This window comes from Ascaphus truei, chromosome 5 (genome assembly GCF_040206685.1).
Source record: "Ascaphus truei isolate aAscTru1 chromosome 5, aAscTru1.hap1, whole genome shotgun sequence".
Taxonomy (NCBI): Eukaryota; Metazoa; Chordata; class Amphibia; order Anura; family Ascaphidae; genus Ascaphus; species Ascaphus truei.
This window is the reverse complement of record NC_134487.1, coordinates 14,790,699-14,862,787: the sequence shown is the minus strand read 5'-3', so window position 1 is coordinate 14,862,787 and position 72,089 is coordinate 14,790,699. Positions and strand designations below refer to the sequence as shown.

At 46.7% G+C, this 72,089-nt stretch overlaps 2 protein-coding genes across 2 annotated transcripts; both read left to right on the top strand.

Moving 5' to 3' along the window:
* The first annotated feature begins 22,620 nt into the window (after positions 1-22,620).
* CPA1 (carboxypeptidase A1) lies at positions 22,621-40,400 on the top strand. The gene is made up of 11 exons (XM_075599364.1): positions 22,621-22,726; positions 28,308-28,389; positions 29,462-29,596; positions 32,170-32,274; positions 32,755-32,856; positions 33,279-33,377; positions 35,005-35,115; positions 36,585-36,675; positions 38,207-38,406; positions 38,528-38,612; positions 40,165-40,400. The coding sequence occupies exons 1-11, from the start codon at positions 22,662-22,664 to the stop codon at positions 40,350-40,352; spliced, it is 1,263 nt and encodes a 420-aa protein (XP_075455479.1). The 5' UTR covers positions 22,621-22,661; the 3' UTR covers positions 40,353-40,400.
* A 7,757-nt stretch (positions 40,401-48,157) lies between these two features.
* Positions 48,158-70,066, top strand: CEP41 (centrosomal protein 41). The gene is made up of 11 exons (XM_075599363.1): positions 48,158-48,286; positions 52,710-52,773; positions 56,558-56,605; positions 60,896-60,957; positions 61,429-61,504; positions 63,162-63,321; positions 63,995-64,164; positions 66,023-66,090; positions 67,064-67,178; positions 68,470-68,688; positions 69,885-70,066. The coding sequence occupies exons 1-11, from the start codon at positions 48,254-48,256 to the stop codon at positions 70,013-70,015; spliced, it is 1,146 nt and encodes a 381-aa protein (XP_075455478.1). The 5' UTR covers positions 48,158-48,253; the 3' UTR covers positions 70,016-70,066.
* The last annotated feature ends 2,023 nt before the right edge of the window (positions 70,067-72,089 follow it).

The following is a 72,089-nucleotide window of genomic DNA, read 5'->3' as shown; positions in this document are numbered from 1 at the left end:
GCAGGGTGTGTGTGTGTTGTGTGTGTGTGTGTGTGTGTGAAAAACGGGCTGCAGGGTGTGTGTGTGTGTGTGTGTGTGTGTGTGTGGGTGTGTGAAAAACGGGCTGCAGGGTGTGTGTGTGTGTGTGTGTGTGTGTATATATGTGTGGTGTGTGTGTGTATATATGTGTGGTGTGTGTGTGTGTGTGTGTGTGTGTGTATATATGTGTGGTGTGTATATATGTATGTGTGGTGTGTATATATCTTATACTATATTAGTGAAAGCACTGTATGTTTGCCTGCATGCATGCCTGCCTGCTGGATGTCCGGTGTCCCTAGCGGCAATCTCATTGGTCCCTTGGCCCGCCCGCCCCCCGCACACCTCTCATTGGCCTCACACACTCACACCACCCCCTTGGCCCGCCCCCCACACCTCTCATTGGCCTGAGGCGGAGTGACGGGCCAAAGGTCCAAAAAAATAAATAAAACACACACACACACACACACACACACACACACACCTCTCTCCCCTCTCCAAATCACCTTTTTCCCCCTCCCCAGCGGCATCACCTCTTCCCCCTCCCCAGCGGCATCACCTCTTCCCCCTCCCCAGCGGCATCACCTCTTCCCCCTCCCCAGCGGCATCACCTCTTCCCCCTCCCCAGCGGCATCACCTCTTCCCCCTCCCCAGCAGCATCACCTCTTCCCCCTCCCCAGCGGCATCACCTCTCCCCGCTCCAAATCACCTCTCCCCCGCTCCAAATCACCTCTCCCCCCTCCCCGCTCCAAATCACCTCGCTTCCCGCAGCTGCCACGCGGCGCGTAAGATGGCGGACCCCCTTCCTCCCTCGCGGCGCCGAGTCAGACGGTGGCGGCGCCCGGAAGTACAGGTAGGTGTCGCTCCCCACCTCCGGCGCCAAACGGAACTGAGAAAGGGCGCATCAACTGAGGTGTGTGTGTGTGTGTGTGTGTGTGTGTGTGTGTGTGTGTGTGTGTGTGTGTGTGTGTGTGTGTGTGTCACTGTCCACTGCCCCCCCCCTCCTATCCACTGCCCCCCCCCTCCTGTCCACTGCCCACCCCCTCCTGTCCACTGCCCCCCCCTCCTGTCCACTGCGTCCCCCCTCCTGTCCACTGCGTCCCCCCTCCTGTCCCCCCCTCCTGTCCCCCCTCCTGTCCACTGCCCCCCCCCTCCTGTCCACTGCCCCCCCCCCCTCCTGTCCACTGCCCCCCCTCCTGTCCACTGCCCCCCCCCTCCTGTCCACTGCCCCCCCCTCCTGTCCACTGCCCCCCCCTCCTGTCCACTGCCCCCCCCTCCTGTCCACTGCCCCCGCCCCCCCTCATGTCCACTGCCCCCCCCCTCCTGTCCACTGCCCCCCCCCCTCCTGTCCACTGCCCCCTCCCTCCTGTCCACTGCCCCCCCCCCTCCTGTCCACTGCCCCCCCCCTCCTGTCCACTGCCCCCCCCTCCTGTCCACTGCACCCCCCTCCTGTCCACTGCCCCCCCCCTCCTGTCCACTGCCCCCCCCCCTCCTGTCCACTGCCCCCCCCTCCTGTCCACTGCCCCCCCCCTCCTGTCCACTGCCCCCCCCCTCCTGTCCACTGCCACCCCCCTCCTGTCCACTGCCCCCCCCCTCCTGTCCACTGCCCCCCCCCTCCTGTCCACTGCCCCCCCCCCCCTCCCTGTCCACTGCCCCCCCCCTCCTGTCCACTGCCCCCCCCCCCCCTCCTGGTCCACTGCCCCCCCCCCCTCCTGTCCACTGCCCCCTCCCCTCCCTGTCCACTGCCCCCCCCCCTCCTGTCCACTGCCCCCCCCCTCCTGTCCACTGCCCCCCCCCCTCCTGTCCACTGCCCCCCCCCTCCTGTCCACTGCCACCCCCCCCCCTCCTGTCCACTGCCCCCCCCCCTCCTGTCCACTGCAGGAAATGCAGGGGGAGGAATCCATGCCTTTGAGGCGCCCCCCCCCTCCCTTTGACGCCCCCCCCCCTCCCTTTGACGCCCCCCCCTCCCTTTGACGCCCCCCCCCTCCCTTTGACGCCCCCCCCTCCCTTTGACGCCCCCCCCCCTCCCTTTGACGCCCCCCCCCTCCCTTTGACGCCCCCCCCCTCCCTTTGACGCCCCCCCCTCTCCCTTTGACGCCCCCCCCCTCTCCCTTTGACGCCCCCCCCCCTCCCTTTGACGCCCCCCCCCCCTCCCTTTGACGCCGCCCCCTCCCTTTGACGCCCCCCCCCTCCCCTTTGACGCCCCCCCCCTCCCTTTGACGCCCCCCCCCCTCCCTTTGACGCCCCCCCCCCCTCCCTTTGACGCCCCCCCCTCCCTTTGACGCCCCCCCCCTCCCTTTGACGCCCCCCCCCCCTCCCTTTGACGCCCCCCCCCCTCCCTTTGACGCCCCCCCCCTCCCTTTGACGCCCCCCCCCTCCCTTTGACGCCCCCCCACTCCCTTTGACGCCCCCCCCTCCCTTTGACGCCCCCCCCCCTCCCTTTGACGCCCCCCCCCTCCCTTTGACGCCCCCCCCCCCTCCCTTTGACGCCCCCCCCCTCCCTTTGACGCCCCCCCCCCCCTCCCTTTGACGCCCCCCCTGCCTTTGACGCCCCCCCCCTGCCTTTGACGCCCCGCGCGCACACACTGACTGACTGCCGCACGCACGCACACACTGACTGACGCGCACACAAAGCCTGACTGACGCACGCACACACTGACTGAGGCACACACTGACTGTGTGTGCGTCAGTCAGTCTGTGTGTGTTTGTGTTTCTGCCTCAGACTCACTGACGCGCGAGCAAACACACAGTGACTGACGCACACACGCTACATGAAGCTGTAAAGGAGGGAGGGAGGGGGGGGACTGGATTGATGTGAATGGGGGACAAACAGAGAGAGGGGGGAGGAGAGAGAGGAACGGGAACATTACATCCCGGGCAACGCCGGGTCTCTCAGCTAGTATATATATATATAATGTGTATGTGTGGTGTATATATATGTGTGGTGTGTGTGTGTGTGTATGTATGTATATATAGATATAGATATATATATATATATCTATATGTGTGTGTGTGTGTGTGTGTGTGTGTGTATATTGTGACAGAAACCAGGGGATGGTAATAAATTCCGTATATAGGGCTCCCAGGATACTAGACAGTTTCTATCCTGTTTGGCCTGGGAGTGCAGCCTTATAATACATACACTCCATCCCACAGTTTGGCAAGCGCTGGAACTGAGGGATGAGAGATCCAGACCAGAGTTTGTCTGCTGCCTGATTTCTGTCACCTGTCATGCTAATTAGGAATCAGGTATGAAAGACTGATTTCCTGTTTGCTCTGGTCTCCCCACAAGAGCCAGGAGGCTGGAAGGCTGCTGAACTACAGAGGGGAGAAGCCTCTTCCCCAAACAGGTTCAATCTTTCTGTTCATTTGTGTAAGACTGCAAAAGTACTGTGTTTTGATGTTGGAAGTGGAAAAGCCACTTCCAACCCTGAGTCAGGGATATCTAAGTTAAGTTATCGCTCAGGTGAGCAGCTTTTGTTTTGATCTGTTTTCTGTTGTATGCACTGTGGCAGTCTCAGTGCCTGGGACTGAATAAACCAGGCACAGCCTGTTTAAAGGAACAGTACGTGACGCCTCATCATTTAACCTACCCTAAAAGACCGTGTTCTAAACAGTCCCGGACAAACGACGGAGCCCCGGAGTAAGCCGTTTGTCACATATGGTGGAGAATGCGGGCAGAACACTAGGGGGTCTGCGGGTTGAAGAACTTTGAAAAAAAAAAAAAAAAAAAAAAAAAGTTTTTTTCATCCTCTGCAAACAAGATGGAAGACGTGGTGGGTGCGCTGGTACGCAATGTCGCTGCCCAGAAAGACGTGAATGAAACCCAGCAACAGCTGTTAATAGCCCAGCAAGAAACTAATGCAAAACAGCAGCAGACGAATGCAGCCCAGCAACAGCTGCTAATAGCCCAGCAAGAGATTAATGCCAACCAGCAACAGGCGAATGCCAACCAGCAACAGGCGAATGCAAACCAGCAACAGACGAATGAAGCCCTGCAAAACGCGAATGCAAACCAGCAAGAGACAAACCGCTTGCTGAGAGAGGAGCAACAGCGGTTCGCTCAGGGCTTACAGCAGGAACTCGAGATCCTGAGGGGGACTATCAGTAACCTTCCACTGGCAGCGGCAGCCCCAGTACCGAAAATGACCAGGGCAAGCCACTACCTTCAGAAGATGGGACCCTCGGATGATGTGGAAGCCTATCTTCTCACGTTTGAACGCACGGCACAGAGAGAGGGATGGCCAGAAGCTGAGTGGGCTGGTCTAATCGCACCCTTCCTAAGCGGCGAACCCCAGAAGGCTTACTTTGATCTAGAGCCAGCCGAAGCTAACGTCTATGCAAAATTGAAGTTCGAGATCCTCGCCCGCCTCGGCGTAACCACGGCTGTTGGCGCCCAAAGGTTTCACGCATGGTCCTTCACGATGGATAAAGCCACCCGAAGCCAGATGTATGACCTCATCCACCTCGCCCGGAAGTGGCTACAACCCGAGATCAACTCAGCCAGCCACATCGTGGAACGGTTGGTCATGGACCAGTTCTTGAGGAAACTTCCCTCTGCCTTACGCCGTTGGGTCAGTCGGAGTGACCCCCACAATGCGGATGAGCTTGTGGCCCTCGTAGAAAGGTACAATGCAGCAGAAGAGCACCCGCAACCCACAGTCGTGGAGCAACCCCACTACCCGAGGTTCCAGGACTCTTCCAGAGACGGTAAAAGGGTACCGGGGTTAAGGGGCGCTGAAGAGTGGCGACCACCTTCACGCAGCACCAGCAACAGTGGTTCGCACACTAAGGGCAATAGCCAACATGGGGAGCCGGGAAAAGGCTCTAAGTGGGACACAGACTATGTACCTAAATGTGTAAATTGTCATGAGAGGGGCCACACAGCAAAAATCTGCCCACTAAATGATGAGCCCATGCAATGCAACAGCGTGGAACCTTATTCGCTGTTGTCCCAATGTATGGGCCCTAGCCCAGAGGACCCCTTGAATAACCATCTGTGGGCATTTGTAAAGGTTAATGGTAAGAGGGTTCGGGCACTTCTTGACTCTGGGAGCATGGTCACACTAGTGTCCGAATACCTCTTGCCCATTCAGAAGAAACAGGGAAACAGTTCACAAAGAGTGGCAATTTGTTGTATACATGGGGATAATCATGAATATTCCACTGTTGATGTTTTTTTTGAAACAGAGTTTGGTTCTTTAGATTTCAAGGTGGGTATTGTACCCAAACTGGCACATGATGTGTTAATAGGGACCGACTTTCCCCATTTTCTAAAAATGTGGTCCCCCGCTCTGAATAGCGCCCAGAGTTCAATAGCAGACCATAACGAAGTATTAGAAGAAACAAATCCTTTCCCTTTTTCAGAAATGGAGGTTGACGAGGGCCCAAATAAGAAGGGGGAAAAGGAGGAGTGCTGTAAAATTCCCTTCCCCATCACTACTTTGGTAGGGAATACCCCAAATCAAGATGTTGAGCAGACACTTACCAACCCAGAACCGGATAAGACCCTCGCTGACCTAGAGGTCAGTCCTGGGAGTTTTAAGAAGGCCCAGTGGGAGGACCCCACATTAGCGGTAGCAAGGGGAAATATACGGGACCTGAATAGTACTCTTGGCCAACCAGATAGGTCACTTGCTTACCCCTACTTCGAGGTAGAGAACGACCTAGTATATCGGGTTGATAAAAGGAAATCAGTTACAACTAAACAATTGTTGGTACCACGGACATTCCGTAACGTAGTATTACACCTCGCACATAGTCATCCATTGGGGGGACACCTAGGGGTGGAAAAGACAAAAGAAAAGGTTCTCCGAAGCTTCTATTGGCCTGGGGTTCTGGCAGAAATTACGAATTATTGTTCCTCATGCCCAGAATGTCAGATCACCGCCCCGTTCAAGGCGTACCGCAGCCCATTGGTACCCCTTCCCATAATAGAGGTACCATTTGACCGGATTGCTATGGATCTAGTAGGACCCCTAATAAAGTCTGCTAGGGGACATCAGCATATATTGGTAATATTAGATTATGCCACCCGATATCCGGAGGCAGTTCCCCTACGTAGCACCTCTGCTAAAAACATAGCAAAAGAGTTAGTAGTTCTGTTTTCCCGGGTCGGGATTCCTAAAGAGATTCTATCTGACCAGGGAACACCATTTATGTCCCAAGTAACGAAAGAGCTATGTAAACTCCTAAAAATCAAGCATCTCAGAACCTCAGTCTATCATCCACAAACAGATGGTTTAGTGGAAAGGTTCAATAAAACCTTAAAGAGCATGTTACGGCGGGCGGTTGATAAAGATGGGAAAAACTGGGATTGTTTGTTACCGTACCTGTTATTTGCCATTAGGGAAGTTCCCCAATCATCCACTGGCTTCTCCCCGTTTGAACTATTGTGTGGCCGACACCCAAGGGGCTTACTGGATATAGCCAAAGAGACTTGGGAACACGAGGTTACCCCTTACAGAAGTGTAATAGAGCATGTTGCCCAGATGCAGGACCGCATTGCTGCAGTCCTACCCATAGTGAGGGAACACATGGAGAAAGCTCAAGAAGCACAGAGGAATACATATAATAAGGGTGCTAGGGTCAGAATTTTTTCTCCAGGTGATAGGGTACTAGTTCTGGTTCCCACCGTGGAGAGTAAATTCCTTGCTACAGTAAATGGCATGGGCCATATGAGGTCTTGGAAAGAGTGGGAGAAGTAAATTATAAGGTAAGACAGCCAGGTAGGAGGAAACCTGAGCAAATTTACCATATAAACCTACTCAAGCCCTGGAAAGATAGAGAAGTCTTGTTAACCCTAGTACCCCCAGGTCCGTCAGAGAATCAAGAAACTGACCCAGAGGTTAGCATAGCTGAAACCCTGTCTGTTCATCAGAAACGAGAGGTTCAGAATTTAGTGAAAAGAAACAAAGAAATCTTCTCTATACGGCCAGGTAGAACTAGCGTAATTGAACATGACCTAGTCTCTGAACCGGGGGTCCGAGTTAACCTTAAACCGTACCGAATCCCAGAGGCCAAAAGAAAGGCTATAAGTTTAGAGGTTAAAAAAATGCTAAAACTAGGTGTAATTGAGGAATCCCAAAGTGGGTGGAACAGCCCTATAGTCTTAGTCCCAAAGCCAGATGGTACAACAAGGTTTTGTAATGACTACCGGAAACTAAACGCGGTGTCAAAATTTGATACTTATCCTATGCCCAGGGTAGATGAACTTGTAGAGAGACTGGGCAAAGCCCGATATCTCACAACCCTAGACCTAACAAAAGGGTACTGGCAGGTTCCCCTCACAGAAAGGGCAAAAGAAAAGACAGCCTTCTCAACCCCAGACGGCCTCTTTCAGTATAAGGTGTTGCCTCTTGGCTTACATGGAGCTCCCGCCACATTCCAAAGAATGATGGATAAAATTTTAAAACCACATGCTCGGTATGCTGCCGCCTACCTGGATGATGTGGTAATCCATAGTGAAGATTGGCAATCCCACCTTCCAAAGGTCCAAGCTGTGCTTGACGCAGTCCGGTCTGCTGGACTAACTGCTAACCCCGCTAAATGCACTATTGGTCTGGAGGAGGCCAAGTATCTGGGATATTCTATTGGCAGAGGTTTACTCAAACCCCAAACACTCAAAGTGGAGGCGATACAAAATTGGCCAAGGCCAGTTACAAAAAAACAAGTAAGGACCTTTTTGGGGTTAATTGGGTACTATAGAAGGTTTATTCCCAATTTTGCAACTAAGGCAACCCCACTAACTGACCTCACAAAAGCAAGAGGACCGCTAATGGTAAAGTGGTCCCCCGAAACCGAACAGGCCTTTAGAAGCCTGAAAGAAGCTCTCTGTGCCCAACCAGTGTTGGTCACACCTGACTTCTCCAAAGAGTTCGTAGTCCAAACCGACGCATCTGAGGTAGGGCTGGGGGCGGTACTCTCCCAGGAGTCTCAAGGTGAGGAGCACCCCATCCTTTATTTAAGTAGGAAACTAAATCCCCAGGAGAAAAATTACTCCATAGTAGAGAAAGAGTGTCTCGCAATAAAGTGGGCTGTAGAGACGCTCAAATACTACCTGTTGGGGAGAAAATTCCGGTTGGTCACAGATCATGCACCCCTTACCTGGATGTGTCAAAACAGGGAAAAGAATGCTAGAGTGACCAGGTGGTTCCTAAGCCTACAACCCTTTAAATTTTCTGTGGAACACAGGTCAGGGCACAAACATGGCAATGCTGACGGGTTGTCAAGGATGCACTCCCTAATATCCATGGTCGCTCATCCCTCGAGGTCTGAGCTGGGGGGGAGGATATGTGACAGAAACCAGGGGATGGTAATAAATTCCGTATATAGGGCTCCCAGGATACTAGACAGTTTCTATCCTGTTTGGCCTGGGAGTGCAGCCTTATAATACATACACTCCATCCCACAGTTTGGCAAGCGCTGGAACTGAGGGATGAGAGATCCAGACCAGAGTTTGTCTGCTGCCTGATTTCTGTCACCTGTCATGCTAATTAGGAATCAGGTATGAAAGACTGATTTCCTGTTTGCTCTGGTCTCCCCACAAGAGCCAGGAGGCTGGAAGGCTGCTGAACTACAGAGGGGAGAAGCCTCTTCCCCAAACAGGTTCAATCTTTCTGTTCATTTGTGTAAGACTGCAAAAGTACTGTGTTTTGATGTTGGAAGTGGAAAAGCCACTTCCAACCCTGAGTCAGGGATATCTAAGTTAAGTTATCGCTCAGGTGAGCAGCTTTTGTTTTGATCTGTTTTCTGTTGTATGCACTGTGGCAGTCTCAGTGCCTGGGACTGAATAAACCAGGCATAGCCTGTTTAAAGGAACAGTACGTGACGCCTCATCATTTAACCTACCCTAAAAGACCGTGTTCTAAACAGTCCCGGACAAACGACGGAGCCCCGGAGTAAGCCGTTTGTCACAATATGTATGTGTGGTGTATATGGATGTGTGTGATGTGTGTGTGGTGTGTGCGTGTGAATATATTTATCAAAGTTGCACAATGTTAATAAATAATTTATTCTCACATGTCTTTTTTTTTTTCATTTTTAAATATTATATAATACACACACACACACACACACACACACACACACACCTACCAAGTGACAAACACACACAGTGATACCCGCCTACCAAGCGCGCTTGCTGTCTCCTCTGCCAGGACAGCGAAAAGCTCCTGGTAGAGCGAGCGGCAGCAAGCAAGAGCGAGCAGCAGCACCTAAGCGCTTACTTTGTCCCAGGCCAGAGGAACTATAGCAGCGCTGATTACAGATGCAGGGGCTTTGTGCATCTGTTCAGCCCGGCTCAGCGACGCTGAGAGAGGGAGGCCCGGCGCGCACGCTGGAGGAGCAGCACCGGGAGACTGAGAGAGAGAGTGAGGTCAGAGAGAGAGTGATGTCAGAGAGAGAGAGAGAGAGGTCAGAGAGAGAGAGAGTGAGGTCAGAGAGAGAGAGAGTGAGGTCAGAGAGAGAGAGTGAGGTCAGAGAGAGAGAGTGAGGTCAGAGAGAGAGAGTGAGGTCAGAGAGAGAGAGTGAGGTCAGAGAGAGAGAGTGAGGTCAGAGAGAGAGAGAGAGAGAGAGTGAGGTCAGAGAGAGAGTGAGGTCAGAGAGAGAGAGTGAGGTCAGAGAGAGAGAGTGAGGTCAGAGAGAGAGAGTGAGGTCAGAGAGAGAGAGTGAGGTCAGAGAGAGAGAGTGAGGTCAGAGAGAGAGAGTGAGGTCAGAGAGAGAGAGTGAGGTCAGAGAGAGAGAGGGAGGTCAGAGAGAGTGTGAGGTCAGAGAGAGAGAGAGGTCTGAGAGAGAGAGAGTGTGTGAGAGAGACACCAACTGCGCACTGCAACTGTTAGGTATGTATATACACCTTTGTTTTTACTTTGGGCGCCGCGTAAAAATCCTGATCGCCTTGGGGAGCCTTGAAAAAATTCTGATTGCCTTGGGGAGCCTTGAACCGAAAAAGTTTGGGAACCACTGAGGTACAGAATCTACACATAACGCACAAACACAGCACACACACACATTCACACAACACCAAACACTGCAGACTGCCTCTTCAAACCCCCCCTCCCCTCCACGCCACACATCTCCCTCACGCAACCGGACCGCGAGGCCGCGGCCTCCACTCACACACCATGGCAACGATGTCCCTCCCCCTATCCCGCTACCTCACACAGTGTAGCTCCCGCGAACCGCACAGCACGCCACATCTCCTGCACCTCACACAGCTCCCTACCGCAACCGGACCGCGAGGCCCCCTACCCCGCTACACCATGCCACCAATGTCCCTCCCCCTATCCCGCTACCTCACACAGTGTAGCTCCCGCGGACTGCAAAGCACGCCTCACATCTCCTGCACCTCACACATCTCCCTCCACAACCGGACCGCGAGGCCCCCTACCCCGCTACACCATGCCACCAATGTCCCTCCCCCTATCCCGCTACCTCACACAGTGTAGCTCCCGCGAACCGCACAGCACGCCTCACATCTCCTGCACCTCACACATCTCCCTACCGCAACCGGACCGCGAGGCCCCCTACCCCGCTACACCATGCCACCAATGTCCCTCCCCCTATCCCGCTACCTCACACAGTGTAGCTCCCGCGGACCGCACAGCACGCCTCACATCTCCTGCACCTCACACATCTCCCTCCGCAACCGGACCGCGAGGCCCCCTACCCCGCTACACCATGCCACCAATGTCCCTCCCCCTATCCCGCTACCTCACACAGTGTAGCTCCCGCGGACCGCACAGCACGCCTCACATCTCCTGCACCTCACACATCTCCCTACCGCAACCGGACCGCGAGGCCCCCTACCCCGCTACACCATGCCACCAATGTCCCTCCCCCTATCCCGCTACCTCACACAGTGTAGCTCCCGCGGACCGCACAGCACGCCTCACATCTCCTGCACCTCACACATCTCCCTCCGCAACCGGACCGCGAGGCCCCCTACCCCGCTACACCATGCCACCAATGTCCCTCCCCCTATCCCGCTACCTCACACAGTGTAGCTACCGCGAACCGCACAGCACGCCTCATCTCCTGCACCTCACACAGCTCCCTACCGCAACCAGACCGCGAGGCCCCCTACCCCGCTACACCATGCCACCAATGTCCCTCCCCCTATCCCGCTAGCTCACACAGTGTAGCTCCCGCGAACCGCACAGCACGCCTCACATCTCCTGCACCTCACACATCTCCCTACCGCAACCGGACCGCGAGGCCCCCTACCCCGCTACACCATGCCACCAATGTCCCTCCCCCTATCCCGCTACCTCACACAGTGTAGCTCCCGCGGACCGCACAGCACGCCTCACATCTCCTGCACCTCACACATCTCCCTACCGCAACCGGACCGCGAGGCCGCGGCCTACACTCACACACCATGGCAACGATGTCCCTCCCCCTATCCCGCTACCTCACACAGTGTAGCTCCCGCGGACCGCACAGCACGCCACATCTCCTGCACCTCACACAGCTCCCTACCGCAACCGGACCGCGAGGCCGCGGCCTACACTCACACACCATGGCAACGATGTCCCTCCCCCTATCCCGCTACCTCACACAGTGTAGCTCCCGCGGACCGCACAGCACGCCTCATCTCCTGCACCTCACACAGCTCCCTACCGCAACCGGACCGCGAGGCCGCGGCCTACACTCACACACCATGCCACCAATGTTCCTCCCCCTATCCCGCTACCTCACACAGTGTATGACAACACCTACCACTGGAAATCAGATGTTCGTTGAAATAAAATTTGTTTTCCTAACTATTTTACTGTCTGTATAATGTACACAACACTCACCCACACAAAACCCCCTCATACACACACACACACACACGCAAACATCCTGTCATTCTATGCCACACACTACACTCAAAAACATGCCATTTTTAACATGTGTATGACCAACAACACGCACTCACACACGTCACACACACAACATGCCTCATACACACACACACGCCATCACACACCAGCAACACACACACATGCTCTCACACACACCACACACCACACACCATGCCACCGATGTCACTCCCGCTATCCCGCTACCTCACACACTCTACCTCCCGCGGAACAACCAGCACGCCTGACATCTCCTGCACCTCACACATCTCCCTCCGCAACCGGACCGCGACGCCGCGGACTACAGTCAAACAGCATGCCACCAATGTCACTCCCGCTACCTCACACACTGTATGACAACACCTACCACTGAAACTCAGCTGTTCCTTACAATAAAATATGTTTTCCTAACAATTTCACTGTCTGTATAATCTACTATATATTTCTGAAAGCACTGTATGTCTGCGTCCCTAGCGGCAATCTCATTGGTCCCTTGGCCCGCCCGCCCCCGCACACCTCTCATTGGGCTCACACACTCACACCACCCCCTTGGCCCACCCCCCACACCTCTCATTGGGCTCACACACTCACACCACCCCCTTGGCCCGCCCCCCACACCTCTCATTGGCCTGAGGCGGAGTGACGGGCCAAAGCTCAAAAAAAAAAAAAAAACACACACATATATATCTCTGTCCTCTCCCCCCCCCATCACACTCACCTCCCCCCCTCCCCGGTGCTCACCTCCCTCCCGCTCCACTCCCTCCCCGGCGGGGGGACACGCGCCCACCTAAGACGCACCCGGAAGCCGCTCCACTCCCGCACTCACCTCCCTCCCGCTCTTACCTCCCGCACTCACCTCCCGCTCCACTCCCTCTACACTCCACTCCCTCCCGCTACACACCACTCCCTCCCGCTCCACTCCCGCACTCACCTCCCTTCCACTCACCTCCCTCCCGCTACACACCACTCCCTCCCGCTACACACCACTCCCTCCCGCTCCATTCCCTCCCCGGCGGGGGAACAGGCAGCCTGCCACGCGGCGCCTAAGATGGCGGACCCCCTTCCTCCCTCGCGCTCCATTCCCTCCCGCTCCACTCCCTCCCCCGCTCCACTCACGTCCCTCCCGCTCCATTCCCTCGCGCTCCATTCCCTCCCGCTCCACTCACCTCCCTCCCGCTCCACTCCGTCCCCGGCGGGGGAACAGGCTGCCACGCGGCGCGTAAGATGGCGGACCCCCTTCCTCCCTCGCGGCGCCGAGTAAGAAGATGGCGGCGGCCGGAAGTACAGGTAGGTGTCGCTCCCCCACCTCCCCCCCACCTGTGGCGCCGCACGAAACTGAGAAAGGGCGCATCACGGGTGTGTGTGTGTGTGTATGTGTGTGTCACTGCCCCCCCTCCTGTCCACTGCCCCCCCTCCTGTCCACTGCCCCCCCCTCCTGTCCACTGCCCCCCCTCCTGTCCACAGCCCCCCCCTCCTGTCCACATTCCAAAGAATGATGGATAAAATTTTAAAACCACATGCTCGGTATGCTGCCGCCTACCTGGATGATGTGGTAATCCATAGTGAAGATTGGCAATCCCACCTTCCAAAGGTCCAAGCTGTGCTTGACGCAGTCCGGTCTGCTGGACTAACTGCTAACCCCGCTAAATGCACTATTGGTCTGGAGGAGGCCAAGTATCTGGGATATTCTATTGGCAGAGGTTTACTCAAACCCCAAACACTCAAAGTGGAGGCGATACAAAATTGGCCAAGGCCAGTTACAAAAAAACAAGTAAGGACCTTTTTGGGGTTAATTGGGTACTATAGAAGGTTTATTCCCAATTTTGCAACTAAGGCAACCCCACTAACTGACCTCACAAAAGCAAGAGGACCGCTAATGGTAAAGTGGTCCCCTGAAACCGAACAGGCCTTTAGAAGCCTGAAAGAAGCTCTCTGTGCCCAACCAGTGTTGGTCACACCTGACTTCTCCAAAGAGTTCGTAGTCCAAACCGACGCATCTGAGGTAGGGCTGGGGGCGGTACTCTCCCAGGAGTCTCAAGGTGAGGAGCACCCCATCCTTTATTTAAGTAGGAAACTAAATCCCCAGGAGAAAAATTACTCCATAGTAGAGAAAGAGTGTCTCGCAATAAAGTGGGCTGTAGAGACGCTCAAATACTACCTGTTGGGGAGAAAATTCCGGTTGGTCACAGATCATGCACCCCTTACCTGGATGTGTCAAAACAGGGAAAAGAATGCTAGAGTGACCAGGTGGTTCCTAAGCCTACAACCCTTTAAATTTTCTGTGGAACACAGGTCAGGGCACAAACATGGCAATGCTGACGGGTTGTCAAGGATGCACTCCCTAATATCCATGGTCGCTCATCCCTCGAGGTCTGAGCTGGGGGGGAGGATATGTGACAGAAACCAGGGGATGGTAATAAATTCCGTATATAGGGCTCCCAGGATACTAGACAGTTGCTATCCTGTTTGGCCTGGGAGTGCAGCCTTATAATACATACACTCCATCCCACAGTTTGGCAAGCGCTGGAACTGAGGGATGAGAGATCCAGACCAGAGTTTGTCTGCTGCCTGATTTCTGTCACCTGTCATGCTAATTAGGAATCAGGTATGAAAGACTGATTTCCTGTTTGCTCTGGTCTCCCCACAAGAGCCAGGAAGCTGGAAGGCTGCTGAACTACAGAGGGGAGAAGCCTCTTCCCCAAACAGGTTCAATCTTTCTGTTCATTTGTGTAAGACTGCAAAAGTACTGTGTTTTGATGTTGGAAGTGGAAAAGCCACTTCCAACCCTGAGTCAGGGATATCTAAGTTAAGTTATCGCTCAGGTGAGCAGCTTTTGTTTTGATCTGTTTTCTGTTGTATGCACTGTGGCAGTCTCAGTGCCTGGGACTGAATAAACCAGGCATAGCCTGTTTAAAGGAACAGTACGTGACGCCTCATCATTTAACCTACCCTAAAAGACCGTGTTCTAAACAGTCCCGGACAAACGACGGAGCCCCGGAGTAAGCCGTTTGTCACAATATGTATGTGTGGTGTATATGGATGTGTGTGATGTGTGTGTGGTGTGTGCGTGTGAATATATTTATCAAAGTTGCACAATGTTAATAAATAATTTATTCTCACATGTCTTTTTTTTTTTCATTTTTAAATATTATATAATACACACACACACACACACACACACACACACACACACACACACCTACCAAGTGACAAACACACACAGTGATACCCGCCTACCAAGCGCGCTTGCTGTCTCCTCTGCCAGGACAGCGAAAAGCTCCTGGTAGAGCGAGCGGCAGCAAGCAAGAGCGAGCAGCAGCACCTAAGCGCTTACTTTGTCCCAGGCCAGAGGAACTATAGCAGCGCTGATTACAGATGCAGGGGCTTTGTGCATCTGTTCAGCCCGGCTCAGCGACGCTGAGAGAGGGAGGCCCGGCGCGCACGCTGGAGGAGCAGCACCGGGAGACTGAGAGAGAGAGTGAGGTCAGAGAGAGAGAGTGATGTCAGAGAGAGAGAGAGAGAGGTCAGAGAGAGAGAGAGAGAGGTCAGAGAGAGAGAGAGTGAGGTCAGAGAGAGAGAGTGAGGTCAGAGAGAGAGAGTGAGGTCAGAGAGAGAGAGTGAGGTCAGAGAGAGAGAGTGAGGTCAGAGAGAGAGAGAGAGAGAGAGAGTGAGGTCAGAGAGAGAGTGAGGTCAGAGAGAGAGTGAGGTCAGAGAGAGAGTGAGGTCAGAGAGAGAGAGTGAGGTCAGAGAGAGAGAGTGAGGTCAGAGAGAGAGAGTGAGGTCAGAGAGAGAGAGTGAGGTCAGAGAGAGAGAGTGAGGTCACAGAGAGAGAGTGAGGTCAGAGAGAGAGAGTGAGGTCAGAGAGAAAGAGGTAGGTCAGAGAGAGAGAGGGAGGTCAGAGAGAGAGAGGGAGGTCAGAGAGAGTGTGAGGTCAGACAGAGAGAGGTCTGAGAGAGAGAGAGAGAGAGAGAGAGTGAGAGAGAGAGTGAGGTCAGAGAGAGTGAGGTCAGAGAGAGTGAGAGTGTGTGAGAGAGACACCAACTGCGCACTGCAACTGTTAGGTATGTATATACACCTTTGTTTTTACTTTGGGCGCCGCGTAAAAATCCTGATCGCCTTGGGGAGCCTTGAAAAAATTCTGATTGCCTTGGGGAGCCTTGAACCGAAAAAGTTTGGGAACCACTGAGGTACAGAATCTACACATAACGCACAAACACAGCACACACACACATTCACACAACACCAAACACTGCAGACTGCCTCTTCAAACCCCCCCTCCCCTCCACGCCACACATCTCCCTCACGCAACCGGACCGCGAGGCCGCGGCCTCCACTCACACACCATGGCAACGATGTCCCTCCCCCTATCCCGCTACCTCACACAGTGTAGCTCCCGCGAACCGCACAGCACGCCACATCTCCTGCACCTCACACAGCTCCCTACCGCAACCGGACCGCGAGGCCCCCTACCCCGCTACACCATGCCACCAATGTCCCTCCCCCTATCCCGCTACCTCACACAGTGTAGCTCCCGCGGACTGCAAAGCACGCCTCACATCTCCTGCACCTCACACATCTCCCTCCACAACCGGACCGCGAGGCCCCCTACCCCGCTACACCATGCCACCAATGTCCCTCCCCCTATCCCGCTACCTCACACAGTGTAGCTCCCGCGAACCGCACAGCACGCCTCACATCTCCTGCACCTCACACATCTCCCTACCGCAACCGGACCGCGAGGCCCCCTACCCCGCTACACCATGCCACCAATGTCCCTCCCCCTATCCCGCTACCTCACACAGTGTAGCTCCCGCGGACCGCACAGCACGCCTCACATCTCCTGCACCTCACACATCTCCCTCCGCAACCGGACCGCGAGGCCCCCTACCCCGCTACACCATGCCACCAATGTCCCTCCCCCTATCCCGCTACCTCACACAGTGTAGCTCCCGCGGACCGCACAGCACGCCTCACATCTCCTGCACCTCACACATCTCCCTACCGCAACCGGACCGCGAGGCCCCCTACCCCGCTACACCATGCCACCAATGTCCCTCCCCCTATCCCGCTACCTCACACAGTGTAGCTCCCGCGGACCGCACAGCACGCCTCACATCTCCTGCACCTCACACATCTCCCTCCGCAACCGGACCGCGAGGCCCCCTACCCCGCTACACCATGCCACCAATGTCCCTCCCCCTATCCCGCTACCTCACACAGTGTAGCTCCCGCGAACCGCACAGCACGCCTCACATCTCCTGCACCTCACACATCTCCCTACCGCAACCGGACCGCGAGGCCCCCTACCCCGCTACACCATGCCACCAATGTCCCTCCCCCTATCCCGCTAGCTCACACAGTGTAGCTCCCGCGAACCGCACAGCACGCCTCACATCTCCTGCACCTCACACATCTCCCTACCGCAACCGGACCGCGAGGCCCCCTACCCCGCTACATCATGCCACCAATGTCCCTCCCCCTATCCCGCTACCTCACACAGTGTAGCTCCCGCGGACCGCACAGCACGCCTCACATCTCCTGCACCTCACACAGCTCCCTACCGCAACCGGACCGCGAGGCCGCGGCCTACACTCACACACCATGGCAACGATGTCCCTCCCCCTATCCCGCTACCTCACACAGTGTAGCTCCCGCGGACCGCACAGCACGCCACATCTCCTGCACCTCACACAGCTCCCTACCGCAACCGGACCGCGAGGCCGCGGCCTACACTCACACACCATGGCAACGATGTCCCTCCCCCTATCCCGCTACCTCACACAGTGTAGCTCCCACGGACCGCACAGCACGCCTCATCTCCTGCACCTCACACAGCTCCCTACCGCAACCGGACCGCGAGGCCGCGGCCTACACTCACACACCATGCCACCAATGTTCCTCCCCCTATCCCGCTACCTCACACAGTGTATGACAACACCTACCACTGGAAATCAGATGTTCGTTGAAATAAAATTTGTTTTCCTAACTATTTTACTGTCTGTATAATGTACACAACACTCACCCACACAAAACCCCCTCATACACACACACACACACACGCAAACATCCTGTCATTCTATGCCACACACTACACTCAAAAACATGCCATTTTTAACATGTGTATGACCAACAACACGCACTCACACACGTCACACACACAACATGCCTCATACACACACACACGCCATCACACACCAGCAACACACACACATGCTCTCACACACACCACACACCACACACCATGCCACCGATGTCACTCCCGCTATCCCGCTACCTCACACACTCTACCTCCCGCGGAACAACCAGCACGCCTGACATCTCCTGCACCTCACACATCTCCCTCCGCAACCGGACCGCGACGCCGCGGACTACAGTCAAACAGCATGCCACCAATGTCACTCCCGCTACCTCACACACTGTATGACAACACCTACCACTGAAACTCAGCTGTTCCTTACAATAAAATATGTTTTCCTAACAATTTCACTGTCTGTATAATCTACTATATATTTCTGAAAGCACTGTATGTCTGCGTCCCTAGCGGCAATCTCATTGGTCCCTTGGCCCGCCCGCCCCCGCACACCTCTCATTGGGCTCACACACTCACACCACCCCCTTGGCCCACCCCCCACACCTCTCATTGGTCTCACACACTCACACCACCCCCTTGGCCCGCCCCCCACACCTCTCATTGGCCTGAGGCGGAGTGACGGGCCAAAGCTCAAAAAAAAAAAAAAAACACACACATATATATCTCTGTCCTCTCCCCCCCCCATCACACTCACCTCCCCCCCTCCCCGGTGCTCACCTCCCTCCCGCTCCACTCCCTCCCCGGCGGGGGGACACGCGCCCACCTAAGACGCGCCCGGAAGCCGCTCCACTCCCGCACTCACCTCCCTCCCGCTCTTACCTCCCGCACTCACCTCCCACTCCACTCCCTCCCGCTACACACCACTCCCTCCCGCTCCACTCCCGCACTCACCTCCCTTCCACTCACCTCCCTCCCGCTACACACCACTCCCTCCCGCTACACACCACTCCCTCCCGCTCCATTCCCTCCCCGGCGGGGGAACAGGCAGCCTGCCACGCGGCGCCTAAGATGGCGGACCCCCTTCCTCCCTCGCGCTCCATTCCCTCCCGCTCCACTCCCTCCCCCGCTCCACTCACGTCCCTCCCGCTCCATTCCCTCGCGCTCCATTCCCTCCCGCTCCACTCACCTCCCTCCCGCTCCACTCCGTCCCCGGCGGGGGAACAGGCTGCCACGCGGCGCGTAAGATGGCGGACCCCCTTCCTCCCTCGCGGCGCCGAGTAAGAAGATGGCGGCGGCCGGAAGTACAGGTAGGTGTCGCTCCCCCACCTCCCCCCCACCTGTGGCGCCGCACGAAACTGAGAAAGGGCGCATCACGGGTGTGTGTGTGTGTGTCACTGCCCCCCCTCCTGTCCACTGCCCCCCCTCCTGTCCACTGCCCCCCCCTCCTGTCCACTGCCCCCCCTCCTGTCCACAGCCCCCCCCTCCTGTCCACAGCCCCCCCCTCCTGTCCACAGCCCCCCCCTCTCCTGTCCACTGCCCCCCCCTGTCCACTGCCCCCCCCTCCTGTCCACTGCTCCCCCTCTCCTGTCCACTGCCCCCCCTCTCCTGTCCACTGCCCCCCCTCTCCTGTCCACTGCCCCCCCTCTCCTGTCCACTGCCCCCTCTCCTGTCCACTGCCCCCCCCTCTCCTGTCCACTGCCCCCCCCTCTCCTGTCCACTGCCCCCCCCTCTCCTGTCCACTGCCCCCCCCCTCTCCTGTCCACTGCCCCCCCTCCTGTCCACTGCCCCCCTCCTGTCCACTGCCCCCCCATCCTGTCCACTGTCCTCCCTCCTGTCCACTGTCCACTGCCCCCCCCTCCTGTCCACTGCCCCCCCCTGTCCACTGCCCCCCCCTTCTTGTCCACTGCCCCCCCCTCCTGTCCACTGCCCCCCCCTCCTGTCCACTGCCCCCCCCCTCCTGTCCACTGCCCCCCCCCCTCCTGTCCACTGCCCCCCCTCCTGTCCACATCCCCCCCCTTCCCACCCCCCCCCCTTCCCACCGCCTCCCCCCCCTTCCCACCGCCTCCCCCCCTCCCCCCCATTCCCACCGCCTCCCCCCCCTCCCCCCCCTTCCCACCGCCTCCCCCCCCCCCTTCCCACCGCCTCCCCCCCCTTCCCACCGCCTCCCCCCCCCTTCCCACCGCCTCCCCCCCCTTCCCACCGCCTCCCCCCCCTTCCCACCGCCTCCCCCCCCTTCCCACCGCCTCCCCCCCCCTTCCCACCGCCTCCCCCCCCTTCCCACCGCCCCCCCCCCTTCCCACCGCCTCCCCCCCCTTCCCACCGCCCCCCCCCCTTCCCACCGCCTCCCCCCCCTTCCCACCGCCTCCCCCCCCTTCCCACCGCCTCCCCCCCTTTCCCACCGCCTCCCCCCCCCTTCCACCCCCTTCCCACCGCCTCCCCCCCCTTCCCACCCCCTTCCCACCGCCTCCCCCCCCTTCCCACCCCTTCCCACCGCCTCCCCCCCTTCCCACCGCCTCCCCCCCCTTCCCACCGCCTTCCCACTGCCTCCCCACCCTTCCCACCCCCTTCCCACCGCCTCCCCACCCTTCCCACCCCCCTCCCACCGCCACCCCCCCCCTTCCCACCGCCCCTCCTCCTTCCCACCGCCCCCCCTCCTTCCCACCCCCTCCCCCTTCCCTCCCCCTTCCCACCACTTCCCACCACCTCCCCCCTCCCCACCACCTCCCCCCCTTCCCACCCCCTCCGCTCCCCTCCCCTCCACCCCCCTCCCCTCCACCCCTTTCCCCTCCCTTCCCCTCCCACACTTCCACCCCTTCCCCCCCTCCTCTAACCCTTCCCCCCCTCCTCTAACCCTTCCCCCCCCTCCTCTAACCCTTCCCCCCCCTCCTCTAACCCTTCCCCCCCCCTCCTCTAACCCTTCCCCCCCCTCCTCTAACCCTTCCCCCCCTCCTCCACCCCTTGCCCCCCTCCTCCACCCCTTGCCCCCCTCCTCCACCCCCTCCTCCCCTTCCCGCCGCCCTTCGCCTTCCTGCCCGCCTTACCGCCTCCCCACCCCTGCCTTTCACCCGCCCTTACTCCGGCCGCCTCTGCCTTTCACCCACCGCCTCACAGCCGCTGCATGCACTCAACAGACACCCGCCACACTCGACACATACCTGCCGCCACACACACCTGCTGCCTCCCGCCCCTACGCACCGACATCACTGACCCACCGCCTCACACCCTAGCAGGACCCCCACTCACACACAGCACTCACAACCCACGCGCCACCCGCCGCCTCACACCCTAGCAGGACCCCCACTCACAGACAGCACTCACAACCCACGCGCCACCCGCCGCCTCACACCCTAGCAGGACCCCCACTCACAGACAGCACTCACAACCCACGCGCCACCCGCCGCCTCACACCCTAGCAGGACCCCCACTCGCAGACAGCACTCACAACCCACGCGCCACCTGCCGCCTCACACCCTAGCAGGACACACGCCTCACATTTTTACATCACTTATGGCACCAAAATATACATTGTACTGTGGTGTGGTTACAATAAACCATTTTTATACAACATCGTATTACATTTTCTTCCATCTTTCTTTTCAATATTATTATCCAACCTTTACAACAAACAGTCACCTATTGTTCCACAATTTATAAATAATACTACCTATTACGCATTTACATTCCGGGCAACGCCGGGTCTCTCAGCTAGTTATCAATATATGGGATTTATAGGTGCAAACTAAGCTTTGGTCCTAGGTGGTCTACCTATACCACGGCTGTATCTGCCTTGTATCTCCTAGATCAGCGGTGCGCAAAGTGGGGGGCGCGACCCCCAGGGGGGGCGGGAGATTGTGCTGGGGGGGCGCGGGCAGTTGCAGAGGCCCCGCGCTCTTCCCCCAGGCATTTAAATTAAATGCCGGGGGATCGCGTGAGGCCCCTGCAACTGTTTACTTACCGGGATTCAGCCGTCTGTGTTGCGTCGCCATGGCAACGCGGCGTCAATAGACGCCGCGGCACCATGTGACTTGACGCTGCGTGGGCGTGTGACGTCATCTGACGCGAATGAAGGTAGGCAGGGGGGCGCGAGAGCCGGGGGCAGAGTGACAGGGGGGCGCAGCACAAAAAGTTTGCGCTCCCCTGTCCTAGATTATTAGCTTTATTTGCTTTTCAGTGGCTTATACCTAGAGTAGATGGAAGACAGTCGTCATATTTAATTTAATCCATTTTTAATCTTGGTTACACCTACATTATCGGTAATATATGTTTTATGTAATGTCAATAAAGGTTATATTTTAATGTATGTGGTGTGCATCTAAGTGCACTGCCTTGTGTGCTCGTCACCTTCCTGAAAGAAAAGGGGCATATTTATAGTCTGGGCTTGTAAATAAAAAAAATAGTGGTGCTGTGGGGATGGGAATTGATCACTGAACACAATATAATTATATTAATATACACATCACTGCTTCATATAGCAGCATCTTCATTCTCATGAAGAAGACTGACACAAAGTGCTACATTAAATGCACCATAATGGTACAAATATAAGAGTCGGTTTGCTGCTGATGAAACCCCAATGTTTAAATTTAGCCTATCTTTCCAGCTGTGCCCGTTCCCTCTGTACTAATCAGGCAAGACAAGTGGGAAGCACGGCAGGTGTAGAGGAGGATATGGAGACGATACCCAATCACAGGGAAAGGGTTACGGAGAAATGGGAAGGCTGAGCAGTATTTAAACCCTGTCCTGAGTGTACATTGCTCTGTGTTTCTCGCAACATGAAGGGGTTGCTGGTCTTATTTGTTGTGGTGGCGGCTGCCTCCAGCTTGGAGAATTTCGTAGGGTAAGTAGAACTGAGTCTGGTATTTCACTTATTACCACTTGTACTTTTGCCCTTTGTCTTTATGGCAGCGGTATGTGCATCAGAGCGAAGGGGTGGGGAGAAGGGGTGGGAAATAGTAGGTAGGAGGGGTGGGAAGGAGTAGGTAGAAGGGTAGAAAGAAGAGGTAGGAAGAAGGGGTGGGAAGTGGTAGGAAGAAGGGGTGGGAAGTGGTAGGAAGAAGAGGTGGGAAGGAGTGGGTAGGAAGGCGTGGGAAGTGGTAGGAAGAAGAGGTGGGAAGGAGTGGGTAGGAAGGGGAGGGAAGTGGTAGGAAGAAGAGGTGGGAAGGAGTGGGTAGGAAGGGGTGGGAAATGGTAGGAAGGGGTGGGAAGTGGTAGGAAGAAGAGGTGGGAAGGAGTGGGTAGGAAGGGATGGGAAGTGGTAGGAAGAAGAGGTGGGAAGGAGTGGGTAGGAAGGGGTGGGAAGTGGTAGGAAGAAGAGGTGGGAAGGAGTGGGTAGGAAGGGGTGGGAAGTGGTAGGAAGAAGAGGTGGGAAGGTTTGGATAGGAACGGGTGGGAAGTGGTAGGAAGAAGAGGTGGGAAGGAGTGGGTAGGAAGGGGTGGGAAGTGATAGGAAAAAGAGGTGGGAAGGAGTGGATAGGAAGGGGTAGGAAGATGAGGTGGGAAGGAATGGGTAGGAAGGGGTGGGAAGAGGTAGGAAGAAGAGGTGGGAAGGAGTGGGTAGGAAGGGATGGGAAGTGGTAGGAAGAAGAGGTGGGAAGGAGTGGTTAGGAAGGGGTGGGAAGCGGTAGGAAGAAGAGGTGGGAAGGAGTGGATAGGAAGGGGTGGGACGTGGTAGGAAAAGGAGGTGGGAAGGAGTGGGTAGGAAGAGGTGGGAAGTAGTAGGAAGAGTAGGTGGGAAGGAGTGGGTAGGAAGGGGTGGGAAGTGGTAGGAAGAAGAGGTACAAAGAAAATGTGCATATTTATTAAGGGAAAAGTGGTACAATTCTGGGGCACAAAATCTGCCCCATACGGTATGTGTTACACACACATTCCCAGCAAGCTCAAACCCCAACACTCACCACTTCATATATATATTCTGTGTATTTTTTTGGACATATTGCACTAGGATCGGGCGCTTTCTTTTTGTGTTTTTTGTATATATATATAGTGAATAGATGAGAACAAGGCACTCCGTCAGGTAAATCAAGGTGGGTGCAAATCCTGTATGAAATAATAGGCAATACGATACCGGATGAGCGAATATCAGAGGCAGCACTCCACGAGGTAATCAAAAAAGCGTTGTATTTAGTAAGACATCATATCCAACGTTTCGGACCTGCACTAAAACACACCCCTACAAATCATCCTCACACATCCTCTTTCTATCCATGCTTCTCCTCCTTGCTTCTGGGGAAATCTCTCCCAATCCTGGTCCCTGTCTTATTCCTACATGCGCTCGTCCTCGCCTGCCAACTGCAACCTCTACTCCTTCTGGTGTCAACCCCTCCAACCTCATACCCATCCCCTGCCACCCTCCCTCCTCTCTCCCTTTCTCCTGTGCCCTTTGGAATGCTCGCTCCCTCTCTAACAAGTTACTCTCTGTGCATGACTTCTTTCTCGCTCACTCCCTGCTTCTCTTTGCTATAACTGAGACCTGGCTCACTCAGTCTGACTCTGCTCTGGAAGCTGCCCTCTCCTATGGTGGCCTTTCCTTCTCCCACACTCCGCGCACTGATGGCAGGGGTGGAGGCGTGGGGCTCCTGCTCTCCTCTCTCTGTCGTTACCGAACCCTTCCTATTCCTCCCTCTCTTGCTTTTCCCTCCTTTGAGGCTCACACTGTCCAGATTTTCTCTCCTCTCCCTGTTCATGTGGCGGTCATCTATCGCCCACCTACCTCTACTCATCCCCCTTCTGCCTTTCTCTCTCACTTTGAATCCTGGCTCTCTTTCTTCCTCTCCTCAGACTCCCCTGTTCTTCTCCTTGGGGACTTCAATTGCCACATTGATGACCCCTCTCTCCCTTGGGCTTCCCGCTTTCTTTCTCTAACCTCTTCTTTTGGCCTTCAACAGTGGACTGCAGCCAGCACCCACAAGGATGGCCACTACTTAGACCTGGTTTTCACTAAGAACTTCTCTCTCTCCGATTTCTCCATTTCCCCTTTTCCTCTCTCTGACCATCATCTCATCTCATTCTCTCTATCTCGCTTCTCCCCTTGTCCACCTCCATCTACACCCCGGTTCTGCAGAAACCTGCGCTCTATTCACTTACCTGACTTTGAGTCCACATTACGCTCCTCCCTCTCCTCTCTCAGCTCTGCTAAAGACCCCGACAACCTGGTCAGGAACTACAACTCTGTCTTGTCCTCCTCTCTTGATCTACATGCCCCACTTTCTCTCTGTCGCACTCGCCCTTCTAACCCTAGACCCTGGCTAAATTCCCACACACGCATGCTGCGTTCCTCCACTCGTTCCTCTGAACGCCTCTGGAGGAAGTCTCACACTCTCGCAGACTTCCTTCACTACAAATTTATGCTATCCTGTTTCAACTCTGCCCTCTCGCAAGCTAAACAAGCCTACTTTTCTGCACTAATCAACATGCACAAGTCTAACCCACGCCGACTGTTCTCTGTCTTTGATACTCTACTCAAACCACCCTCAGCTGCCTCTCCTTCCTCCATCTCCGCTCAGGACTTTGCTGACTATTTTAAGGAAAAGGTGGAATCCATACGTCAGAACATCCCCTCTGTTTCTTCTTCCCATCCTACACCTCTTCCTAACTCTCCTCCTGCCTTCCTTGACTCTTTTTCCACTGTCTCAGAGGAGGATGTGTCGCTGTTGATCGCCACTTCTCCCTCTACCACTTGCCCTCTTGACCCCATTCCCTCCCATCTCCTAAAACCTCTTGCTCCTACTATAATCCCTACGCTCACACACATTTTTAACTCCTCCCTCTGCTCTGGAACCTTTCCATCCTCCTTCAAACATGCAACAGTCATACCATTACTCAAAAACAGCAAGCTTGACCCTACCTGTCTTTCTAACTATCGACCTGTCTCCCTCCTGCCTTTTGCCTCTAAACTCCTTGAACGTCTTGTATTCTCTCGCTTGCTCCATTTTCTCAACACCTATTCTCTCCTAGACCCTCTACAATCTGGCTTCCGCACTGCTCACTCCACGGAAACAGCCCTCACTAAAATAACTGACGACCTCCATGACAGAGGTCATTACACTCTGCTCATATTACTCGACCTCTCTGCAGCATTTGACACCGTGGACCACCCTCTTCTCCTTCACATTCTCCATACTCTTGGTATTCGGAACAAAGCTCTATCCTGGATCTCATCCTACCTCTCCCATCGTACTTTCAGTGTCTCTTCTGCTAACACCTCCTCCTCCTCTATTGATCTCTCTGTGGGGGTACCCCAGGGCTCTGTCCTGGGACCTCTTCTCTTTTCTCTGTACACACTCTCTCTAGGTGACCTAATAACATCTTTTGGGTTTAAATATCACCTTTATGCTGACGACACACAAATATACTTTTCAACACCTGACCTTACACCTGCTATACAGACCAAAGTTTCTGAATGTCTCTCTGCTATATCATCCTGGATGGCCCTCCGTCGCCTTAAACTCAACATGGCTAAAACAGAGCTCCTCATACTTCCTCCCAAACCTGGCCCTACTACCTCCTTCCACATTACTGTTGGAACTACGATCATCCACCCAGTAGCCCAAGCACGCTGCCTAGGGGTCACACTCGACTCCTCTCTCACATTCGCCCCACACATTCAAAACATTTCTAAAACTTGCTTTTTCCTCCGCAATATCACAAAGATACGCCCTTTCCTCTGTTGCTCGACTGCTAAAACTCTGACTCAGGCCCTCATTCTCTCCCGTCTTGATTACTGTAACCTCCTGCTGTCCGGCCTTCCTGCCTCTCACCTGTCTCCCCTACAATCTATCCTAAATGCTGCTGCCAGAATCACTCTACTCTTTCCTAGATCTGTCTCAGCATCTCCCCTCCTTAAATCCCTCTCCTGGCTTCCAATCAAATCCCGCATCTCACACTCCATTCTTCTCCTCACTTTTAAAGCTTTACACACTTCTGCCCCTCCTTACATCTCAGCCCTAATTTCTCGCTATGCACCATCCCGACTCTTGCGTTCTGCTCAAGGATGTCTTCTTTCTACCCCCTTTTAATCTAAAGCCCTCTCCCGCCTTAAACCTTTTTCACTGACTGCCCCACACCTCTGGAATGCCCTTCCCCTCAGTACCCGACTAGCACCCTCTCTATCCACCTTTAAGACCCACCTTAAGACACACTTGCTTAAAGAAGCATATGAATAGCACTGTGAACATTCTGAACACATGATACATAAAGCTTGGCCCCCTGCAGACGCACTTACCAGAACTCCCTCCTACTGTCTCTGTACGTTCTCCCTACCTACCAATTAGATTGTAAGCTCCTCGGGGCAGGGACTCCTCTTCCTTAATGTTATGTTTGTCTAAAGCACTTATTCCCATGATCTGTTATTTATATTATCTGTTATTTATTCGATTACCACATGTATTACTACTGTGAAGCGCTATGTACATTAATGGCGCTATATGATCACTAGAGTCTAGGCGCAAAGTTCACCTTTCCTGTCTCACCCTCAAATACTTTCTGGGCAAGCTACCCAGCTACCTGAACAAGCTCCTCACCCCTACCACATGCAGCACTTATCACCTGAGATCAGACTCCAAAAGACTGTTCATGGTCCCAAGGCTCAACAAAGTATCCGGCCGTTCCTCCTTCTCTTACCGTGCACCCCAAAACTGGAACAACCTACCAGAGACTCTCACATCCACCACCAGTCTAAGTTCTTTCAAATCTAAGGCTCTCACACATTTTAATCTGGTCTGTAACTGTTTCATTCGCCTATAATATATATTTTCTTTAACTGTGCACGCAATGTCTTGTATATAATGTATACCCTGTTCATTTAAGTAACTGTATTTGTAACCATGTATTATTTGTCTTAACTCTGTGCCCAGGACATACTTGAAAATGAGAGGTAACTCTCAATGTCTTACTTCCTGGTAAAATATTTTATAAATAAATAAATATACGTCTTTGTTTGTAGGCACAGCGCTCTGTATGGCTCTGTTTGTATTACAGTATATGCAAGCAACATCTCCCACTGATAACAATGTGCACCTTTGCGTATAGTGTACGAAGGTGATCCACAGCGGGGGTGACCAATGTCAGTCCTCAATGGCCACCAACATTTCAGGTTTTATGGATATCCCTGCTTCAGCACCAGTGGCTCAGTCTTTGACTGAGCCACTGATTGAGCCACCGGTGCTGAAGCAAGGAACGATTGAGCCACCTGTGAAGCAGGGATATCTTGAATACCTGACCTGTTGGTGTTCCTGGAGGGCTGGACTTGGCCACCCCTGGTAGAAAATGCACCACAGCATGAAACGTTCCAGTGCAATTTAATGGACAAGTACAAGGGTCCCATCTGCACCCCTTCCCCCAAACACATGCTTAAAGGGGACTCCATGCACGTTTGTTTAACACTGGCCATGTATAAGTAATGTATCTCTATGTGTACACAGACACCAGGTCCTGCGAATTCTCACAGCTGATGAGGCCCAAGTGGAGCTGGTGAAGGAGCTGGAAAATTTGGAACATCTGCAGGTAAAAAGCAAATAGCAGACCAAGTCAACGTTCAAGGATAACCGCTCTACTTTTCTTGGCACTGACCTTTTTAACCCCGATGACATGCTCTGCAAAATATCTATTTTTTCCCCTTGCCATAGTGGAGTTTTTTTGTTTAGAGATAAAGATGCCAGAAGCAAAGAATAATTCATTTGTATCTAAACCACAAGAAATAATTCAGTTTTAGATAAAGAAATAAGGTACTGAACAAGAGACACTTCTGTCCCTTTACGGTTGGCATACACACCTTGTACGTACTTGGTGTACAATAGCCAGTTCAGCTCCCGAACAGGCTAACGTTCTGTGCCGGCCGCTGGTGCCGTTGTCTCAGGAGGTGAGCAGTTCAAGCCTCATCTGGAACATTCTAGTGTAAAACACATAAAAAGGAAACACATTGAAATAACCGGGAGTCAAGTATTAATGTTTCCCCAGTGCCAATAAAATGAATCACAAACGTTCTAAAAACAGAAAATCACATGGAAAGAAATGATTGTATTCATCAATACATTTGGCGCAATGTTTGGACATGTACTGCACCTTAGCTTGAGATATTTGGGGCAATTATTGCAGTGCTAACACTGCTATTTAAAAGTGTTGTGGCATTTTTTCTGGATACAGTTTTCCCACCAAATGAAAACCTCTATTCAATATGCGAGGTGCAGTAACAGACAGTTAGCCAATTGTATTGTATTGTATGTCTTTATTTATATAGCGCCATATATGTACATAGCGCTTCACAGTAGTAATACACGTGGTAATCAAATAAATAACAGATAATATAAATAACAGATCATGGGAATAAGTGCTTCAGACATAAAAGTAACATTAAGGAAGAGGAGTCCCTGCTCCGAGGAGCTTACAATCTAATTAGACCCACATCAACCCCCATTGCTCGCAAATAATCTCTGGCTAAAATAGACAGTAGCATCTACACACCAATTAATAGATATACGCTGACCACCCAGGCATACTGTAGAGTGTGATGTACACTGTTTCTGTCATTCTCCCCTATCTACTTTCTCAGCTAATCTGCTCTTTGATGTTGTTTTAGCTTGACTTTTGGCAGTCCCCCCGAGCTGTCGGAAAACCTATTGACATCCGCGTCCCATTCAATAGTCTTCAGTCTGTTAAAATCTACCTGGAGTCCAATGACATCCAGTACAACGTCATGATTGAAGACTTGGAGGTGAGTGACAAATGTGACCTTTTTATGTACGATGACGAAGGAAGAGAGAGTTCAATTGTCATATATATTCACACATAGACATACAGTACACAGTCGGTGTGCACGGTGCTTATACAGAAATAATATACAGGACATAGTACAGGGAGAAAAATACAAATACATGCATTATATATCAACACAGACATATTGGGGGAAATTAGTCTTTGCCCCAAGAGCTTACAATCTAACTGATGTGTTAAAAGGGTAAGTGTGTGCACAATAGAGAATAGATCATGTGGTCATGTTACAGTGCTATGGAATTGCTTCCTTGTATAGGAGACTTTCCAGGCGGGTTTTGAAGTTGGGGAGAGAGGGAGCTTGATGAATTGTGAATGGAATGAGACAACGTATCTCTTTCCCAGCAATGGTGATTATTTACTAGAGTCTCCAGCCAGCAAAACCGGTGCATTCAATGTGTTAAAAGAACAACTTACTCTGGTGACTTTCAGTGGGATTCCACTGGAGACGGGTTTGCTCTAGTTTTGCATCAGATAGACTTGAGAAAATAGACCATAATGTCTCTTTATAAAATCCTCATCATAGCTCCACATCCTCTTTTTGCATTCTTCTCTCTATCACCCATAACAGTCTCTCCTTTTCTCTTTCTCTGTCCATGTATGGCTGACTTTTCCTGTCCATGTATGTCCTGCTTTTCCTGACCATGTATGTCCTGCTTTTCCTGTCCATGTATGTCCTGCTTTTTCTGACCATGTATGTCCTGCTTTTCCTGTCCATGTATGTCCTGCTTTTCCTGACCATGTATGTCCTGCTTTTCCTGTCCATGTATGTCCTGCTTTTCCTGACCATGTATGTCCTGCTTTTCCTGACCATGTATGTCCTGCTTTTCTATGCCATGTATGTCCTGCTTTTCCTGCCCCCAGTCTCTAGATGTATCTATGGACCTCAAACTCTTTATGGAAAGTCTTTCTTTCTTTGTTCCCTTCACTTTGAAGTCTACACTGCCCCATTTTTAAACCACATCCTGCCTTGTATACTAACTTTCTATACAAATTGTACACCTTTTGGCCAGATTTACTAGACTCACACTATGGAAGGGGTATGGAATTCATGGACAAAGCTCCTCAATCCGTAGAGAATTTCCCTGGTGTATAACTAGTTTTTTAAGCCAGGTACTGTTTGTTGCATTTTGGTTCTCACCGATGGGCCCCGGTGCAGGAAAAAAAAGCCCCCTCCCTCTCTTCTCTTTCACCCTCCTCCAATCCCCCTTAGTCGATACCTGTAACACAGGGCCTTACGCGGTGGCAGCGGATCGGGCCAGACTTCTGGTGGGGCCTAACTTCTGTGTTAGGATTGCCTGGGTGGGCTCCTCCACTTACGCTGTAGCCAGGTGAGGCCCTGCTGCACAGGTAGGGCCCGGGGAAGGGAAAAGAGAGAGGGGCCCTTTAGAAGTGTCAGAACGCTGTTCCGGTGCGTGGGTGGTGGATTGGGCAGATGGGCCCCTAACAGTTGGCCCTGGTGCAGCTGAATTGGCTGGATCTTTGGTTGTTCCGACACTGGTTCCCAGAGTCGGACGTTCTTCTAGATCATCTCAGTAGTATGAATGTTTTTATCTGAAGAAATTATTCCACTTCAAACTGTAAAGTTACCAGACATGGAACACATGAACAGTTATTTCCTAGGATCCTTATGTGGCCATCACAGGATTAATCCCCAAATCTAGTGTAGAGTACAGAAGGAGGTAACCCTGGTTGTAGTGAGAAATCACGAGGAGGGGAGCCTGCCTGAAGCAGCTCAGGGTCTCCCACCCAGGATATACTTACAAAATTAGAAGTAACACTGAATATATTTTCTTCTCAGCTAAATATTTTATAACTAAATAAAATGAGTAGAGGGTCGAACAGTCATCCAGGCCTCATGGGAGAACCAAAATTACCAAACTAGTTAGTGCAAAGGGTATATGAAAGGTCAAGCCCCTGCTCCCTCGCTGTAAAGGACGTCCACTGACCCCCACCTTAGTGTAAGCCTTCGCCCATTATCTCCAACACCCCAAGTCCGTGCCCCTGTCAGGGAGGAATGCAGGAGCCACTCTGCCAGGAGAAGTCATTGTTGTTGTTACTCAATAAAAGATTATTTATATAAGTCACTGGCTTCTTCCAGAAGTCCTTCCTTGCTCCACCCTCCCAGAACCAGCTTGTTGGTAGTCCTTGGTGGCTCCAGTATCAGGAGCCCAGTGGCTGGTAACCATGTCCAGTGCTCCTATCCTATCGAGCAATACTTGCTTTAGATATCACTTACAGTACCTTCTCCCATCTAGAAAAGTATGTCTCGCTAAAAACAGCCATACAATTTAGACATGATGTGTGTTTCTCAAGAGTTGGCAGAGTTATTATTCTTTGCAGTCCAGGTCAGAAAATGGAAACCGTTGCATGGGGATGAGGGGTTGTAGGATTTGAAGCTCCCATGAACGCTGAATCTGACCCGATCTGATATAAAATCTCACTGCTGGTGTCTGTGCTGAGCACTATGGCTGCTGCTTGCCATAAGTTACTAATAGTCCTTTCTGTCTCATTTAGAGTCTGCTGGACGAGGAGAAGAGGGATATAAAGATTGGCCGTTCCATGGAGAACGCACGCTCAACCAACACTTTTAATTATGCTACTTACCATACACTGGATGAGGTAACTTCAGCATTATAACCTGTGTTTACTAAGGAGTGCTATTCCCTTACTGTATACACCTTTCTGGACATAAGTAAATATGGTCTTTTATCTGGGACCGCACAGTGCCTTGAGAATGGAATAAGACAAATTGGTATTTGCCCCCGTTAAAGTCATGTAATATTTGACTACCCCACCAGATACCCTCTCCAAAGCAAACTTTGACCCTTTCATTGCCAAGTCAGCATGCACCATATTGAACATATTGCATTATAGAACCCATGGTCAGTGTTGGGGTTCGAGAGATGGAGCAGCACCAATCCTCACAATAGAAACATAGGGTCTACAAATATTCTCAGAGACGACCAAGAATGACGAGAAAAGGGGGAGTTATCACAGGGAAACTAAAATGGATACTTTAGAACATTTCTGATAGCACCACCCTTGTATTGCTATGTCTGGCCTTCTAACCATTGGGTTTTTAATATATCTGTTTCACAGATTAACAACTTTATTGACACATTGGTTGCTGAAAACCCAGGTCTGGTGAGCAAAATCCAGATTGGCAAAAGTACCGAAGGTCGTCCACTCAATATCCTGAAGGTAACATGATGCATTTTGAGATGTACAAATGTAAAACTCGACACTGCTAACATACCAATGACACTGTAAAGGTAATTTATCAAAGTCTCCCTGAGGCAAAGATGGGCAATAGGTCTAACAATGGAAGAAATCCTCGATTGATAAATGTAGTCCTGTTTCTTGCCCCGTTCTTGCAGCATAGAAATACCCAACTGGGTTCTTCTTCAGTCATCATTATACTTGGCAATGTCAACATTTCTTATTATGATTGTTATTTGAAGTAGAGAGACAACAAAGTCAGTGTTACCTCGTGTGTACGTGATGTTGTTGTGTCACCGTACACTGGTTTTGTTTTTACAATGAGGATGAAGCAGGTTTCCAGCTCTCGGGCAGCTTGGACACACTTGTGCTCTGCAAGTGAATTCTTACTTTCCCCCTTTCAGTTCAGCACCGGAGCCAACCGCCCAGCTTTCTGGATAGACACCGGCATTCATTCTCGTGAGTGGGTCACACAGGCCAGTGGTCTCTGGTTCGCCAAAAAGGTACGGTATCGCGACACCTACGTATTTTGTTGAGACTTTGTTGGTAATTAATTATGCACCGAAGGGGCCGTTCGTGCTGTTATTTGCTCAAAATCCCCATGGACTTCACTTGGGATTTTCTGACAAACAGCCTCTCCAAACCACTTTCGGCGTACATAGGCTAAGGCCCTTTGACTTGCTTTGTCATATGGATGATAAAAGGGCAACATTAGGATTTATTACAACCCCCCACACCATACTGCCAGAAACACTAGATTCAATCAGTCTCTCAGGCCAGTGGAGATTGGTTTGCCAAAAAAAAGGTGTAGGAGATTCTTTATTAAACACTCTGGCTGTAAAACAACATCTTGATAAATCAAGTGCGGTTATTTGCCACAGGTGTTCATCTCGGAGACTTTAATAAGCAACTACCATAGTATTGTAACCCTTAATAAGATAATAGGATAAAATAAAAAGTGTGTGTGTGTGTGTTTTGCATGGTCACAGCTTTGAGCACAGCCAGAACCTTAATGGATCTCCTCAGTGTGGGGTTGGATATACTGGCTATGCAAAAATGAAGCAAGAATAGGTTTTACCATACTTAGTTCAGTTATGGTGGGTGAGGGATATTCTCCCAAAATCGGGTCTCAGCTGTCCCAAGGATGTGTATATATAATATAGTATAAGTCTTTGAACAAGGTATATAAGAGCAGTGATAAGTGCTATGGGAGACTCAAATTAGCAATGTATGCAGTGGTATATGAGTACTGGTGACGCTGTGTGGCTGGCTCAGATCTCCATATATACCATAAAGGTCCCAAACAAGCCCCAGCAAAACCAAAATGTACATACCATATCAGTCCATGATATTGAGATCTCCCTCTTACAGCACAGCTCTGTCCTTGTTGAGTGGGTGCATCACGTCCAGCGTAGTAGAAGGAAGGATGGTCCCAGGGGCCTTGGCAGAGCACTACCGAAGAGAAGGAGGGGGCTGCAACCAGTGGTGAATAAAAACGTTTTATTGGGTGGTCAAACAAAAGTACATGGTCACTTTGACGCGTTTCGGGACCTGCGTCCCTTTATCAAAAAGTTTTTTTGATAAAGGGACGCAGGTCCCGAAACGCGTCAAAGTGACCATGTACTTTTGTTTGACCACCCAATAAAGCGTTTTTATTCACCACTGGTTGCAGCCCCCCCCCCCCTTCTCTTCGGTAGTGCTTCGCCAAGGCCCCCCCTGGGACCATCCTTCCTTAGTTCAGTTATGGTGGGTACAAAAAAGTGACAAAATCCCTCCACAACAACGCATATAGCTAATGGAAATATTACTGTATGCTCATTTGCATGTCTTAGACAGGTCTGCAACCACCTCTTACATCATTATCACCCAGCACACAGCACTTCCACTGCAGCAAGGGATTCTGGGAAATGACATGCAAATGAGCACTGGGGATATAGTCCAACGCAGCTCTGTTCAGCCACAAATCCCCATTAAAATCAATGCGTATTTTCATACAAATAAAGCCCAAATGTCCGCATTGCACTATAGAGATATATCCCCTATATAATGAATGGGGTATTCTGAAAGGTGATCTTTAAACGTTTTGTTTTAGGATATCTAACAGTCATATTGTCTCCCCTCCACATCCAGATTGTGGATGATTATGGCCGTGACCCTTCTTTGACTTCCACCCTCAATCAGTTGGACATCTTCCTGGAGATTGTGACCAACCCTGATGGCTATGTTTTCACTCACACCTCGGTAAAATCATCATCATAGTGCTACATTTCTACAACTGTTATACTGTATAGCGCCAATTATACATTTAGAGTCAGGGATAATATCGGGGGCCTCTTGTCGAAAACCAAACTCCTTGTTACTCCTTGTCAGACACTGAAGATCAGAAGATTATCCAGTGTGCTCACGCAGCGTGAGGAAATATAAAGGGGCTGCCTTGGACCCGCTCTGCTCAAGCTCCTGAGCTCACGCAAAGTGATGGGTTGCAAAAAAAAGAGCGCTGAAATTAGACAATGCCTGATGTATTTGTTCCTGATTCTGTTTATGGTTAAGCGACCCCTATGCTCAGGGGTAACAGTGTGACAGAATTAGAACAGAGGTACTTATAAAAAAAAATTAAGAAACTTTTTATTAGAAAAATTCTTTACCCTTCTGTTTTTAGAGTCTACATGTTGTAGAAACCTTTTAAAATTATGTTCCAGATATTTGTTCGAATATATATATATTTTTAAATGCTGGAAATTATGCACATTGGTACAACTATTTAAACCACTTTTACCCTTGATCAAGAATATAGAAATGAACTATTCTGCTTTGCTATTATAGCATATTACTAATGTGCGTTACCTTTACGCTTCCCATAAATGTCATGGATAGAAAGGTGACGTTCTGTATGATACAGAAGGTTTCATGGTTGAAACTTTCCTCTGAATGTTTTGGCGTTAATGTGTACTCCCAATCTAATGTACAAGGATAAAGACATTAACCTGTAGGCATTCAGCTGAGTGAACCCAAGGTGTGTTAAGGCTAACTATTGAGTAACATAAGGCCTTAATGAGAATATATGACAGGGGCAAGTTATTACATAACAGAGACTAAAGTGGTTTCAGATTGTTCAGATACTTTGTTAAATGCTGTAAAATGTGCGATAAAGAGTAAATAGCCAGGGTTTTTACTGTCCATAAAAGAAAGGTACCTAAATAATACTGTGAAGCGCTATGTATATTAATGGCGCTATATAAATAAAGACATACATACAAACATACATAACATACATACATACATACATACAAACATACATAACATACATACATACATACATACATACATACATACATACATACATACAAACATACATAACATACATACATACATAACATACATACATACATACATACATAACATACATACATACATACAAACATACAAACATACATACAAACATACAAACATACAAACATACATAACATACATACATACAAACATACATACATAACATACATACATACATACAAACATACATACATAACATACATACATACATACATAACATACATACATACATACAAACATACATAACATACATACATACATACATACATAACATACATACATACATACAAACATACAAACATACATAACATACATACATACATAACATAGGATTCACCACACGAGACCTTTAAATTAACAGCTGATGATAAATCTTACAGAATCGTATGTGGCGTAAAACAAGGTCTGCCAACTCCGGCTCTACCTGCATTGGAACAGACCCCAACAGAAACTGGGATGCCGGTTTCGGAGGTAATGCTTCCCCTCCCCCCCCTCTCCCCTCACACCCCCCAATAATGATATTTTATGTATTTGATTGATATTAAAATGGCCAAAATCTGAAACTATTTGGAGAAAAACGTTATTTTCAGGTTTTGCTACCCTTTGGTGGATCAACATAGAAATTCTTGGTGGATGTTATAGTACAGCACATAATAGGGATGTCTACATCAAAGAAACAAAAACAATGTTTCTTGGTGCAAAGCTTCCAGGTTAGGATCATTCTGAATATCGCCTGCACTAAATCTCTGGTCTCCATTAGAAAAGCTGAGTGAGTCGGCCATAACCTTTCTTCTGACACTGGAAAGTATCTTATGGAAAATCACGGCTTGGTGAACATGACCCTGAATGTTTCAGAGGTGATAGTGTTGGGCCTTTCTCCTTTAGTGTTTGGGGTTACTATAGACATAGGGAGTTTGTAATCCCAAATTTCTTAAGAACCCTTGATCATTTATCAAAGTTGTTGAGGTTGACGTTGGAAATATGCAATGGTACTCAGCACCAGAGATGGGCAAATCAGTCGCTTTTTCGGTTGTAAATTTGCTTAGGTGGTAGAATGTAGAAGACATGGGGTGAAGGATTGACGACAGAGAGTTGTGGTACTAAGTACACACAGAAGAGGGGACTGTGACCAGTGCAGTAACTCAGGAATCTACACAGGGACCGGTGCTCTTTCATATCTTTGATAGTGAGATTACAAATGGTTCAGAAAGGAACGTACGTCTTTTTTGCAGATGTCACAAAGATCTGCCACAGGGTTGACACTCCAGAGAGTTTAACAAAAGGATGAATGATTTAGTTAACTGGGAGGAATGGTAAAGAGTGTGACAACTACAATTTAATGCCAAAAGTGCATTGTGGCTTCTATGTTTACTGTTCTATAGTTGAGGTCACTATCCCAGAAGCGCTCCAGTTGACACAATTAATAACGTGGGACTGGGTTTTAAGCTCGCTAAGATTGTGTATTTATCATTTTAAATTCGACAAATGTTCAAGAGGGTGGAACTATAATGTAAAACCGAAAGTGCAAAATAATGATTAAAAAAATTCCATGGGCATAGTACAAGATTAATGGCGCTATAATGTCAGCTTCCATGGCGTAAAGGCACCTGGGAGTCATTTTTCAGCTGGCTTATAAGTAGGCGAGCAATGAAACAAAGCTACAGTATGTGGAAAGCCAATAGGATGTTAGGTTGTATAGGGAGAGGTATTAGCAGTTGTATAGGGAGAGACATTAGCAGTTGTATAGGGAGAGGTATTAGCAGTTGTATAGGGAGAGACATTAGCAGTTGTATAGGGAGAGGTATTAGCAGTTGCAAGGGGCCAATGTCAGTGCATATGAGATGTATAGTGTCAGCCAGCGGAGCGACCCATATGCTTCGTTAAAGGGGGTGAGTTTTAACAAAGGTCCAAAGGGTAAAGAGAGAGTGCCAGTCGGATATTGCGGGGAAGGACATTCCAGAGGTGTGGGGCAGTGGAATGAATTGTATTTTATGTTCTTTAGGTGGTGGCTCCAGCTCAAACCCTTGCTCTGAAACCTACAGAGGACGTGCTGCCCATTCTGAGCCAGAGGTGAAAGCCATTGTGGACTTTGTGAAAAGCCATGGCCAAATCAAAGGCTTTATCTCCATTCACAGCTACTCCCAAATGCTGCTCTACCCATACGGATACACAAGTACCCGTGCTGCAGATCACTTGGAACTGGTAAGGCGCTGATAAAGTTATCAAAAGACTTTCTGCGGTTTGTCCAACCGGAAGCATGTACTTGTTTTCTACAACCTTACCTTGTGAATGAGGTTACAGTTTTGTCATCTCTTCTCCCTAGGACAACCTGGCCAGGAGTGCTGTTAACGCTCTGGCCTCAATGTATGGTACCAGTTATGAATATGGCAATATCATCACCACCATCTGTAAGTTACCCGCAATATACAAAGTGCTGTACGTAGATTTTCTTAGTCCCTGCTCCAAAGGTCTTACGTACTGTATAGGGCTTAAGGAGTGCAGTAGTTCACTGGCTTTAAGGCGGGTGTTCCTGGTTTGCATTCCAGTGTCAGTTCCTTATGATGTTCCTTGAGGAGCCAAAATTCGATTGTAAGCACTTCGGGGCAGGGACTTATTGTGCCTGAAAAATGCTATGCATACAGTTAGTGTTATCTAAGAAATGTGTATACTGTATATGTATCTAAACACTATAGTGTGCCAATAGGGAGATAACATGACTAAAGTCACAAGACTATGGCGGTGGGATCCACGGCAAGTTCTCCAGCTGCAAAGACTATGCTTGTTCATCAATTTTGTTTTATTTGATGCAGATCGTTAATCACCACCTCAGACCTTGCAGGGTTTTGCCACCAAGATGGCAAACAGATATTTTAATAGGGAGCACATTTTGATATTTACTTTCATGACTGCAAAAAATGGTTAAAAACCCTGCATCAAATGTATTTATTTACTTTTAAGAGAAATTCTGTGAAATAGCCACCTAAAAGATTCAGGGTAAAAATGGGCTACTATTTTTAATGACAAAATTACCTTACACTGGGACAAACCTGCTGCAAAACAGCGCACAAAATATATCGACAAGGATTATCCCATCAGTTTCTATGGAAATGTTTTGCTTGGACAAATCTAGTGAGCTATCTAACGGCAGAGCTGCAGCCAAGAGACATTGATAACTAGATCCAATAGACTTCTATAGGGGAGATTCCCAAATCTCCAGTATGGGTTCACACAGGGGTGCTCAACTCCAATCCTCAACCCCCATCTCTCCCCCCCAACAGGTCAGGTTTTCAGGATATCCCAGCTTCAGCACAGGTGGTCAAAGGCTGAGCCTCTGAATGAGTCATCTGTGCTGAAGCAGGGATATCCTGAAAACCTGACCAGTTGGGTGGACTTAAGGAGTGGAGCTGAGCACCCCTGGGTTAACGCACTACAATCCCATGTTAACTGCCATTAGCTTGAATTCTAATTAACCTGCAATGAAGGTCAGTCAATTTCCCTTAAGTGCTTTTGGTTTGGGGGAAGATATACTAAGAGAGAGGAACATGGCCTGTTCTCACTGGATGCAGAGGGATGTACAGTATAGAGAACGACTGATACCCAACAGAAAAGAGAAGGCATTGAGAGGTGGAAATACTTAACTTTTTATATAACCCTGTTTGTAGTAATTTTAGAAAGCGAGGTACAGTAAATAGGATTGACATGGAGTGCTCCAAACTGGTGTTATAAATGGGAATTTTTTTACTCTATTAATTTTGGTGTTATATTTGCTCCAGTTTTTCAGCCTGCGAAAAGTAACTGTTAGCATTAACTCTCCATTGTGATTCATTTAATGTTTTTTTACATATTTCTATTGATCTATTCTGCATATATTTTCCGTTAGTTATCTTGTTTCACCCCAGGGCCATTCTGTATCTACTCTTGCACACATCTTTGTAATCTTCATTTACATCTTAATTCTAGATCAAGCCAGTGGTGGAACCGTTGACTGGACGTACAACCAGGGCATCAAGTACTCTTACACCTTTGAGCTTCGTGATACTGGCCGCTACGGATTTGCTTTACCAGCCAACCAGATCATTCCAACCGCACAAGAAACCTGGCTAGCACTCACTGTGCTCATGGAGCATACCCGAGACAACGCCTACTAAGCGCTTTACCAGCTGGAGTTAATAAAGCTTCATATCTAAACTAAAGAAGATCATTTGTATTTGTTACTATATTTCCTTTTTATGACTTTAGAAAGATTTTAATGAATGAGACCTTAAAACGTTCAAAGGTCAAAAGTACAACAGCAAGAATTAATCAAATCTTACTCGCCCCCATACAAAATCCCATAAATAAAGTAACATAATAAAAAGGGTAATGAATGAACATGTACTTCCACGAGCAGTGGTGGTGCTATTTTTATATGCTTGGTCCATTATGATAGAATTAAGCAGGTCAACATAGCAAGCCTGTCATAGCTAAGAAATTGTGTTTTATTGGAGAACACATGAAAAATTGGTGCAGACTTTCCATCTTTAACAAGTTCATATTAATAGCATCGGAAAAAACATTTGCAGCATTATTCAATCCACTGGAGGAGATTCTGTGCTACTGTACCCGTCTAGAAGCATGTGATCATGTACTGTTATTGTAGACTTGTCCACTAAAAAAAATGATACAAATGAATTATTACATCAAAAACCATCAAATATAATACAAGGTGGGCGTTATAGTTATTTTACTTTCTGCTAGATCAGGAGTTTCCCATACAGTTGGGAAGAACACATTTTAGTCTGCCTCATGTAAAAACATACAATATAATGGCAGATAAGAGTCGCTTGGCCCAATGACAATGATTATGTACCCTTTTCTCTGCTGCTGCTGCTGCTGCTGCTGCTGCTGCTGCTGCTGCTGCTGCTGCTGCTGCTGCTGGCTCCTACTCCAGAACCAACTGTGGTTGTGTCTTCAATTATTTTGTCCTGTATGTCCTCAAAAATGAGTTGCATTCTATGATCGAACCATGCCCCTATTTTCTAGAATCTATATGACCCTTCTGAGTACGTCCAAATAAAATTTGCCAACTTAATGATTCCCTATTGAGTGACCAAGCTGTGCTTGATAAATGATCTAAAGCTATCTCAGAATATGTCTCAAATAATAATGTTGGTGTAACAGATGCGCGCCACAAATGGGATGGAACCGCGAAGCCGTTATATTTAAACACCAACCTGTATCCATGAAGCCGCGTCAAGATGTGGGACTTGTAGTCGTGAGGTAGCTGAGTCAGGGTTGGAGAATGCAGGATAGTTGAAGGCAAACCGAGCTAGAGGATTGGAGAATGCAGAATTGTCAAAAGTTAGCAGAGGTCAAGGATTGGAGAGAGCAGGGTAGTCGAAAGTAAGCCGAGGTCAAGGATTGGAGAGAGCAGGGTAGTCGAAAGTAAGCCGAGGTCGAGGATTGGAGAGAGCAGGGTAGTCGAAAGTAAGCCGAGGTCAAGGATTGGAGAGAGCAGGGTAGTCGAAAGTAAGCCGAGGTCGGGGATTGGAGAGAGCTGGGTAGTCGAAAGTAAGCCGAGGTCGAGGATTGGAGAGAGCAGGGTAGTCGAAAGTAAGCCGAGGTCGAGGATTGGAGAGAGCAGGGTAGTCGAAAGTAAGCCGAGGTCGGGGATTGGAGAGAGCTGGGTAGTCAAAGGTAAGCAAGGCATGGCAGGGCACGGCGAGGCAGTAGTGCTTTTGACCAGCACACGTCACAAAGGTTCATGTTCAGCCAACTTCCTGGCAGAAGGGCCTAAATAGCAGGGTAATCCAATCAGGCGCAGGGCTGCACAGCAGGCAGAAATCAGTCAGGAGCCAATCCAGCGACTGAAGCTTGACGGGGACAGGGCCTGCGTCTGATCCTCACGCAGCGTTCCCAGTGGTTGGGGAGGCTGGTAGAGACACTGTGGGTGCCCCGCTACTGCCAAAACTGTATGGGTGGTGAGGTGCTCTCTAGGTAGGGTTAATATAGAAACACACAAGAACAGAAAACCTAGTGGCAAGCACTCTAACACCAAGTGTGATTAATGAAATCTGTAAAATACTTTATTGTCCAAAACAAATAAAATAAAGGGCTTTAAAACAGAACAACAATGTAGGTGACCATGATCGTGTGTGAACACTATATGAGTGCTGTCGATCTAATGCTAATTGGAGTATGAGGTATAATAACCTGATACCATTTGGGAGGCTGGTAAGACTGGTTTCAGAGGTGCATCCATTTCAGAAGTATCAGCTTAGGGAGAAAAAAAACCTTAATACTATTGTTAGAGATGTACAGACGAGCCAACGAGTATTCTAAAGCTTGCCTTAAACTAGCCAGGTAACATGCTGGGTACATTTCAGTGACATTTCTGCAGAGGCTAATGGCCCATCGGATTAACACAGCAGGGGTTCCTGGCAGTCCCATTCAGTTTGAATGGGACTGCCAGGGACTCCCCGCTGTTAATCCGATGGGCCATTAGTCTGTCTGCAGACATGTGTGAACTGTTGCAGCATGTACCCAGCATGTACCCAGCATGTACCTGGGTCTTTTTGGAGATTGCCCCGGGTTTGTTTTAGAATAATCGTCGGCGCTACAGTAGCAAGACTTACTGTTTCTGTCACCACGTGAAACCAAGTGCGTTTTTCCAGTATTTATTTGCATGCCAAGGCCCCATGACCACGGCTGCCAGATTGAGTTTTGCGGCTGCCGTAGTACTTTTCCGCAACGATAAGTGACGTTAGTGAGTCTTTAACTTAAATTCAGTGCACAATATTCTGAGGCTATTGCTACAGTAAAGAACATTTTGTACGGTTTCGTGTAATGTAACCCAAACCTAATTCCTATACACTGTTTCAATGCAAAAAACCCCTTCAGATAACAGACACAGTGTAACGCTCGCGCTGCCCACAAACAAGACAAGACCCCGGCATTGAGGTGGGACGGTATAACACCACACAACCGCAGCAGCGGAGGCGTGCCAGGAAGGCGGATAGTCTAGCGTAGCCGGGTCTGGGTTAGAGAGTGTAGAAGATGCGGTATACTTGTCGGGTGCTTGGATTGGAGAGAGCAGGATAGTAGGGGTCTGTAAGCCGTGATCTGGGATAGTAGAGAGTAGTCCGAGTCCATATGCCGTGTTCAAGGGTAAGAGAGATCGCCGTAGTCGAGGGAAAGCCAAAGTCCAAAATCCATAAGGGTCCACAAACAAGCCGAGTTGGTACACAAGAGGTTAACTGCAAACGAAACTTAAGAGCACTGCAAAACAGAAGTGAGCTTCACGAGGCTACATAGAGTTATGCTGAGCAAAGCATGGGAGGAAGCAGGAAGTATTTACAGGCAGGGCAGACCAATGGGGACAGGGAGCGGAGCGGAGGCGCAGCCCCAGCGGAGGCTGGGAGAGGCTGCAGGAGAACAAGGCAGGCATGGGAGAACTTGCCACAAAGCTGAGGATCGTTGCACGTCATCGCGTGTGCACGCCACGCGGGGGAGACGCGCGACACTTGCATGGGGCAGGACCAGGTTCCGTGCGACAGCTAGAAGAGCTGCAGGTGCGCGCGCGCTCTGTAATGAGAGCGGGGGTGCGCGCATGAACAGGAACAAAGGCAGCAGCGGCAGCAGGTAAGGAGGGAACACGTCGCAAAGGACGTGTTCCCCCCGATTCCTTACACACAATCAGTCTTTAGAAATTATGAAATTTTTACTAAAATAAATTAGTGATAAATAGTGTAAAAGTGATTTTTATATGGAAACCACGTGTTCTTATATTTTTTATTATTACATTAAATTACACTATGGGCGTTTTTAGTTTGCTATACTGTATAAAGGCAGAGAGTGCTAAGAATCCCAGGAGGTTAAATAAAAGCTATAGTTCAAACCTAAATCTGGCTACCTACAAGTCCCGGACTCTCTCCAGTAAAGCAGCACTGCAAGAACTGGAAGAATAACTTGCAAAGATTAAATGGGATATTGTTGATCTTATTGAAGTTAGAAAAACAATAATGTCTTCACAGAGCTCAAAAGCGGACACCTATTCTACTACAGAGGCACAAATAATGGAATAATCAGTGGAGAAGGCTTGATAGTTAACAAGAGATGGAGAAACAACACAGTGGAGTACGAAAGCTCATCGGAAAGAGCATCCAGAATCTCATTCCATTGACAAAGAGAAACAGGCTTTAAATAATCCAAGTGTATGCCCCAACACCAAGTCACACAAACAATAAAGTGGAAGACGTCTACAAATAAATCTACCAATTTAACAGATGAAATTGTCACCTCAAGTTTGTTATGGGAGATTTCAATGCAAAGATTGGTGCTCATCAGAAAGACGAAGCATGAGTTGGTAAGTATGGATACGGTAACAGGAATGAACGTGGGGATAGATTGGTAAAGTTCGCAGAATGTGAAACTTCTACATCATTAATTCATTCTTCAAGAAGAATCCAAATAGAAAATGGACATGGAATGGCATATATAATTGCTACGATACGCCCTTTTCTCACTCGTGACGCAACTAAAATCCTTAATCACTCACTTATCATGCTTCACCTTGACTACTGCAACCTTCTCCTAGTTGGCAGTCTCCTCGCCCGCCCAAACTTCAATTCATCCAAAATGCTGCTGCCAGACTCATCTACAGTACCTCACTCACGGCTCTAATTCTGCTCCACTATGCAAATCCCTACACTGGCTTCCCATGTCCTTTAGAAGTACATTTAAAACCCTAGTTCTGTCCTACATAGCTCTCAACAACGCTGCTCCCCCCCCTTACATCTCAGCTCTCATCTCCAAATATATCCAGAGACACCCCATACGTTCTGCCCACGACATCCACCTCTCCTCCTGCCTTATTACCTCCTCTCGCTCCCCACTTCTCCAGTGCTGTTCCCTCTCTCTGTAATTCCCCGAGCTTTAAGAAATGTTAAAGCTTTCTGAAAATAAAGTTGTCCTCCAGCGCGTGGTCTTATTGCTCTTTTCTTCCTTATGTAGAAAAAAGACAACAACAAAAAACACCACACACAAGTGATATAATAGGCGTCGACACTCAGTATCTTAATCTATAGAGAAGTAGAGAACTTGACACTTGCTTGTGTATTTGTTCCCGTAGTGCATACTCCTCTATTTTCCTTCTGCTGTTACCTTAAAAAGTGGAGAGAGGCATAGCATAATACTGTTTATTACAAAAAGGGAAAAGGGAGACCAAAAAGCGCACCAGCACAAACGGAGCAGGAAGAACCCAGGACAAAAAAATGATTAAAAGGGCACTTTAATGTGGCAAAAGACCCATCCAATGCATTTCGAACGTCGCAGCGTCTTGAAAAAGAACGCTGCGACGTTCGAAATGCATTGGATGGGTCTTTTGCCACATTAAAGTGCCCTTTTAATCATTTTTTTGTCCTGGGTTCTTCCTGCTCCGTTTGTGCTGGTGCGCTTTTTGGTCTCCCTTTTCCCTGTATTGCATTGAGTAGCTGCACAGCCTGCCTGCCTGCCCTACCAGGATGTGAGTACTTGTATATTTTTCAGGGGAACCTGCCAATGAGACTGATGGTGAGTGGGTTGCACCACACACCACCTGTCTTCAGGAGGATAGTACCCATTATATGACACAATAGGTACTATATCAATTGTTAGTACCCTGGTACAGTGGTCTGGCTTATTATCATTTTGAGATATACCTGCATTTGAGCGCTTCAGCTATTTTCCATGTTTATTACAAAAATAAGGGAGGTGAGATAAAAATACACTTACAAACGACCAACCACATGGATTGTGGTGGTTTCTATTGCTGCAAGTGTCCTTTAAAAACTTCCTTGCTGGAGCTGCTTTACAGTCACTTTTTCTCAACTCCTGACTTGTCTGTCTGGGTCCACGGGGATGGGAGGCTTCCTCAGATTCGTGCACAGTCTGTTGTGCCTCTCCGTGTGCAGAGCTCCCTGCTGTTTGTCAGTGTTGGTTAGCTGATCCGCAGACTCCACAGGTATGGTGGCTCCAAAAGACCAAAAAGGGGATGTCCACATCAAACTAGTTTCGCCTGATTTGGCTTCATCAGTGAACTTTTTAAGTAAGCCCATCTATCATGCACGTAACATCCACCCCCTCGCACAAACCTATTGGTACCAGCTGTGCGGTTGGACCAAACTCAACGCTATCTAAGAACTTGATTATACTGGGTCCGGCAGTGCACACGCACTCCCTCGTGAGATCACTAGGGCGATGCGCATGCCCGAAACCTGCACTGCAGACGGGAGGCGACAGGGAGGCGTGGCCGTGAGCGGTTCACCATAATTGGCTGAACTGCTCACGTGACGCGGCCGTCGCGCAGGGAGAACAATTTTGGAAATCTGTGCAAAAATAGGGCGCCTGAACGCGGCGGTCTCGCGCACTGAGCGCCTTCATTACTCTCCATGTGTTTGTTCCGGCGTCACGCACACGCCTAACACCCCCTAATATCCACACCCCCAAACCTTAATGAGACCAGCTGTGCAGCTGGAGTGTACCCCATCCTGAGGCATACTCCGCCCCACAATGAGCTTTAACTTTTGTTTCAACATTGCACATTATTCCCTTTAGACTGGAAACTCTCAGGAGCAGGGCCCTCATTCCCTTCTGTATTCACTAGCGTTTGTTTGTCCTTATTTGCATGTTCTACTGTTTATGTCATTGATGTCACTCTGTGCCCACACTTTACCACGCTGTGGAATAGGGCACCAAAAACATAGATTGTAAGCTTCACGGGGCAGGGAATGTGTCTGCAAAAGGTCTCTGCAAAGCGCTACGTAAACTAGCAGCGCTATATATAAACAAACAAACAAAACAACAATTTACAAATAATAATAATAAATATATATACTGGAGTTCTTATAATACATAATATATGATGATTATAATAATAATTATTATTATATCACATAATATATTACATCACATACTACATTATTATAATATCACACAATATATTATATTCTTATATCAAATAATATATTAGATTATTATATCACATAATATATGATTATTATTATTATATCACAATATATTATATTATTATATCACATACTATATTATATCACAAAATATATTATTATTATATCACATATTATATTATTATAATTATTATAATTATAATTATTATTATCATATCACATAATATATTACAGTATTATAATATCACTATATGTATATATTATTAGAATATCACATAATATCACAAAATATATTATTATTATTATTATTATTATTATTATTATATCACATATAGTATTATAATTATTATCATATCACATAATATATTACAGTACTATAATATCACTATATATATATTATTAGAATATCACATAATATCACTATATATATATTATTAGAATATCACATAATATCACTATATATATATTATTAGAATATCACATAATATCACAAAATATATTATTATTATTATATCACATATAGTATTATAATTATTATCATATTACATAATATATTACAGTACTATAATATCACTATATATATTATTAGAATATCACATAATATCACTATACAGTATATATTACTATAATATCACTATACTGTATGTATTATTATATCATTATATGACATAATATATTACTATAATATCACTATATACATTATTATATCATTATATGACATAATATATGACTATAATATCACTATATGTATATGCATAACATGATTGTTATGATTTGCTGCACTAGTACAGATGGCACATTGCAGAGGTGCTGGCCGTTAGGAGGAGCCCTCACGCACTGAATGAATGAGCGTGAGCTGCTGATGCTGCCCAAGGGCCGGGCTTCCAGGCGGGAACCGGCCAGCACCAGAGCCCAGCGTCCCCCGTCACCTAGCAACCGCCACGAACTGTCACCAGCTGGCGGAAGCCACGCCCCTCCCTGCTAGTAACGCGAGCTGCCATTGGTTGCTGACTAAGCACACTGCCAATCGGAGAGCCGGTTGTTTGCAGATCGTAGAGGCGAGGTGCTAGAGAAGAGGGGTGACAGGGGTGCTGCGCTGCTGCTGGGCGGTGCGGGTTAAGGGGGCGATGTCGGCGAGGAGGAACATCGGGGATCCCGAGGTGAGGGAGAGCCAGTATAGATATATATATAGATATATTGTATCTTCTATTCATTTTTGATATATACACATTTATTCGAAATACTGTGTATCCTTTCTATGCATACATAACATACAAAGAAAACATACATATTTAAAATAAGTGTATATATTTATCTTGATAGAGGACATAACTGTGTGATATATTTATTTTTTTACAGTTATCTCCTTTGATTTAGATGTGCAAATCAGGAGGTCTGTATTAAGAATGTGGTCTGTGCTGGCACATTTAAATATATGTTTGTTGCATTTTTTTCATGTCTGAAACTAGTATTTTACGCCACCTTTTAAGGTGACGGAAAAATCCAATGCCGGAAAACGGTAACACAAGCTGTACAGTACTTTTGTTACTGCACTGACCTCCGCCAACATGCAAATGTAACTGCCCACTGGCTCAATAAATCCCTCATTGCAGACCGACACTGACCTGCCCGAAAATGGAGCAAGTAAGATTAATTGTAGAAATGACAGCGGGCACTCCCTTATCCATTGCAAATTATGTTTATTCAGAAAATTCATACATGCAGCATTAGGTGCACCCACGGTTGCCACCGTCTATTGACTGCTAACCCAGAGACTTTTTGCAATTACATTTATTTATTTTGTTTATTTATTTCTCTTACCGGCGGCATCTCCCCCGGCGAGGTCCAGTCAGCATGGCTCTGCGACATAATCAAATGGCCCGCTTTGCCATGACAATGTGATGTCGCGACGCCATGTGGTGTCAAGTTCTCATAACACTGAGGCGTCACGTGATGCCGCGTGATATAGTGCACCGTTGTTGTGAAAACGCAGTGCAATATGACGGTGCGGAGCCATGTTGATGGGATTTGCAGAGGGAGATGCCGATGTCGCTGCCCGGAGATTTTTCGGGTAAGCCCATAGATATACGTGGCCGAAACCCGAAGTCTCCGGGGTCAAATCCGGAGTGGTGGCAACCCTGGGTGTACCTAAGGTAAACAGACATTTTTGTTTTGTTATGTTCTATTTTGCTAGCGTGTGTGCGCAACATTCCCAATATTTTCAACTAATAATAATACAAAGACTGGCGTGTGTGTGTGTGTGTATATATATATATATATATATATATATATGTATATATATATATGTATATGTGATGGCCTTTATGCCTAGCATTAAAACCTAGGTATTGTATAAGACTAATCCAGCATCTTCTTTTAATTAGCTGTGATCATTTTATGAAAGACTCCCAGCTGCAAATGCAAAACCAAACTGGGGGTAAATTCTAAGTACTCCGAAGTGGCAGTTTGGGCTGTTTTAGGGCGAAACCCCTAATTCACATCAAGGGAGAGTTTCGGCTGAAACCAGCCCGAACAGCTGCTTGGGATAATATACAATTTATCCCATGGTCAGAAGCATAATCGTTCTTACTGTGCTATACTAAAAAAGACACATGAATAAAAGGTTGCAAAATAGATCTATAAACGTTACTCGTTAACGTGATCTTTTATTATAGTTTTTATTTATTTTGTTTGTTTATTATGAAAGGAAGCTCCACTTATTACGAGTGGCCTTGAGGTACCTTTTATGGTTTAACACTGTAGTAAATCTGGATCATAGTGTCTCCTTTGGTTGATTTTAGTGGGTTTATTTATGGACATTCCCCATTCATTGGATCCATAGGAACTGTTTCTATGGGGCTAGGGTATCACATTCACGTGCGAGGCTGGCCTGAGCCACTAAAATCTTCCCCATTTTGAATGCAGCTTCAAGAGTGAGTGGGTCACAGATTATTGGTTTAAAGGAGCAAGCCAAGCGGGTTGTAATTCTCTCTAATTTTTTAATACAGGATTGAAGCAGGGGGTCTCCAAAGCTGAACCCCGTTAATTTCCGCTCCGGGGACACCCTGTTTCCCGAGGCACTTGCCCCCAAAAGAGGCGCTGGTATTTCCTACAGTTTAAGGCCCCGGTCAAAAGGGGCAATTGGAGGCCGCACCGGATGACCTCACGGCATTCTATTGGCCGGCAAGGCCCGGGAGCTTAGAAAAGCAGCCATATCGTGAACCTTGTAGTGGCTACCGGCATACCCTACGGAGGTAATTCCCTCCGGAAGCAGAGGGTCACTGGAGCTGAAATGAACAGGGTTCAGCTCTGGAGACCTCTTGCTTCAATCCTGTATTTAAAAAAAAAAAAAGAAAAGGATAGTCGCATTCATTTGTCTGCATTTGGAAGGCAATAGTAGTTGCTGAATGACCGTTTCAAACATTCTCAACATCAGTGACTTCAGTGTATTTTCACTTACATATTTCAATAAGTGCGATATCATTGAATTCCACTCTGATCTCTGCGAGAATAGGAGTCTGACGTTTGGTGTTTCTCTCACATCTGTGACAAGGGGTCTGCCATGTTTCCTTTTATCGGTCAGGGTTTGTGTCTTGCAGATCTTTGGAAGCGGTAAGATGTATACTGTGTGCCTCCGGCATATGTTTAACTAGAATTTTGATGGCAATTTCAAATTATCATAGAACAAATAACTTTTCTGTATTTAGATTGGATTATGTAGAGTGTTTTATTGTTCAGAGGAGAAGCCTACTTCGCAACTGGAAACAAACTTGCAGTCATTGCAGAATATCGCTTTATATTTCCACGTCCTACAACATTCCTTCTCTTTCTTCTAAAAGAATGGGCAGCAGCAGCAGCGTATTTTCTTACACATGCGATCATTTGCAGTTTGTGATGCTTGTTAAGGGGATGACATTTTTTCATAGATGAAAGTATAGTGTATGTATGTCTTTATTTATATAGCGCCATCAATGTACATTGCGCTTCACAGCAGTAATATACATGACAATCATATAAATAATATAAATAACACGTAATGGGAAGAGGTGCTTCAGACATAAAAGTAACATTTAGGAAAAGGAGTCCCTGGTCCGAAGAGCTTACAATCTAATGTGTTGGTAGGAAGAACGTTCTGAGACAGTAGGAGGGTGGTCTGGTAAGTGCGTCTGCAGGGGGCCAAGGTTTATGTATCTCTTAGGTTTCTTCAATTGTACTGTGGCTATCTGAAGAAACCCAATGTTGGTCTTTTAAAAGGTATCGCAGCCTGCAATGAGACTTTATTCCTGTAATACGGCTACTAGGATGTTGATATGTTTTATGTATGATACATTTATGAAGGGTATGCTTTCACATTTTTGTAAAGGATACAACAAGAACGTTGAAAGTGTGACTCCGATGATAAAGGGACATTTTTACTAATACAGTAGGTGCTACTCCATCAGACCCATTTCTACACCATGGGACCTTACATCTCAGGCACGTGAATGGGTCACCTGAAGTCTTCAAAGGCTGCAATATGGAGTAGTTATAGTAGCAAAAAACATCCATTTTGTAAAAACAAACAAACAAAAACGCTCTTAACGTTCTCTTGTGTTTTTGTGGTTTATCAGTTTGTCTCCTTGTATCTTCAATACCAAAACATCAAATTGTACAATCTTTGAACGGATTTATTGGGCCATTATTTGTTCAGCCAAAACAGTTCCCTAATTTGCAATGCAGACAATAATATATATAAAAGGAGAGTCTCCAATCCCTACACTGGTGGAAAGTTTTACTACATAATGACTATTGCTGTTTGAATTATATACTCTTATGTTATTGACCTGTTGGCAGTGAAAGGACCAAGACTTTTTGACCATTAGTGTCACAAACCACTAGTCCTTGTGCAGCCTGCATTCGGATGTGTAACGGAGCCAGTCCGTTTAATTTATTTGGGGCACTTTGGACTTCACAAGTCCAAACAATTTGTCTATAGCCAATTATAAAACAGAATTGGGATGTTAGCCAGTTAGCAAGCCCCATTCTAATACTGTACCACCTCCTGCCAAGTGCCTGCATGTCACACTGTAGATATGACCTTTTAGGGGTACAGAAGCGTACTTCCTTTTTTTTTTCTTTAAATATATGCATTTGATTCCTAAACCATTTGTTTAATTCAACAATATTATTATTTTGAACACGATTTATATTAAGTCCAAAACCTGTAATACCATGAATTCTTAGAAATCAGAAGGCGCTCTCATGACCGGAGAGACACACACTGTAGGCCATATGTATTCACTTGAAAGATTTGTGTGTTACAGAGCTGTAAAAAAGGGGGGGGGGAGGCGGGGAGGGGTGCTTTGGTTTAGCACTGCTAAGTAAATATGGTCCTATACATTTTCAAAAATAAAGTTTTTATGCAGATTTGCATGTGGATTTCCAATTGAGTATAAATTAAAAAGGTCGCAACCGTTTTGGTGTTACAGTAAATATGGTTAATATTTTTATTCACACAAATATCCAGTAAGTTATATTTACTGCTACATTTCTTTCTACTTGTTTGTTTAATTAACAAAATAAAAATAAAACTTTTTTTTTCAGATTTTAAAGAAGAAAATTCACCAGAACCCAAAATACCAGCATATCAAAACAAGACTTAATACTGGTTAGTAAAGAGAGTACCGACTAGTGCTCATAAACCTATTTCTTGCGCTGTGTTCCAGGCCCTTTTATATTGCAGATGTATATCTGCTTACTATGTTAGTTACGGTAATGCTGCAGTGTCACTTACAGACATTTTATTGGAAATATGATTAAGTGGATATATTGTGTAGACCAGGGGGGCTTAACTCCAGTCCTCATCCCTTCTCTTCCCCCCCCCCCCAAACAGGTCAGATTTTCAGGCTATCCCTGCTTCAGCACAGGTGGCTCAATCAGAGGCTCAGTCGAAGATTGAGCCACCTGTGCTGAATCTGGGACTGATTGAGCCACCTGTGCTTAAGCTGGGATATCCTGTAAACCTGACCTGTTGGGGGGGGGGGGCGTGGGGGGCTCGAGGAGTGGAGTTGAGTACCCCCTGTTGTAGCATATAATCCACTATCTTTAGCAAATGTCTTGAAATGCATGATCTGTTCTCTTCCTTTAAAACCACTTCAGGTTGATGGCTAAATAAATACCTTTTATGCACAAATCTGTAGTGTCCAACTTTGTTGCATATCATTTTCATCCTCCATAACCTAACCGTGCTACTGTTGGCTATGGGTAACCCCTGCTTCCCAAGTTACTTACTGGGGTAGATACCAGCATTACTGCCTTATTTTATAAAGATTTAAATGGCTGTCCAATAGAAAGCCACAACCAATGCTGTGGCTTCCTGTTGACCCAACATCTGGCAGCCATTTTATTTCCCCTGGAAGGATATTTAAACCTGAGAACTTCAAAGGTAATGGTTCAGCTCCAGAGGACCCCCTAGAATACTGTAACAACAAAAATCGGGGGTAAAAAAAGAGGAGTGGGGACTGCTGCTTTAAGCCCTTAGCTGTGGGAGAGACTCCAGCAGTTATAATTGCCAGTCTGCCATGCGTTGCTGACCTCTGGCAGCAAAGATACTTTTTATGCACAACTCCTTTTTCCACTATAGTATGTTGAATACAAAACCAATACCATGAAATATAGAATATATGTTGCTTTTGTTGATGCTGGTTGGGACAAATCTGAGACGAGGAAATATCTGTTTCCCATTCTGAAAGGTCCCCTGAAACACATTGAATTCGCTCCTCAAATATATGTTATGGGCTAGCTTCAGAAATGACTATTCAGACCGGGTGAAAGACACTTTTTAAGTAGTTGAAATGTTCTGCTGTACTGGCCGTAATGTTGGCTGAATCTGCTGTCCCGTTGTGTGAAAGTTTATGTTACCGTTGCTGGTCTCTGTTTCGCCAAATAGTATATCTGACTGCAGGACAAAAGTGCAGCGAGCTCGACCTTGATCTCAGATTGTCTTACAGGCCTGTGCTTTCTGTCAGCATCGTTGAGAAATAACAATCCATTTCAGTTCTGACACCTTGGCTCAGAAATATAGCACCTGTTCTCTTCTCAAATGTCACCTTGAAGTGTACTTGGCTCACTCATTCCAAGGTGTTTGTATCCTTGGAGGGGCACTTCAATACGGCGAGTTTAAACACAAAATCTAAACAACTTCGCAGTGTAACTGGCTTCATACAAACTATTCAGTCACCCTTAAAGGAGTAGACCCGCCTAGTCTCCGCTGCTGAACCCTGTTCATTTCACCTCCGGGGACACTACTTCCCCAGATGCATACATGCGAAGGTGACCCTGGCACTGACTCCTCAAGGGTGACCAGTATGGAGGTTTTAAAGCTCCAGCGGCGAATAGGAAACTGCAACGTCATCAGTCACAGGGAGCTTTAAACCTCAATAAGATTCTGGCAGCACCTTCTGAGGTATCTCGGGGGGCAGGGGGTCCCGGAGCAGAAATTAACACTGTTCATCTCTGGACACCTAGGTGACATGTATTTTGATATTTTTGCATGTAATGCACCTTTTTAATGTAAGTGTCTTATTTCTATGTTGTGTGAAAAATGAAAATGTATCTCTTGTAAAGAGTGTACGAGGGCTAGTGGTCCACAAAACCCCTCAAAACTCGTAACGGGCAGATCACTCCTGCTTCCCAGTGGCTTCCCAGTGGCGTTTCTGCTAAAGTTTGCTCTGTAAAATGCCTTTTCAAAGCCGCCATTTTGAATGTGTTGCCATAGATGGCAGTGTTGGGATAATGGTTCTCTACATTATTCATAAAATAGGACTTATTTGTTGATTTAAGGACGAGTTTGAAAGATGTGTATTATATTATTTGAAAAACAGTTCCCACGTTCTGGTAAATTAGAAGTGTCCTTCCCTGCGCTTCAGACAAACTGTTAATTCAAATGATACAGTATGCAGAGAGGGGGGAAATATTGATAATAATGACTTTTTATACCTGTGTTCCAGGTGAAAGAAAAAGTGCTGCTCTGTAGACTCTCAAACATAGAAAACAAGAGAGAATACAAAAGAGAGAAAAACGCAGTGTAATACGTTTCAAAAGTTTTATATATTGACCACACATAAAAAATACGCTTCCAAGGCATGAATACTTTTTCGCTTCTCCCCCTCCTCGGTACTGGTGCAAGCAGCTCCGGCAGCCTGCGGTCACGTCTCCCAGCTGGGACAGCCGATGGTGGAATACCGGAGTCGTAACCGCAGAGCGCCGGAGCTGCAGGCGGAAGTGCTTGCGCCAGCAACGAGGAGTGAGATCAACACGAATGTACAGCTGGGAAGTGCGTTTTTATATGTGGCCAATATAAAACTTTTGTAACGTATTACACTGCGTTTCTTTTCTCTCTTGTATTCTCTCGTTTTCTATGTTTGTGAGGCTAACGGCACTTTTTCTTTCACCTGGAATACTTAAAGCTTTGTTGCCCACATTTGAGGCCAATTTGAGAACAAGCTTCTCCTGAAGATACCACTTATATATCACACGTATATTGTTTTTTTTTATAGATATTTACCATATGGAATATAGATTGATATAAAACTTTGATTGTTACTTAGAAATGTATGTTTGATATCTGATTGCCACACACGGTTCGCATATTTATTGTATTAATGTAATATAGAGCACTGATACACACGTTTATTCACATTTGTGCTATGGTATTTAGTAATAGTGACTTTTGAGTAGCGCTATGTTATTACATTCTTTTTATACGGGGCTGTTTTAGTATAACCTTCCCCCAACAAGTTTACAATCCAATATTTTACATGTCATTACCCAGAATCCCTGGCTGTTTGCTAAGCTTTAATGGGGAAAGTCTGGGTTGCAGACCTGTCTGAGACATGTGAATGCACAAGTGGTATTTTTGTTTTCTGTAAATTAGCTTAAAAGAGATCTACAGTACCAAGGCCGAACAGAGGAGAGAACTGTCGCAGTGTCTCACAGAAGTCATTGCTTTGAATCATTCTTATTTCCTTAATCCTATATGCAGTGTAACACCATGATATTTTATTCCATGCCTAGTATCATAAAAGCAGGGCCCAGTGTGCTCAATATGGCAGGCATATGGAAAATGGAGACATAAAACCTATACTGGTTTTCAGTAGGCTGGCAATACTAAATGTGTGCAGAGTAGTTCAGGACCTGAAGAATAGCGGAGTCTCACGTGGCACCAGTACAGAGATTAAACTGCTATTTTTGGGGCAGATTACAATTGAGCCTGTAGTGAAATAGGACAACTAATTGCATATTACATTAACTTTCTAAGCACATGATAAATATGTCACTGCTGTCCAAGTGCAGTGACATCAGACATGACATCTCCGTATGTAACAATCAGCTGCCTGTACAAGGGACCTTGCAGTTATTTTGCTCAGTATTGCTATCTCTTTTTGTTGCAGGTAACAGCATGACTAAGTATTTGGAAAAAATAGAAGAGATTAAGAGAAGTAAGTGAACTATAGGCCTAATGCAGAGTATGGTGATGCCTGATCAGAGTGTGGGTTCATTCTTTGGGACTTTCTCATAATTCTATTCCTTGTTTTTCCTTAATGCTAAAAAAAACAAATCTCCCTTTCCTCACCCCACTTGTCCGGTGATCATCGTTTTAATGAAGTGAAATGGAGAAGGCATTTTCCCCCCTTTGTTGAACATGGCAGATATCATGTCTCTTGCACTAGATATTAATTAGCATGCGACCATAGTTCAAACATAGAGATAGGTATTTATAGGATAAATATTTAATTAACTGATGAAATGCTTGAGGGCTTTGTTTCTATTCTTTGTCTTCCCACATCATGATTAAGTTGTGAAGTACATCTCTGTGTTTATTGTACATTGTTAGCCCAGATATTAATACAGATGTACATCATTGTGCAATTCCCAGTATTGTAGGATTGTGTGTTTGTTCCTTTTCTACCTGAATTCTGAATATACTATCTGAGATGCATGTAAGACTTTGTCAGTGCTGGGTCTTCATTCTGCGTTTGGATTAGTTCTTGGTTGTGTGCATTTTCAGTGTTTTGGCTTTTATATAAGAAGGCGTGTGCAATGTGCTTTGTGGTCTTTGTTCTTAGGATGCTCATGTACAACTAGTGTCAAGAATACATATTACCATGATTAATATGGCCGCCGGCTTGACTCCGAAAATAATGCCACTGAGTTTGAAGCAGGGGGAGCCTGGTTCAAATCCTAGTGTCCATTGCTTTATCTCCCCGGGGACCAAAAATTAGATTGTAAACTCTATGGGGCAGGGACTCATTGTGCCTGCAAAATTTTAGGTCAAGTGCTGCACTGTCCATGCTATACAAGAAAAAACAATAATTATTCATTATAATTCTTATAGAGTACTGTACTTTAATTTGGCTTGTTAAAATCATGCCTCGGTCCTCTCTCTACATGGTGTGGTATTTTACAGATGTATTTCTCCTATGCCCCAATGTTTATCAGAAGTTAAGGGAATAGTGTTCTTTTCTCTCTCTCTCTCTGTCTCCATCTCCAGAAGTGTGTTTGTTTGTAATAGTTTTTTTTTTTTTTTTTTAATATCCTTATTTGAAGTAAACTAATTGTGTAAAAAAAAAAAAAAAAAAGTCTTTGCCCATTTCATCTTTCATTCAAAGTCTAAAATGTAATTTTCCCCCTCTCTATAAGTGTCTTTCTTGTAACTGTCTTAGCACGGCTTCCGTCTCGTACGAGATTTTGCTCTCTCTTAGCAGTGCAGAGATTGAGAAAATGCCACCCGGTGCTTTTAAAGGCATGTTGTGCTGTTATGTGGAGTCACGAGGGGAGGTAGGGGGTACTTGTGGATGGTTCTATATTATAGCCCTGATGAAGGTCCTGTAAGAACCAAAATGTTGGTGATGCCTTAGATGTATAAATAACATCCATTGCATAGAATGCCTGGCTCCTCGCTTTCTTTGTATGTATGTCTTAAATTTATATAGCGCCATTAATGTACATAGTGCTTCAATCATTTAAATAACACATTATGGGAATAAGTGCTTCAGACATTAAAGTCACATTTCGGAAGAGGAGTCCGTGCTCCGAAGAGCTTACAATCTAATTGGTACTTAGGAACAAAGTACAGAGACAGTAGGAGGGCGTTCTTGTAAGTGCATCTGCAGGGGGCCAAGCTTTATGTATCGTGTATAGTATTAGCCGCAGAGCTACTTATATACTTCTTTAAGCAAGTGGGTCTTAAAGGTGGATAGAGAGGGTGCTAGTCTGGTATTGAGGGGAAGGGAATTCCAGAGGTGAGGGGCAGTCGGTGAGAAAGTTTTAAGGCGGGAGAGGGCTTTAGATACAAAGGGGGTAGAGAGAAGACATCCTTGAGCAAGAGGTCGGGATGGTGCATAGCGAGAAATTAGGGCTGAGATGTAACGAGGGGCAGAAAAGTGTAAAGCTTTAAAAGTGAGGAGGAGAATTGAGTACGAGATGCGGGATGTGGGATTTCATAAGAAGCCAGGAGAGGGATTTCAGCAGGGGAGATGCTGAGAGATTTAGGAAAGAGTAGAATGGTTCTGGCAGCAGCGTTTAGGATAGTTTGTAGGCGGAGGAAAAAGCAACAGGTTTTAGATACGTTTTGAATGTGAGATGAGTAGTGTGACCCCCAGGCAGCGTGCGTGGGATACTGGCTTGCTTTATGATGTCATGACATTGGGAGTATCAGGAAGGCTGTAATAGATTGAAATTCACTAGTGATTTCTATGGCTCGAACATTTTCTGGAGTAGCAGAATAGTCAATTTCTACTTCAGAAAGAAAGTGGACAGGTTTGTGTTCCACAGAAGATGCAGGCACTGCAAATGTTAGCAGTGAATCTCTGTGTAATCCCCCGCTCCCTGATCCAGCCAATGCCGCATGTTATCTCGCATACACAACATGTCTGCATCCTTATTCATTGGAAAAAATGATTGTCATTTTACACTTAATTTTGTGTAGGCTCCATAGTTTACATTGCAACCTTAAGCCTCTTGTCATTGACCAGCATCATATCTGATTTGCAAATAAAGGTGGCCTATTAATTCATGGTATTGAGGGATAATCCTGATCAACGCAGCAGCAGACTTTTGTGAAGCATTACAATTCTCTTGGCATTTGGTTGGCTCCGTTCATATTGCCAACTTCTTTTTCATTCTCCCTGTTGTACCAGAGTCACAAGTAATGCCGTGTTTCTGCACTGGCGTTAATTCCCCCAGTGCTCATCAGATTTCCTTTTTTTATTTTAATACTCTTGTTCAGAAGGACACAAGGGAATCTTTTGTCCCTCCCCATTTGTAATAAATACAGTCTTTTCTGGACCAGTGGAAAAAGGGCACTTTGTACCTGTTGGGAAGGAGGCCATCTATCCATGTGAAATCAAGCACTTGGTACAGTAATTCTGTCTGTAATGTGAACAGAGAGCATGTGATGTCTGGAAGAATACCATTCTGATAAGGGGCAACAATGGGTCTGTCTGAGTATCCTCCGGTATAGCATGACGAGAGAATCGGGGACGAGACTAGGGCCATTTCTAACACTAGCACAGCCCTGGCAAGGTCTCTTGGATGAAACTGTTAGAACATTCTCCAGTTTATTAACAATCAAAACTTACTCCGTTTAATAAAGAATGTTCCAAATCTCTGATGAGTCGCCCTGTCAGACAGAACCAGGTAAGTGTAATATACCTTGGTGTCTATCGGAGGTATGTATGCTTTATAGGGCTGCAAATAATTAGTTTTCCGTTTGGTCTGTGGAGGTATCTATGTTGGTCACTATTGTTTAATTATAGACCATTGTGTTTTAAATGATTGATTCATCTGTGTCACAAAGTGTCGTCTCTAGTCTAGGTCATTTATGTTGTGTAAATTTCAGGAGCAGGTTTAGATGGGTGCAGGTTGTTTTGGCTCAGGTGTGGCCAACTCTAGTCATCAAGGGCCAACCAACAGGTCAGGTTTTAAGGATATCCTTGCTTCAGCACAGCAGGTGGCTGTTTTTAGCTTCTCACTTTGGGGGGTGGGGGAAGATTTGCTAACGCCATGTACTAAGAGCGTACATGTATTCTGTACACATTGTGAACACTCCATCAATGTATCTGAATGATGCCTCTTCACTGATTTAGTATCAAGTTATCTTTAAATTATTTAAGATGAAGTCTCGGAGATCTATTCAGTGAGGTCACATATTGATAGCAATTGTAAACTCCCATTACTACAATAGGAGACATCTTTACAGAACTGTTTTATATTCATATTGTATTATATTTGTGTTCATTAATTTATATTTATGATCAATGTAATTCTGAAAAACTCATTTTAAATAGCGGTAACTAAAATGTCATAGTGTAACTAGTTCTTTATTTTGGTATTGAATTTAACTACTAGGAGCATGATTGGGTACGTCCGCATTTGGATCGTATTAAGATAATATCCTCCTGGGAGGAAAAGTCAGGAACTCCCATTTGAATGCACTTTGTTTTAATGAGTTATTTCTTTTTGGGGGGTTAAGTATCAAATCAAACGTGGAGCAAACCCACTGAATGTATCAAAGGGAAACTATCCCATATAAAGCAATATAGTTTATTTCTGTGGTACAGTGTTTTGCCATAGAATTGCTCCACTTCTGCCATAATACATAGGAGCAGTTGTCTTGAGTTTGTGGTTATTTGCTGCAACAACAATCACACAATGTCTTATTACAACTATTGTCCTTGGAGGTAGTTGGCAGAGTTCATGTTTATTATTAAATAATTGTTCTTCTTCAGATTATAGGTACAAAAAAGATGAACTCTTCAAGAGGATTAAAGTTACTACCTTTGCCCAACTGGTACGTAGCCTCATTTTGCCTTTCACAGCCGGGCCCCCTGAAGATGCTCATGCACAGAGTACTCCCTGATGCCAAATGTGTTTCACTGTGGTATGAAGTTTCTTCAAACTAGTCTCTCCTTCTTTCAAGCGGCAATCTCCTTCCATTTCCCACTTGTTACCAATGGAGGGACAAGAGGTGCATTGTAGAACAAGGCAGTGAACGGGTTAATATATTTGACTAATAATCGAACATGTCAAATGACCCTCTTGATGTATTCCTTACCCTGCCCAGTCTGTGATACTTGAGGAGCTGGGTCAGCCATGGTGAACCCGACCTGCCCAGTCTGTGATACTTGAGGAGCTGGGTCAGCCATGGTGAACCCGAGTGAGACATTTTATGCCTTATTATTTTCCAAGCGTTCCTCACCTTGGAAGAGAGAACCAAAGACCCAACATGTTGGTAATAGTCACGTCCGTCTTTTACACACAGGTCATTCAGGTGGCTTCTGTGTCAGACGAGAGTGAAGCAACAGAAATGACCAGTGAAGAGCTCCAGCGCCTGCAAGGTAATGAATATTTTAATGTTGAAGTATTGAATGTCTGCTACCTGATTCCCCGGACGGTAATGCTGCCAGAAGTTTATACGGGTTTGAAATTCTGCTCCATTGTTGGCCCATTGTGCTGTTCCAAGCTGCTTATAACTGTACTTTACTTCTGTTTAAAGCCGCAATGCCTCACACTACTCTCCAAAATGTTTCCTTCCTTTTTACCTGCTGTGATGTCTTCATGGTTGTGTATTTAGAAATGCCACCCTCTTTCTAATTCTGTAGGTTTCTGGAAGTATCGTTTATTTAATGAACATATTGCCTCCCAATGAAATGTAAAATGGCGTCTTCTAATCGCACGCATTAGAACAGGTTGCCATGGTAACTGCGGATGCCAGTGGAATAGATCAGAAAAACATGTACAATCAGCTTATGTTTTTTTGGGGGGGGTGCGGGGTATTGTTGCTTTAACAAACAGTGTTGTGCAGCAGAGGAATGGCACATGCGGATTGCTGCATTAACCGCTCTGGGGAAAATCACGCCGATCACAAAGGGATTGTAGTGTCCACCCATAAAGTGAGCCATCGTCAATCAACAAAACTTGTGATAACCCCTTCATTTCTAGGGACATCGCTTTATTTGTTTTAACATTTGTGTTTATTCTTTATGAGGTCGGTAATTACATTTTCACATGTTTGTGTGCTGTATTCGTTAAAGCCGCAATGTGCAAATAATAGTACTGTCATTTTTACACCTCATGAAAACCAGGGAATCATCCGGTGCTGAACCTCACTACTTTCAACGCGAGGGACCCCCAGGTTCCCTAGTTACATTAATTTTCCAGAGCCCATGCTCTGTCGTGTAAAATCCAATATGGCCGCTGGTGTTGGTCAATGGATAGCCGTAACAAACGGTGTTGGACCTTCCTATTGTCCCGTGGATCCTGCGAAATTTGGAGGCCATATTGTTTCTCCGGGAGGGAGGACCAGCGAGTACACCAGCAATTATCTCGGAAATCGGGAGGGTCTCCAGTACTGAAAATAGCATAGGAAGTTCCATACCCTCCAACTGGACTTATTTAGCAGGAACACTACATGTTTTGGGTCCTGTAAGACCAGCTGCACCTATTAAACATAAAAATGAGTGTGGTAAACTGCAGGATAAGGAACTTCCACAGCAACGTCTGAGAAATACCTCCGTCCCGCACGGGTAGAGGAACTACAGGGGCACCTATTTTATTGTGCAAAATGTCGGAGGGTCTGGTCTTCAGTGCCGGAGTTCTTCCTGGTTACAATTATTCCAAAAGTCAATAAAAACTCTGTGGCAGGATTGCAAGTCTTTCAAGTAGCAAAGATTTTAAGAATTTGCCGTAAGAAACATAATGGTGTGTGTAATAGACATTTTTGATATACAATGTGTTGATGTAGAAGATTACAGGGGCACCACAATAACTCTCAATCATACACCGTGACATTGTCTTGATGACTTCTCTTTACATGTGTAATTAATAGTCTGTGATAAATAACAGAGGGCATGTAGAACCAATGCACTGATGGCCGGTGATGGTTAAGAGCAATTTGATTTCCTGTCTCTTAACATCTTTGGGGGAGGCGTGGAGGGCCAAACTCTTATTTGGCAATATTGTTCAGTAACATGTCGCCTTCACTTTCCCCATCAGACAGCAATTCAGTCATATCGGAGATGGATGTGGAGCTTCTCTCAGACCGAACGAATGGGAAAGGAAGTCCTGATGGGGTCCCCGTAGGTCCAATACAGTTCATGGACAACATAGGATCTGGAGAATCGTTGTTGAACTCCGCACGCTCCACTCTGCAGAGGTTAGCGGCAGCATTGATACAGCATCTCTGTGGTCCCCCTTTCCAAGCCGCAGAAGCTCTTAGCCCAGGAGTGGCCAACTCCAGTCCTCAAGGGCCACCAACAGGCCAGGCATTTTGGGATATTCCTGCTTCAGCACAGGTTGCTCAGTCATTCTGAGCCACCTGTGCTGAAGCAGGGATATCCTTACAACCTGACCTGTTGGCCCTTGCGGGCTGGAGTTGGCCACTCCTGCCTTAGCCCATGCACTGTAATGGACTTGGACACCTGTGGCGCTGGGATCCATTCACTAATGTCGCCTGTGCAATTAACACTACATTATTATTTTTGGGCTTGGGTTTTTTATTTTATTTTTTGCAAAGTCACGGGATGCTCCTGCAGGGGACCACGGTTTTCCTGCATAATCAGAATGTAACCCAGCTCTGATTACTCATTGAATATGTAGAGACTTGGTGATGTTGGGTGCTCACAGCAAGACACGGTGAACCTATTTTTAGCTTTCTTCTCTTCATGGGGCCGGATGTTTTACTGGGACATGGTTTCGATATATTTCTTATGTGACCTCCAAAAATGATTGACCTTTTATTGCTGGGGCACAGGGTTTTCTTTTGTTATGGGAAAGGCAGAAGGGTCCCTTTTACCGACCTGTCTGCTATTCCTGCTTTCTCCCTGCAGCGTAATAAGTGGTGTCGGGGAACTGGACCTGGGGGGCCAGCCTAAGAAGAAAACTACAGATGAGATTCTGCTGAGTCCGAGGGCTTTGGACAAGCCTTATTCCGACTGCCCGTTCCTTCTACTCGACGTACGGGACAGAGATTGCTACGATCAATGCCACATAATCGGAGGTCGGTGCCTTTACCAAAAGTCTATTTAGACCCCTTTTGCTGAGGGAGCAGTGTGCAGTGTGCACATGGAACAGGAGGGAGTGCCAAGAAAGGGGAGGAGAGACGGCAAAGTCAGGAGCAGGAGACAGCGAGACAGCGATAAGTAGGAGAGGAGGAAATGTTGTGTGCACAGAGAGGAGCAGACATAGTAAGGCAGGGAGGAGCAGGGCATGGTGGGGAAGAGGGGACAAGGCAGCAAGGTATTGCAGGGAGGGGGTGAGAGCAGAGGGCAATGTTTAATTAATAACCTTTAAAATCTGCTAGATCTGCATATATTACGCCTGGTGGCAGCTAGTTTATATTAATTCCTAATTGACCAGAGTTATCAAATTATTGTTAATACAAGAAAAAGTGTCCTGCTTGCAAACTGTCCCCTGGGTAGTAAGCAGAAATTTCAGCTTTGTGATAAGCATCATAATAGAGCCTTTTTTTTTTGTTTGTTTGACCATTTTATAGCTTTATTAAACAGGTATCCTTTAGTGTCAATTTTTGAACCCCCCGTATATGTATGCAGCTTGTTATTTAAGTTTCTGATGCCGATCTCATAAGTAAATAAGTTAATGCCCCCTCGGACCCGGCGAGATGAATTGAGACAAACCGACACTAATTGGGTTGTCGGGGTATAACGACAAAAATCTATCTCATTATACTATTACTCCGAGCTCCTCCTCCTGCTCTACTTCCTTATATTGCTACATGGTTCATGTGGAGCAAAGTGACTGCAAAGCACCCCGATACATTCACACAACGGTCCACATACCGATAATTGCTCTATCTGCTTTATTTTATTATTCTGTGACGCTTGGAACAGTTGTGCGCGTTTTTAGTAGTGAGGGATATTTATATGAAGCACGGACTTTAGCAAACTGCATTTTCTAGGGAATAGGAGATCTATATTATCAATCTTTTTATCTTTCACTTTTTTTTTAATAATGTTTTTACAATTTGATCATGGTAATTAATTAGGAATGAATCAAATGGACTAAATATCAGGAAGAAAAATGTTAAGTATTTGTATCAGTATTTCATAATAAATATAAGATCGCAAACACTTTATACAACTTACAAGTGACTTCACATTTCTCTGAGCTATTTTGCCGGTTGTTGGTATGTAACCTACTTTGTAATATGCCATTTCTGCATAGATCTAGGACCAAATGTATTAAACAGTGTTCCTCCATAGGACACCTTGCAGCACCCGAAGATGCCTTATGGGCCCATACAAGTGAATGCAGTGTCTAATTGTCCTGAAAGGTTGTGTAATTGACTGCAATAGTTTATTTTAAGTACACGTTGCAGTGTCTTGGTAGAGCTAGTCACATTTCTGTAGAATATATCAAACTGGACTTGCAATCTCTGTATCTCAGCCAGTGCTTGCTCCCATGCTGGTCACGCTTATTTTTCCATACCTCCGGCCTTTATGTCCTGTTGTGTATTGCCACATTACTGTCCTCCACTTCCCCGTGCTGCGGTCTGTACTCTTGCAGTGCGTTTCCATGTTGGCGCGCAATTTTATAAGTCGCCAGTGAAGGGGTGTTATTTATTAAAATTCTCGGCTGCAAAACTGGACACCAGATTTACAATGGGAAAAACATTCCCTTTGAAACTAAAGGGTTCTGCCAGTGTGATACATTGAGTGCAGTGTTCTTGCCTACGTTTTGCAGCCTGGAGACTTTGATAAATGACCATTTAAAGGAGCAGTTCCCAGGAATCCCACTTTTTTAACATGTATAGGCAGCAGGGTCTACAGAGCCGGAACAGGTCAGGCGTACTGCGTGTGATACCCATGTAACTTTGGGCTTCTTTTTTGTCTCTGCAGCTCACAGTTACCCCACGGCAATGCTTTCTCGGTCGATGAACCCGTACACACATGGAATCCTGGAGTATGTATCCTTCATATTGAACTGTCGTGCCAAGTACTAGAAGCTGTATTTAGCCCAGAAAAGAGCAGGTTGTGATACCTTTTACTGGACAATTGTTAAAGGATATATTTAGGAAAGAGAAGACACACAACATTGGGGTAATTCTTCAGATGGTTTTACTATATAGTAGAAGCGAGCTATACCCAGGGGTAAACCCACATGAGCTTACAAAGGAATTGTAAAACGATATATTCTGCCTCTTACAGGAGCGCAGCATACATTTGATAACGTTGGATAGGATAGAGTAACACATCTATGACGCATGCTATCTGATAGGAGAATAGAATTTGTATCTCCTAATAGAAATAGTAACGTGTGCAAAAAAATGTGTGTGTTAATACTGATTGGCTATAAGACCTGTGACCTGTGCAAAATTAAAGTTAAGTCCCGGAACAAGAAAATGAACAAAAACGGCAGAATGGAATTTCTAAAAGGGACAGTCACCCAAATCCTTTCATCATGAGGGTTCTTCAATAATCTAAGCTTCACAGGGCTCTTCTTCGTGTGTAAACAAGCAAATTATCATATTAGCCTGGGCGTGTCTTCTGGTAGAATTACCTGAGCCAAATCCTAACAGTTGTTTGGAGCAGATCTTTATTATAATTTAGTTTGAATTTGCGTTTAATTTAAGCTATGTTAGTGAATCGTCTTCTGTTGTCCGTACTTTCAGTACAATTAGAAGATGAATCTTAAAAGTTGTGCGTCTGAAGTGGGGATTTAAAGAAATTTGGTATTTGATTTGTATTTTTAAATATTTGTTTTACAGTGCATTTTTAAATCATCTCCGTTGCACAGACACTTGTAACACTGTTGTATAAATCACTTAAGTAACCATGTATTACTGGTAAAGCCATTTTAGTTGTGAAGGTTGAATCCATAAAGAAATGTGTAATTTACGGAGTCCTAAAGCAGACTGATCCTTAACCTGCGGAATTAAGAAAAACGCTCATGGCAAAATCCTTATCCTGTATGATGAAGATGAGAGGATAGCCAGTCAGGCAGCCACTACCATGTGTGAGCGAGGATTTGAGAATCTGTTCATGTTATCTGGAGGTAAGTCCTTGTACCATTAAGGACTGTTTGCTTATTTTTCTTAGCATTTTCTTTAGGATAGGAATTGTAGAAACGCTTTGAATGTGTGTTTTCTTTAATATATGCGTCAATACAATCCACACAATGATACTTAATTGGCTAAATAGCAGATCGGTCGGCGAAGATTTGGCTCAGGGGTTCACTAAATGGCTGTCAGTGCGGCAGTAGAGGACAAAAGATGCAATGTTCTGTGGGGAAAATCATGTGACCAGGCAGTCACTGGATACAATTGGTGCACTGCTAGAGAGAGGGCCGGGCTCAAAAAGGGTGTGCCAGAGCCTGTTTCAGAAGAGGAAGGGGATGTGACTTTGTAAATTGTTGCTATAGAAACAAAAAATGCTTGTTACATTATAATACATTAAAAATGTCATTCACAGTGGTTTAAAACAAGAAAAATACTACAAGTATTTTCTCATGGCACAGAACTGATTTATTTAAATTAAAAAAAACACGTGTAGGATATTGCTTCGTCTGCAGCTTTAAAACATGGGTATTTGAAGCGCTGGAAAGGTAGTGAATTATTACCTAGAATATACAGTATATTTGTCTTTTTATTGTCTCCTGGGTTAAGGAAGTTCGACTGAGAGGTGTTCATTGTCCCATTCTACACCTGGAAGAAGTTTGTTTGAAACACATTGTCGGCTGCTCCAGTCCTTACACAAACTGCTTTGGCCACATTTACTAAGCAGTGCAATCCCTTACTGTATTAGCCAGTGCCACGTCTGTTGGGGGGCTTATCCCACGAATATAACACCCTTACCACGAAGAAGCACTTCCTCACATTTCCCCTTAACCGGTCGCCCTCCCCTTTCAGAGCATGGAGCTCTTCTTCTAGCACTTCTCTTTCTTCTCCTGTACTTTGATGCCTTTATATACAAGTTTCTGTCATGTCCCCCCTCTCCCTTCTATCCTCTAAGCTGCACATATGAAGGTCCTGTAGTCTCTCCTGGTAAGTCTTATTGCACCATAAGGTATATTATGGCTTGGTAAGCATGTATGCACATTCTGCATACACTATCAATGCCTATGTAGCAGGAGTGAGCAACGCCAGTTCTCAAGGGCCACCAACAGGTCCGGTTTTCAGGATATCCCTGCTTCTGCACAGGTCTTTGACTGAGCCACCTGTACGGAAGCAGGGATATCCTTGAACTGGAGTTTCCCACCCCTGCTATATGAAAATGTTGCTGTATTGGTTTTAGCACGTCAAGCATGTACTTACACTGCATTATAATAATGTGGTTGGTCTGTACAGGTCTGAAAGTCATTGCCCAGAAGTTCCCAGGAGGCCTGACAACGGGAACATTTCCAATCACCTGCCTGCCGCAGCCAGCACCGACCAAGTCCGCTCGGAAACGGGTAACTGCAAGAGAACCCGCCTTGCCTGCGGAGAACAAGTGGAGATATTCTACCCTAGACCTTCAGGTGATAGAACAGCAACTGGAAAAATTGCTGGTGCCGACCAACACTGCCAGTAAGTTTTCCATCTACTATATTTGTGTGCATGTACAGTATGTGTGTTTATTTGTGTGCATGTACAGTATGTGTGTTTGTGTGCATGTACAGTATGTGTGTTTGTTTGTGTGCATGTGCAGTATGTGTGTTTGTGTGCATGTGCAGTATGTGTGTTTGTGTGCATGTGCAGTATGTGTGTTTGTGTGCATGTACAGTATGTGTGTTTGTGTGCATGTACAGTATGTGTGTTTGTTTGTGTGCATGTACAGTATGTTACAGTATGTGTTTGTTTGTGTGCATGTACAGTATGTGTGTTTGTGTGCATGAACAGTGTGTGTTTGTTTGTGTGCATGTATACAGTATGTGTGTTTGTTTGTGTGCATGTATACTATGTGTATTTGTTTGTGTGCATGTATACTATGTGTGTTTGTTTGTGTGCATGTATACTATGTGTGTTTGTTTGTGTGCATGTATACAGTGTGTGTTTGTTTGTGTGCATGTACAGTATGTGTGTTTGTTTGTGTGCATGTACAGTATGTGTGTTTATTTGATAGAAATGTTAGGATTGGATATCTTTATTAATTTGACCAACTTGTTCTATTTTTAATTCCTTCCAAAACAAAATTGGTAAGATCACACCCATCTATAACTGTCTATAACCCATCTTACTGTCAATGTGTAAAACAAAAAAGTGTTTATAATTTATTGACAAGTCTTCAGCTGTTATATGTAACATCATCAAATAAAGTTGCTGAGGATTGAGAAGTGTTCCGAAAGTCGTTTTCAAAGGACTCTCTAAATGTGTATTATTTTTTTAAACATTTTAAGGCTACACCTTACAGTAGCACTGCATTTCCTCCTTCCCCCCCGAAAACCAATTCACAGGCTTGTGAATCCATTCAGAATGGATCCCCACTAGTGTTTCCTGGGATGAGAAAGAATAGCAAACTGGCTATGAACTTACAATCAGTAAAGTGTGTGTGTGTGTGTGTGTGTGTGTGTGTTGAGATCTTTGTAAGCTCTGTACGCTATAATGTAATCATTGAAGAATGTAGGTTCCCTAACAGGTATCAGACCCTTGAATGAATGGACGGTTGTACAGAGACACACACAAGTGCATGTTTATGGCTTACAAACAGCATGTATAGCCTGACTTTAGATTTCCTACCAGATTAACCGGATCGGCTGTTGCTTGTTTTTCTCTTGCCTCCTTAGCCCGCCTCAGCCGACTATCCACTGGGAGATTGGAATCGAAAATGTCAAATTGCAGAAACAGCCACAACCCGTCCTCCGCCGGCGTCCGCTCTCTCCGCAGCACCAGTCCACAGGCCAAGCCCTGGAAATAAAAGGAGTGTTTTATCTCTAAAATAAACAATGTTCCCCATTCTCAAAACACCCCTCCACTTTGTCCAGTCGAGCGGTTTTATTTTTCATGCTCCCAGCAGTATTTGCTAAACAATAACTCTGTTTCACAGGAAAAGCGAAGTCTCCGTAATGATTAGGATGTTGTTTACAGGATATTTATAATCAGTGTGTAGAAGGCATACAAATGTTTATTTCAGTTCTTCACTTTTTTTATTGGTTGCCCTTTTCTTCTTGCAGAAAGCAAGCATCGGATATCCCTGCTTCAGCACAGTTTGCTGAGTCAATGAGTTTGCCACCCCTGGGATATACATGATAGGCAGCAGTAACCGCAATTTGACCTTTTTTTTAGATTGTATTTCTAGTGGGCTTTCGAGAGCCGAGTGGACTTCTTGTGTTATCGATCACGCCAAGCCATCAGAATGACCGTTATAGACATTCCAGCCACAAGTCGCTGTCGGTAAAACCCACGCGGTAGCGAGAGCGTTCCATATGTTCTGTGTGGGAATTGTCATTCACACCCTTACTGTTCTGTGAATGGTATCTTTGTTATCTTTTAGTGGTTTGCCAATGGAGGCAAATGTAAATCCTCCAGCTGTCAGAAGGGACAGCCATGTGTTGTTAGCATTGCAGTGCCTGATCTAGACAAACCCAGGCCAAAGATCATACAAGTCCATTAGTTGCATGGCATAGGAAGTAGTATGTCATTGTTTCCACGAGCCCTGCCTGCCAGCTAAACAGAAGCACAGATTATAATTCTACCCAAATGAAAGCATTAAGTGCCATATTTACTACGCAATGTTACGCCATAAGACTCAAGCATTGCTTGGTAAATATAATGTTGTCATCCAGCACCCCAAGTTGTGGGGGAATAATATAAATGACAAGCTTCTCTGCTGGAACTTGGTCTACGTAGCAACGTGATTTTAGAGCAAAACTAGCACACCGAGACATTGTCATCTGGCGTCTTTTAAAAAAATGCTTTATTATTTTCGAATGGATTTTGTTCCAGTTTTGTGACTTGGGTAATAACATGTGTGGCCTCTTGCACATGGTTCTAGGATAAATAAAACCCTCCTTTTTTTTTATCCCTTTATTCTGCATTTTAAAAAAAATGCTTCTAGATGTGCCATTGGTGAAGATTGTGCATATCCCTTTTCTTACAGATAGACAAAATGATTTCTTACATTTGACAAGGCAAGTTGCACGAAATTGTGCAATTCAGCGAACCAACATTTTGAATTGATGTATACTGAGCTCTCCCAATATGTGTTCATTTGCTTTTTTTTTTTTTTTTTTTTACATCTTCTCAATCCCTTTGGCAATTGACGGTAATATTTTTTGTCTTCCTGATGGGTTGAAATCCATACTGGAGTTTGGAGAAGTAACAAGTGGTTAAATGCACGTAATCAGGATGAGCTAACCATGCCAACTTAAGTCTGGGGAAAGAGTCGCTTTGCAGTTAGTCTCTGTTGAACTTTTTTTTTTTTAAACATTGGCCCCTAATTAAGTGAATGTATTCATGTCTGTGTATCACCTGCTTCTCACAATGTGGAGGTGGGAGAGACGTTTTATTTACACACACACTTTTATTTAAAAAAAAAAAAAAAATCTTTGTAAGTGGCGGCGTAAAATGTCAGTACAGTATAAGTGTTAATAAATATGATGCATGTTAGTAATATTTATTCTCCTGTGCTGAAAAGTTCTGTAATGCGGCAGGCGTAAGCTTCTAGGGCTCCATGTTTAAAGGTGACAGTGTTCATTTGCATGTCATTTCCCAGAATCCCTTGCTGCAGTGAAAGCACTGTATGCGAAGAAATAATGGCGAAAAGCAGGTTTGCAGACCTGTCCGAGACATGTGATATGTGCTCACAACGTGGGATTTTTAACTTTTGTTAGAGACACAAATGAATGCTCACGGGTGCAAAAATTCACAATGTGTCGTGTAAGTCCTGTTGGTGACACTCTCTTATCTGAGGCAAATGGGACTGGAATTTAAACCAGAAGTACCTTTGTTACACAGATTCTAACAATGCCTCTTCTTGTGTGCGGTTTACT

Excerpts from the sequence above, each read along its gene's own strand:
- CEP41 (XM_075599363.1), top strand. The coding sequence starts at position 48,254 with ATGTCGGCGAGGAGGAACATCGGGGATCCCGAG. Across the intron at positions 56,606-60,895 it reads AATAGAAGAGATTAAGAGAA|ATTATAGGTACAAAAAAGAT; the intron begins GTAAGTGAACTA and ends GTTCTTCTTCAG. Across the intron at positions 68,689-69,884 it reads GGTGCCGACCAACACTGCCA|CCCGCCTCAGCCGACTATCC; the intron begins GTAAGTTTTCCA and ends TTGCCTCCTTAG.
- CPA1 (XM_075599364.1), top strand. The coding sequence starts at position 22,662 with ATGAAGGGGTTGCTGGTCTTATTTGTTGTGGTGGCGGCTGCCTCCAGC. Across the intron at positions 32,275-32,754 it reads CTTACCATACACTGGATGAG|ATTAACAACTTTATTGACAC; the intron begins GTAACTTCAGCA and ends TCTGTTTCACAG. Across the intron at positions 33,378-35,004 it reads GTCTCTGGTTCGCCAAAAAG|ATTGTGGATGATTATGGCCG; the intron begins GTACGGTATCGC and ends CTCCACATCCAG.